This window comes from Centruroides vittatus, unplaced genomic scaffold, assembly GCF_030686945.1.
Source record: "Centruroides vittatus isolate TY-2023 unplaced genomic scaffold, ASM3068694v2 contig_474, whole genome shotgun sequence".
Lineage (NCBI taxonomy): Eukaryota > Metazoa > Arthropoda > Arachnida > Scorpiones > Buthidae > Centruroides > Centruroides vittatus.
The window spans coordinates 698,540-770,628 of NW_027122266.1; the positions used below are offsets into that span (position 1 = coordinate 698,540).

Consider the following 72,089-nt stretch of genomic DNA (forward strand, 5'->3'; position numbering starts at 1 on the left):
AAATGCATTTATCTAACAATTCTATTCTATTTTATTTAAAAAGAACAATAAAATAACCCAAGTCTTTATTCAAATCTGTGATGCATAATATTTAAATTTATATTAGCTATAAAGATTCAAGAGAAATGACAAAGTTCTAACGTCTTAAAAAGAGAGATTTTCATTTATAGAATTTGAATTTCAAAAGTATTAAAGGTGAGAAGAAATTTAACGAGAGTTTCTGTTAGAATTGAGTCATTGTTCACAATTACATCTTTAAATGGTTAAATAAAATCAATGTGATGAATGGTAACGTTAAGAAAATTGGAAGTTTGAATGAAATATAAAAGATTTAATATAGAAATTTAAATCAGAAATTAAGTTTATAATATTTTTAAATTATTTAAACTTGAATCCGAACAAAGAAAAGGGATGAAATAATAAAAATGTGAGGATTTAAAATTTTAAAAAGAGCAATTTTCCGTTAGAAAATGACTCGAGAATGCTAATTTTGTAATAAATTTGCATCGTATTCTATGAGAAATAATTATTACGTCTCATAGAATACAATGTACTGTACATAAAACTTTAAAATTAATCCAATTTTTACTTTTATAATTTCAGGCAATTTTCATTGGAATAAATAAAGAAAATTTTGTATTTTTCTATGACATTATAATTACAAAACAATAGAAATTAATTAAGAGTAATAGCAAAATATTGCCATAATATGTCTAATTAATATTAAAAATTTCTTTATCTAGAACTATTTCTTCGTATACAGTTTAAATTGTATTAATTTTAATTTATTAACAGAAATTCGTAAAATAAATCTATACAATTATTACATATGTATGCGCATTAGCTCTATTTACATTTCTAAATATAATTATAATGACCTTGATTTAAAATCATTTTGGAAACAATAGATGAAATATTAAAAAATTTTCTCGTAGATGAAGTTCAGATTTAAATTTTGCTTTAAAAGAATTTAAAGACTTATATATATATATATTTAAACAGTTAGTAACAAACCGTATTACAACCACAAAATACTAAAAAATCCAAAGAAAATCCGGCAAAGAAGAACGAGTACTAAATCTTGTAAAACGAGGATTTTTGTAAGAGTATCACGAAAGATCAAAATCGAGTATTAACGTTAAAGTTTTTTTTATTTTTCCCTTTTTCTTTGAAAACCACAATTAAAAACGAACCGAGGAAGCCGCGGAGAATTAACAAAACATAAAGAAAGATAAACAACAAAACTCCCATAAAAAAGCTTGGTGATTGCCATAAAAAAAACGGTACGCTTACAAAATTAATCGCAGTTTAAATTGCTCTTCTCGACACGAGATCGTCTCCGCTAACGCAAAAACCTTAATTGCCATTTGCAAAACTTCACCGTTTTGCATCTAAAAGTTGCAAAAGTGTTCCTTTTAAACCCCATTCCAATTTGTCAACACGACCAACAACTGCAAAAAGAAGCGAGTGAGGGAGTGAAGAGGAAAAACAGGCAAGAAGAAGAAGGAAAAAAAAAATGCCAAATATTATATGCATGTCTCGATGTTAATAGTTCTCCTTGGCAAACTCTACAGGGAATTGAGAGATAGACGAAGCTGTCGTATAATCTGCTTAACCCGAGAGTAGCTGAGACATCTAATAGCCTGCCAACCACCTACCAATCACAGTCCATTATTTATTTTACTACCCATGTTCAGGGCGCATGCGTAGTGAGAGAAAGAGCGCCGTCGCTTCTCCGACTGTTACACGCAGTTTAGCCTCCGATGTAAAGCCGTCGTAAGTAACAGACGGCATTTTTATAAGCCGTATTCAAATTCCGTATCATGCATCAAGATAATTGTTACACGCAGATCTATCCTCTTCCTTCGGTAGCTATCAGGACGTGGCATCCTCATGTATATGGAAAGCCTCCCAAACAACCCACTTCTCACTTTATCGTAGACATTTTAGGACTTCGTAGTGATTCTCCTCCTCTTTCTCCCGTCACTTCTGTATACAGAGATGCGTTGTGTGCGTCCGAAGTGGAATCAATTACCGCAGACCAACCGTTGAACTTGTGCACGGAACATCGACGTACGGTTTCACCAGCTTCGTCCTCCCAACACTCCGGTTATTCTGTCGTCGTTGGGGAAGGTTCACCCAGTTCGGTTTCTGTTACGTCACCACCTCGATCCGAAATGTCACCCGAGTTGTCGAGTTCGAGAACTTCGCCCGTTCGTGATATAAACACTAAGGATACTTGTAAGAAAGACTTTTCCAGAAATGAGGATGTTACGAATAAAGGTGAGTAATTCGATATTAGTACCTCGTGTCATTCATTTTTCGCCCATAAAACTCCTATTAGCATGTCGATACGAGGCCCTTCTTCCTCGTTTTATTTACTTAATTACGTCTTTGATATTTCGGATCCAATGAAAAGATTTTCTTAAAATCGTATATATAAAAAAGCTTCTTTTAAAACTAATCTGTACATATTTTAAGACGTCGTTTTGTTCAGGGTTGTTATCTGTTCGTGAGAGCTTTAAAACATAGCTTTATGCCATAAAATGAACTATAAATGGCTTTATGTAGAGGTCGGTGTTAGATCGTGATTAAAGATCTGGTAATCGTTCGAAAGATCTCATACATAGTTAATACGCTACTAAATAACCGCAAGATCGTGTAAAAGATCTCAATTAATAAATTTAATAAATTTTTTAAACTTTAAATATTATATAATTTTTTTTTTTTTAGAAAAACAAAGAAACTTAACTCTACGTAAATTATGCCTACAGGTCAATAATAACCCGGATAAATCCTCTTAAATAGTATAGTACAAATTAAAGCGAACGATAAATGTGAAATCATTTCGTTGCTTAATAAAAATAGTATTTCTAAATCCATCTCCATGCCTATAGGCACTGCCTATTATGTTTGGCAACAACTTTTACTTTTCTCAGCTGCTTGACTTTCTACCTTTATTTAAATCGGCAGCTGTTCGTAGATAAGAGGCTTTTATATGAATATATAAGTTACAGATTTTAAATGTTATAAATAACAGATTGTCGGGATAATAAACGATGAGAATTTTCTAACCCGGAAACTTTTCATCAGTTTTAAAAATACCTGATTACATATTGTGGATTTTTCAGAAAATTACAAATTCCACCCCCTTTAAGAGATGCTGATGATTTTAATACTAAAGCTAAATAAAAGGAGTTAAAGTCCGAGAAATTTTTAATTTAATCGTTATAAAAATCATTTAAAATTATTATATAAATAATTATAATAAATTTTATAAATTTAGTATGAGATCTCGTCTTTAAAAATAGCCATTTTATGTTATTTTTTAATTGTAAATTTTCTCTAGATTTATGAATAATCGATGCCTAATTGTAGAAATTTTAATTTTTTTATCGCTCATTTTACGTATAAATTTATAAACATTTTAAAATATTAATGTTTCGGTTATAAAAGTTTAGAAGTTAACAATTGCAACTTTTAAGCAAATTAGATAATTCGAAAGCAAATTCGAACTTTTAAATTTTATAGAAATTCGGTTTTTCTGTTTGAAAAATCAAAATTTTCACTGCCTAAACAGTATGTGGTTTGGATATTTGACCACTGAGGCCTAGCAAGTGTTGCACTTAGACCCCCCATCGGTCGATAAGCCTTTCAGAGGGAAATCTCCGTAGTTAGGCATTTGGACAACATTAAGTCATCTGTAAATAAAGTCATAAAAATTTATCAGTTATAAATAATATTTTACCTATCTCTAAAATAGTCGAAAGTTATCTTTCTTAGAAGGTGAACGACCCAACAGGCATAATAAACACAGAGCCTGTAGGCTAAGTAATATAAATGCCTAATTGAAAGAATAGTATTAATAAACTATAGAAGATCGATTCAATATTTAATACCTTCGAACTGAATCATTTAATGATCTGATATAGGATTATAAAGAGAAGATCGATCCAGATTAGATTCAATCAGAAAATTAAAGACGTGTAACAAAATGAATTTTAAAATAAATTCGCGTTCAAATCAATAAGAAAAGTTTAAATTATAAAATAAATTATTTAAAAAATTGATACATTTTAAAACATTTAAGACCATAATCAATTTTTCCCCCTTTCTATTGACTTAAAATTCAGGAAATAAAAACTGATTTGTTTCATTGAATCTTACAGAAATTAATTTTAAGAAATGAAAAATAAATGTCCAATTTGTTGTAGACTATTTTAATGGACATTAAAATATTATTTTTTCTTATTTATTTAATGAGGAATTTTTAAAATTTAAAGCTAATTCATCCCAAAGAAAACACTCGATTAACTAACATAAATATATAAAGCTTTGAATTAATTAATTAAAAAATATAAATAAATAAAATTTTAAAGGCTTGTTTTAATGTTAAAAAAAACTAAAAATAAAATATTTTTATATTTAAAAAAATAATTTTTTTGCATAATTAAATTTAATAGAATTAAGCAATATAAAACCCATAAATAAAATAAATGACAACTATAAAATTCGAGTTTATTTCTGTTAGAAAAAAGTCATTTTTATTGAGGAATTCGCGTTAAAGTAGAATTCATTGTATAATAACTTACTTAGCTTAATAAATCAAAGAGAAAGAGACTTAGTAGATCATTGAAGACAAAGTGGGACAATCGGCGTATTCAAAATAAAGTCTATCAGTATGTCTCCTATAATCTTACCGAAACACATTCTACAAGTTACCGCCTACATCAGAAAACAGAAGAAGGGAAGACATTTCTTCTCTCTTATCTCCCTCTTGCTGTTGTTGTCATTATAGTCTGACACTGATTGAAGACATTGTACCAATCACTTTTCGCTATTCACAGCACGAAAGCAAAAATATTTTTTCTTTATCGCTCTTCGCATACACAGTACATTGTCATCATATTATAGAGGTTATACGGCATAAATATTATATAAATAGGGAAAGGGAGTTTACTATTACACATCTTTCTTCTCCTTTTCATATAACATCTTTCTCTTTCTCACAATAAATTCAATATATTTTATATGTAAATTTTCAAATTTGCAAAAATTATAGTTTACGTTTATATGTTATTTATTTATTTTTTATTAAATTTTACGATCTTTTTCATTAATTATTTAATAAATATAGACGGAGGATAGGCTAGTCGCATCTCTGTTTGCATGTCTTTCAATTAAATACAAAAACTTATAGATTATATATTGTAAAGTTTCCTTTATATATTGTTTATTTTTATTAGAAGTTATATATGTATAGTTTTAGAAAATATAAAGTATAGGAAGTTGCAAAACAGATTATAAAGCTGTTCATTTTGTTGTTTTTTCTTCTTCCCCCGACGAAAATGTAGTAATACATAAATCAGAAGATAGACAGGAAAGGAGAGATGGATAAATATTTAATTTATTTACACTTATAAGAATTTGTATATAAAGCATCTAAACATGTTTTTAGTGATGTCGTTATTTTTATTTTCCAAAAAAATATAAAAAAATATAACGTGAAAAGTTGCGAATGTGAAAGTAGATAGATGCTTTTCTAGAATCTTACGGATGTTCTTAAATATTTTAATAGGTCTATTATATACAACTTTTTTTTTACCTTTTAAAAATCTATAACATTATAAAACTTTACTACTATTTGAAATTTAAATATTTAAAACTTTCACAAATATATATATTCTATATATTTAAATTTATACTCAAAATTTATATCTGTTAATAGGTTAATTTATATATAGGTTTATATATAAATTAACCTATAAAGTATATATAATTTAATACATTAATATAATAATTATTCACTTAAAATAGCGGAATAATTTAAATTTTATTTTATGATTTAATTATTATTTAATCGTTTAAAATTTATAATATTTTATTTAAGGAAAATCGTTAAGCGTTCCAATAAATTGAAAAATTTGTATATAATTTTCTATTAAAGTATTTACTGTATTTTTTTTTTTAACGAATAATATTTAATAAGAAATAAAATTTTATTTTATTTTTTATTTAAGATACTAAGTCAATTATTTCAGTTGTTTAAATTGATGTATCCTGTTTAATCGATTATTTATCAGTAGAAATCTATTAAATTTAATAATAATAATAATATTGTATTTAGTTTTATATTTATATTAATTAGTTTCAATTAATATTAATATTATTTAAATAACAGAAATTCCAATAAACTAGACGAGATTTTGAACAGAAAATTCAATTCAAATATCATTTGTTAAGGAGCAGAAATAAAAAAATAAAAAAAATGTCTATATTTTGATTTATTTAAGATATAAAGATTTATTACATACTTTGAAAGATATTAACTTAATAATCTAAGCTGTTACTAATCGATTTATCCCTATTTAATCGATTATTTATCGATGCAAATCTAGTTAAACTATTAAGTAGTATCGCTTTGCTGTCATCCTTGGCTCATTTCCAAATGATTTACATATAGCATGCAAAATGAGAAGAAGAAAAAGGAGAAGAAGAATAAAAAATAAAAACTAAAATAAAATAAAATAAAAAAATAATTCACCCGATTTAAAAGCACAACTATCGCTGAATAGATCTATCAATGTATTCTCTATGTCGGAATTGACAGTTAACAAGATAATTTAAATATATTTTTAAAAGGATAAACAATATTTTTGAATATGTTTAAAGTAATTGGATATTTCTTCAGCCAATTCAGATTTTATTTTCGTAAAAGTTAGAAAATTTTAATTATAATTAATCAATAAAAATCGCTTAATAAGTAATTAAAACTTGACATAGTTTTATCGCTAATATATTTACTATCTTATCGCTTTCCACCCCTCCTCCTTTAGTGATCGGGAAAAATATAATTTAAAAGGCAATTATCTTAAGATGATTTTTTTAAGTTGTAGACGAGATGATGATTTACTTAATTTGATCTTTAAATAAATAATTTAGTCTAAATTACGATTACAGACTAAATAAGTTCTCGAGAGTACAACCCGATAAGAAGTACAATTTAATTATTTATTAAAACACATTTTATATTTAACCACCTAATCTAAAAACAAATAGAGGGAGTAGAATAAAGAATATTTATTAACTTCATTTAAAAAAAGAATACGATAAAGCTCTAAGAAGAAAGATTGTGGTTTGAAAATTATTTCCTAATTGCTCTTAAGTAGAGATTTCCATTAAAAAAAAGAAAGAAAAAGGAAAAAAAAAAAAAACCTTTACTGCCCTGCAGATGGTTGTGATAACGTCTGGTAGCAGCTTTTTTCTTTCTTTTTTTTTAATTTCTCTTCTGTCAGCCTAAGTGGCTAGGATAATTGATAATTTAATCAAAGGTTCACAGGAGAAGAAGTTCAGAAAAAATGGCAAGATAGTGTTAGACTAATGATTACTAATTACAATTACCTGAAACACTGACCTGAGTAATTGGCGCTTTAATTTATTCTGCTTATTCACCGGAAATTTGGTTTAAAAAATATTTTAAAAAATGTATTCATAAAAATACATATTCGGTTGAACAGTTTGAATAATTTACGCTTTCTATTGTTTCTTCAATAAAGATGTTTATACTTAAAGAGTTTCTAAGTGTTCAATATAAAAGATTCGCACTTAACATATTTATTTGGTGTTTTCGCTTTCATAAATTGGTTTTATATACTTGTTCATGATATTAAATACAATATTTATATTTTATTTAATTAATTTTAACAAAATATTAGCCTATATAATTTGGTGGTTATTTTGAAGCGACATTTAAATTCAGTTTAATAGTGAATGCGTATAAGTGACGTACTACTAAAGAAAAATACATAGTAAACTGTTTTATGTAATCTTAAACCAACTAATGGATCATTTGAAAAAATAATAGCAAATATATTCTAGAAGATAATAAATAACGTTACATTTTAACTCGGTTAATTGATGTTAACTTCATATTTAAATTTATTGATTTCGCAAGAGATACAAAATTCTAATTTTTTTCCTTTTTATTGAATAACCCCGAAGGAATAAATTGATTCGATTAAGGTCATTTCAATTAACCCACGATTATTTAAATATTTTATTCATAAAACATAAAATTTTATTCGATTCTCCAAAAGAATTAATTAGAATTATGAAAATGAAAATTAAAATTCGGAATGTTTTAGTTCATTTATATTAGAGAATCGCAACGCGACTACAATGACCTTCTATAAATATATAAACGTTAAGTTCAACCGGATTAGCCTAGCAGAAAAGCACGAACACCAACTTAGTGTTCAACACGTGTAAAGCCATTCCATTAACACGACCCAAAAACGAACAGTTGATTTAGTTGACCTAAATTTTCACGATGGCAATTGGCGAGGAACATTCAGTTAATGTCAATGCTTCAACGTAACAACTATCGAGCTCCGGATCATTAGACCTTCTATTCCCAACCAGTCCTTAATTACCTCGTGAGTCTGCTATATCCCTTCTATATCATCACATCGGAGCTTAACGTCGGATCATTACTCCAATCTATTTTGATTTATCTTACATCTCTACCTAACTCTAACTCGCATTTTAATATTGTACCGAAGCTTATTGAGTGTGTTGTTTACTCTTTAATAACGTTAAAGAATATGAAAGATGCTAGATGATGATAGGAGTAAATCCACGATGATTAGTTCTATTGTTGTTATAGTTAATAGAGCCATATTACCACATTAACAATAGAAGAGATTATAAAATTGATTCCATTGCATATTCGGGAAGAAGAATTTATTAAATAAATGGTTTTACGATTTAATAATCTATCGAAATTTAATTATCTACTTGAGCAGCCATTTTAAAATGTAAACACCATTAAAGAGTATTCTTTAAAAGTTATTTAAAGAATCTTTCAAGTATTTAGTGAGATTCTTACAACTCCATTCATCATTTTAAAGAATCCTAATTGTTTAACATTTTTAGAATAGATTTCATTCATTATAAGATAAGAATGTTCTTAGATTTAAATTATTTTTCGTATTTAGCAATTAAATTTTTAGAATAATTTCATAATGAAAATTTTAATATTTTCTGTTTTTAAAAAGTAATATTTTTATACAAGATTTTAATAAATATAAATACATCGATTTGTTATGTAAAGGGATTAAAAACTTTTTCTTTTAAAGTAAAAAGCTATAAACATTTTATAATTAAAAGTACGAAGTTTTAAATTACATTTTGTTTCTTTCTTTTGCCTTCATATAAACGATTAGGATGAGTATTAATGTTATCCTACAGTTAGTAAATTGCCTGGAAAAACTTTTCAAGTTAAGAACTCATTTTAAGATCTTTCTTTAAAGCTTGTTCTATTTAATCTTTCCTCAATAGAATTGTTGATTGTGTAAACGTAACAAGATATTTACAGCGTAAAAATGAAGCTGATGCAAGTTACGAAGAACTCCATGACGCAATCCGTATTTAAGGGGCCCATTTTACCCATCTCTACCATTTCCTCTTTAATCAGTACACTCTTTTCTAGTGGATGAAGTGAGTCTAAGCCCTCTATCCTACACCCTCTATCCCTGATAAAGAACAAAATTGGCGATTTAAACTATTTATTAATTACTGTAGAAATTTCGCATAGGATTTAGTGCATTCCACTCGAACATCAAGATGATAAATTGCTACAGGGTATCCCTTGATACCTACCATAGTAACCCTCAAAGCAATTTAACTTTTAATTAAATATAATTATGTTAATCAATAAAATCAAAGTTACAATTGTCAAGTGACGATTCTATATTATTAACTGCACTTTGCATTCCTTTTAACTTAAATGAAACACTTGTTTCAGTGTTATCATTATTATTAAGGGATATTATTTTCACTTTGACTTTTATTCTTTTTGCTAAATGTAATTTTAAACTAATAGATTTACTTAATAATCTTTGTAGAGAAACGTGCATGATATCTAGGAGTTGTAATTACTAATGGTGGAAGGGGAAAACAATGAACCTGTTTTAAATCATAGGAATCATTAACAACTATCCTACATTCCTCTATGGAAAAAATGATCCAAATTTTGATCTAAAATGTCTATATACAAATTTTTATGCAAGTAATATGTAAAAGAAAACGATAACGACGTAAAGAAACGAGTCACTACTTCTTTAATAGCATTTTTCGGAGGATAATGGAAGACAAAAGAATGCGGTTAGGAATTTTCTTCTGGAATGAAATTAAGAGCTTTCTTCAGATAAAAACAATCACGTGACAATTTACCATTCTAGAATAGAGTCCGTTAAACAAAATTCTGGCAATTTCTTTATCATAAGAAAAGAAGAAGAAAAAACTAAGTTTCATAAAGTAGAAGTAGAGTTATAAACACTCAGATTTTGCCTTAAACACTTTAAGAATTAGATTATCTAAAATAATTAGCTTTCGGGACCATCTACAGCATGTACTTAGGTGATATTTAATTACTTTTTAGCTTATCTAAAAATTACAAGAAGGAGCATTCTGTCATTTATTTATTTTTCAAGCTAAATAAGTATTTAGAGTTTAATTAGATTTTCTGTCATGAGATCATTTGATATCGTAGTTACTTTTATTTACCGGTTGTCAGGCGATAGCTTTCGTGATGCATATGACTTTTTTTTATGTATATAATTGAAGCAACGATAATGATTTACGCAAGTGTTTTGAATATCCTAGTTAATGATAAAATAACTGATTTTTTAAAAAGTTTTTCGTTATGAGATTGACATTTCTTCAATAAGATTAGTCAGAATTGATAAACTAGGCTTCCTGCTAAATAGCCTAAATGGCATTCGGCTATTTAACTGGATATGGGAATAGTTTCTTTTAACTGTTCTCATGGAACAACTACTGTATGCTGTTCTAATGCTTATTTATAGAAGTGTTAAACAGCCACTCAAATACTATCAGTGAGAGGTCAACATTACGCATTTTAGATGCTTAATGGGACGATTGTTAGGACCGTGTGACTTTGAAAAAAAAATTGCATTTTCTTAATTTCTCTTTCAGATTGCATTTAAAGCATTTATTTAAATATGAAATCCAGTTTAAAATACTGTAATGTCAATAAGTTGACGTATATAATTGGGTAATTTTTTATAAGCGATGACAATGCTGTGTTATTTTTTTTGCTCTCAAACAAATGATCAAAGGTCAGGTGATTATGTTTTCGAAGTTTAGATTTATCACGTGATATCGTCCACTTCTGAAAAATGACAGTCATGTGATTGTTTTTTACGCTCAGTCGAACCGATAACGATCAACAATTATTTTATTAATGAGCAATCAGGTAATTATTTTTGAATGGGCTGAGAATGGACGTGTAACCAATAGGCTACTTGCCTGATAAATTCACGATAATTTTTACGAGTTAATCTTTGGTAAAATGATGTGATTTCCTTATTTGTTCCGAAAACGCCTTAAAAATGATAGGAGGATAATTTTAACGATAAGATCGTAACGCGTTATACTCGAATACATTTATTTAAAAAAAAGAAAAGTTTATAGGATAGGCCTAATAAGAACTAATTACAGATCGCTTAACATAGAGAAAATTTGATTTAAAGTCTGGGATAACAGATGCAATAGCGATAAGAAGTAATATCTGTTTAGCGGCCTTATCTGAGGATGTTCCATTTATCCTGTTCCACGATGCCTATCGCATTTCCTAGCGTCTTAAAAGAAGTGGTAATGACTTCATTCGTAAGGTTACGCTTTTATCACAACAACGTGCTTAATTGCTTCCGGTCTCCGTTCACATCCCTTGGAGCGAACAAGTTTCTAAACCATCTTAACCTTGTTTCTAGAGGTAGAACATATTAGCCGTGTGAAATAATTACATTTTCGTTATGATTAACAGAGCTTATCTATTAATCTAAACTTTGATGAATGCAAATTACACATTCAAGAGTCTATTTTCGCTTTGAATATTCTTTATTTTCATTCATATGTAATAACAACTAGAAAACCTTTCATGTAAGTCTTATAATCATGTTTTAGTTTCTATTATAAAATCCTATATCAAAGAGCACGTTGCTGTACAGTACGTTATCAGAATTGCGTTGTAACTTTTCACTTGTTTGTTAGGCCAGTTATAAGAAACCTGTTATTAACCTGTTACAAGAACATGTACAGTACAGTATGCATCAACACGATTTTCTTCAAATTTATTAAATCTCTAGGTCATTTTTAAAAAGTTTTAAGTAGCAATTATATTATTTCAGTAGCAAATGATTTGAATGCGCTCGAAAATTTCTTCAAATTCGTATAACTAGTTTCAATGCACAGAGAGGTCCGCAGTAAAGATTAAATTGCTATCTTATTCAAATATTTAAATACTCGATTATATTTTTTATCGTGTTTCCGCATTGTTCTAAGCTTAGTCTACGTATATTTGCAAATATACTTGGGACATACAAAAAAAGAACAAAACACGATTAAACTGACTTTTGGCTTTCCTTCAGTTGAAAGTGTTGAAACAAAATACGTTACATTGATTATTCAGAAATTTATTAGAAAAAAAAGGAAACCATTATCAATACAGCAAAGAAACTTAAGTCTTTTATACGGCTGTACATAGTAATTGCATAATTAAACATTTTGGCACACTAGCGTAATCTCAAAATAACATAAATAATTAAAATAGTAGCCATTTTGTTTAAGTTGAGGCATACGAAGATAAAATTCTATAGAATATTATAACTTTATTAAGTAATTATATCTTCTATTAAGCCTATTACTCAAAGAAGGAATAAAGATTCTACTTTCAATAGATAGAACGATTAAATTCAAACATGAAAGTAGCGATTACGTAAGGAAAAAAGCAGCAATTATTTCTTCCCTTTAAGCGATTAATCTAGTCCTACTCCTATAATTAAAGACACGTGGATAGTTATAAATATATTCAAATTTATTTAATTTTATTCTGACGAAATATGAACGATGCTCGTTTTTTTCTTCTACGAACTGTAATTAAATACCACAGATTTTATATTATTGGTTAACTTGTTAATCTGTAAACTGGAATAACATTCAGTTTAGACCATTATATAACTCATTAATTAATAAGTATTATAATTAGCAATAGAATTGCAGATAAGCATTTTATTGTAGACCATTATTAACACAGATAATAAACTAGATAGCGCCAAGTATATAGGCTTTACCTCATTATCCCGTCAAATACGCTAACCTCTTGTAGTAAAACGACAAGTTATTGTAAACATTAAACAAATGAAATTTTTTGTTTATCCGTGTTTACATTACCCTTGTGTAAATTCAAAGTTAGCCAATTAATAGCTTCGTTTTCTCACGCTGAGTTTTTTCAAGTTAAGTATTCTTCGAGTGATAATTTTATTTCACCGATTTATATACAGTATATAAGAGTAGCCGAAAAGTCAGCTCACTACTGTAAAGTCTGCTTCTTTTTGTAGTATTGTCTTCTTCTCTACATTATTCTGCCTTATTAATGCTATATTACGTACAAAAATTGTTCAAACGGGTATCTTTCGTGTTCATACATCAATTAAAACGCTTTAACAAACCCAGTATATGGTTTATATACACAAATATCAAGCCGGGACTTAGCCTTGTCGTATCTCTAAACTATAATATATAACAGGTCCTTCCCCTTTACCAAATAATGACACAGAAATACGAGGGCCTAAGCTACAGACTCATAACGTGAGGCCCTAACCTGCAGCATGTGTGAATCTGAGTTTGACAAGTATACCTGAAACATACAAAAAATGGTTAACCGACTTTACGAACTCTAACTGCTTATAAAATATAATTTGTGATCGTCTAGATAACAATTTCCAGTTAAAAATAACCTCATTATAATCTTTAAAATAAACAAGAAGACATGTCTAAAATTTTCTTGTTATAGCAAAAATTAAGGAGAAATTTATCTGATATAAATAGAGTGTTTTTTTTTTCTTGTAATATCATCCTTAGAATGTTCTTAAAACATAAATTATTCTTTATTCCGCTAAGTCATTACCAATTTGTTTTTGCACCACACGTTATTATAGTGCTTATTTATAAAAAAAAAAAGATAGAAAAACATTTAAAGAAACAATTTAGATTTTTATCTCCTTCTCAAGTAATTTAGATCAATTGTGATCAAGCGCATGATCCATCTTTTATGTCATGGGTCATTAGGTAGGTCATTAAAACCTTGTACAGGCAAAGCTTTAATGACCTTACAAGTCAATCAGACTGGGGGCTTATTCTAGAATAGGTTGGATGATAATTCATTTACTACATTATCCTGTAATTCATATAGCAGGATAGGCTTGTTTGCATTATCTGTATTTTATCAATTTCTTCTTAATTTATAGGATAATGTCCCATTTTAGCAGTTTATTATCCTTCTAGGTAAATTTATTTAGGACGGAAGGAGCTTCTTACTTAAGGTAATTTGTTTAGGAAAATAACACAGGCTTGTAAGATAATATTTTTCCTCCTAATTTCAGTTTCAGTAGGATAACGGGTTATTTCAAGTGGTTTATTGTAATAGGTATTATTTCCTAAATCTTTATATAGGGTAAATAATAATTAAATATATAACTCGCATATTGTACGATCGTGATTTCCTCTTAGAACAATGGATAGAATATTAAATAACGTTAAAATGTTAAGTACAAACATCTTACTTTCTAATAGACCCTAAGAGAGGTATTTTTACAAGCATTCCTCTTTAAGATTTATTATAAAAATAATTACACTAATTCATTTTGAATGAAAGATAAACTTATCAAATGTTTTTAGATATGTATCAGACAGTGCTGAAACCGTTTGTCTAATAAAAAAAAGCAATAAAATTCATATAAAATTTAATCTAATTATAGAAATTCTTACGAATTAATTAAAAATTATATCGCAATTTGATCAAATAGAGAAAAGACATTATCATAACAAAACTAAGGATAATGACCTATGTAATTCACACCAGAAATTTATCTCGTGAAGATAAATCAGATAAGATAACAGGGTAATTCATCTGACAACAACACAATGTTATTTAAAGAGGTAAAACTTTTTAAATTAAACAAAATATTTTTATCTTCATACCCCACAAACTCCCCCTCTGAAGTCATTTAGAGCAACGGAAAAGAAGAAGAAGAAAAGAAGAAAGGAAAAAAAAAAAGCATTCATAGAAGTAATTTCACACACACAAATACACATACACAGTGGGAGAAAATGATAGCTTTACAAAGCTTCAGATCCCGTCTACAACGATTTAGCAGTTTCGATATACTGTATATATCATATATATATATATATATATTAAAAAAGAGCTAAAGGGGAATCTGATATTGCTTCAGGCACTTCGAGTTCAGATAAAGAATATGTGTGTAAAAGCATTTCTATCTCAAAAAGTAAATTTTATCCTTCTTTTATATTTCAATCATTCGCCTTTTATATGTGAGAATAAAATAAATTTGATTAATCCTGATATAAATGTTTGTGGTTACTTGTTTACGCATTTAATGAGGTTAATCCTTTACAAACGCGATTATCATCTTAATATTTGCATTTAACTTATATACATATATAAATAAATAAATATATATAAAAGCTTTTAAAATAGACTAATTATTATTGTTGTTTTTTTAAGAATGAGAAACCTTTAATTATGAAAAATTATATATGAACTATTGCTTGTTCTATAACATTTATACCGTGCTTACGGTGGAATAATTTCTGATATTTTATAATTAATATAAGAGAAAAAGTTGGAAAATTTTATATAGCCTATAGGCAAAAGCTGTGTAAATTACACACATATATTTTATTCTATACGGCTTAGAGATCCGAGCTGATTGTTACTAAATACTTGTGCCCGAACGTATAGCTAATTAAGAGTAGAGTCCAAAGTATCGGTTGGGCAGAGCATTAAGCAAATCCAGTCACGTGATTTGGCCTGCAGTATTTGTCTTGTCAAAGACACGATAGCTGCATCTGAACCGTCAGAAACCCCCAAAGGCCAGATGTTGTCAATCCCTGTTGCCGAGAGGGCTGGTATTTCTCTAGCCGTCTGACACCCCGTCATCGGACCGCCATTGACTCAGACTGAGTTCCGCTGTTTGGGTCCTGTGACTCACACACCAATATGAGGGATCGTGTTATACCAGCTGGAATCGATGAGCTCGTCCTGTCACGTGACTAGGATCGTAAAATATATGGAACGTTAGATCTTAATCAATAATGCTTGTTAGTCAGTGTTAATAGTCGGTGTTATCAGTGTTCATCAGATTTCTCAGTACCAAGCTACAGTTTTCTCTTCTTTAATCAAATACAAACGAAATTAATCTAAAATATAATTAAAATAAATGAATAAATAAATATATATATATACTTTTTTAATTCTGAAGCTATAAATATTGCTTGGAAAGAGGGAAGTTAATTCTTTATACAGTTCCGTTTTGATTTGAATTTATTCGATAAACTTAACATTATCACTCTTGTTTGTCAGAAAATTTCGATTTTTATTGGATAAATCTATCGTGTGAATTAATTATCGGGAAATTTTCCTTTTTCTCTTTAAAAAGAGATAAGGAAAATCCTTTCAATCTAGAATTCCACTTTAATTTTTGTATTGTTTTCTCTCTTAAAATACAGTTACAAAATCATTATTTGTGCTTTTTTTTAGCGGAAAAGTAGTATAAAATTTATTATAAAAGATTTAATTAATACATTATGAACAATTTTTTAAAAATAACTGCATAAACTCCATTCTTTGCAAGCTATATAAAAAGATTATCCCTACTATAGGGGAAATAATTCACAGTTGATAGATCAGTAATTTTCCTCTTCATCTGGAAAAATATCCTCTAATTATCAAAAATTACGAAATTTCAACATATTTAACGAAATTCTCTTACAGAAAATTCCTTTAATGACAGAAAAAAGTTAAGTAATTAGCATTTTATATGCCATTACTACGATTGGTCAATTAAGGATGAGGCCGTGTTACTTCAAACATTAGTTTGTATTGGCTAAGGTTATAAATGACGTCATATTCAATTTAATGACATCATATTTGGTTAGACGAAATTGTTTGATGTCAAAACGATAAACATCGTTCTTTAACTGCAAGCCCGTTCCTAATTACTTGTCATGTGACAGTAGGGGAGGAAAAATGGAGCATGCGTGTATGGGTTGTAAGGTTACGTTTTGTGAAGACCAATCGATAATGCAAATTTGGAGAGCAGTTAAGGATAGTCTTATGAGGATAGAGTTGGCAGACAATGACCGAACAATTGAAAATAGTTTAGAAGGGATGTAATCATAAGCGCTATTTTACAAAAATTCAATCTCTTCTTCTCCACTTCAAAAACTTACTTAACCTTAACTTATAAAATGATAAATTTCGCCTATAAAAATTCGAAAAAATAAAAATAAAAAAGAAATTTAAATTCTTTTTATAATTGAATTTTATTTTAAATAATTGCGAGGGAGAAGTATCTTCTTACTTAAATAATAATCACTATTTCATTTTCTGTATGTTGTAACGTCGAAGAGACTTTGTTCTGGGTGGAGATTCAGGAAATGAATGCATCTGTTTAACACGAATGTCCTTATTGTAAGAATAATTTCTTCTAAACTTCTATTAATTCTTATATTTTCTATTTAGTTGATATATTTATTAATTATTTTTTTAGTTAGTTATCGAATTTAAAAGCTCAAAATTCAAGACTTTTAGTATGTTTTTAACAATGGAAACGATAAGTTCTATCTAATTATAAATAATTTGAAAATGATAACATCTTCAGTTAATTATCAAGTTATAATTTATAATTTTTTTAAAATGAAAATTCGCTTTAAAATTCGATAAGAATCAAAACATTTAAGCATTTAATGCGATGCTAAAAAATCACCGATTTCGACTAAACTTTAAAGAAAATAAACCAAGTTTCTTATAAATAATAATTAAATTTAAATAGTAATTATAAATTAATATTTTAATATAAATTTTTAAGTCATTAAATATGTATCCAGAAAAATGCATAAATTTATATCTCATAAAATATTTGTTAGAATATAGAGCATATTTACAGCGATATTAAATACAGTCCTACAAATCTTTAGTAAATTTATTTATATTAATAAAGGCATTTATCATGTTTTAATCCTGAAATTCTTGTTAACTGAATGACTGTCAAACTAAAAGAATCTGGACAGACTGTAGAATCAGGGTAATTTCAGATGTGGAGAGTTCTTCTTCCCCAAAGCCTGTCACATTGCTGATAATTACGCGGTGTGTTTTCTATCAACTGCACCACCTGCTTTAACAGTCCATCCCTAGGGGCACTTCTCACACCTCTCGCTTCTTTAGGAAAAAAAAATATATTATATATAATAAATATTTTTCATAACTTCTACAATTCAATACTTAAACACTAAACTAAATTAATTTAATATAAATTTTTGTTTTAAATATATTAATTTACTGCATAATTTAATTAAAGTGTGCCAATTTAACAGATATATATGCACTCACAAAGGCTTGCAAAATTATGATTTTGGCCTATTTAATTAAGTGTATATAAATATTAAATTAATTTTATATTAATTTTCATGGAATTAAGACAATATTTTATAAGAAAAAATAAGAAATAAATCATCTTTAAAAGAAAATCTTAATTGATTTTTTTATTGTAATTCGTGGCATAATATGCTAAAATTATGCATTTGACACGTTAAATCAAGTGTTATATAAATTAATTTTAAAGGAATTTAAACAATTTATGGGGGAAAATAGAAAATAAATGATTTTTTTAAAGAAATTTTTATTAATTAATTTGATTTAAAGTTTTATTGTAATTTATTGTTTTAATTATAGTATCAAAAGGAACAACTTTTTACTTTCGGAATTGTCTTGAATAAATAAATAAATAAAATTCAATTTATTAAAATTGTATAATTATTAATTAAAGTTTAATAATTTATTAAATTTGTTTAAATAAAGCATTAAAAATTTTTATTTAAAAAAAAATTGAAAAATTGTTTCAAAAACCTAATTTTAATTGAAAATAAAATTAATATACTCGTACAATGTTATTTTTAGAAAATTATTATTACTATTATTTAATTAATAAATTAATAAAAATATGTTAAAAACATTTAAAATATTTTAATTTTTACATTTTTTATTGTTATATCTATATATTATTATAATAAAGAATTTTATTTTTAAGAATATTACTAAGATATTATATCTTAAGGAATTTTAATGTTGGAATAAAACAATTAGCACTTTTATTTAAATATATTTAATACGATTTAAAAACTTTAATGAATTATTTAATTAGTATCAAATTTTATTTTATATTATTATTTTTTAATAGAAAGTTTTTAAAATATTTCTTTGAAATTTACGTATTCATGTCTTATAACTTAAAATACATAGGCCTATATATTAAATTTATATTATTCTTTAAATTATAGAATAAAATAAAGTTTAAATTTATAAATTAAAATAATTTAATATATTATATATTATGAGAAATAAAGACAATTTAAATGTAATTTAATTGGCCTTTAAATTACAAAAAAACATTTTATTTTGTAGGCTGAAGAACAAAAAACTTAAATGTAAACTAATTAAATTTTAAAAAAATCTTTCCATATAAATTACTTTTATTAACTAGACACTTATTATTATTATTGAGCCTAATAAATGCATTCATGAATGTAGAAAATGATATAAAATAAGTGAGAAATTTAAATATTATATAATTATAATTATGTATATTTAAATAAATTTTAATTAGATATTTTCGTATAATTTAATCATTTTTTTTAAAATCAATAAACATATTTCCTTCGATATCATTATAAACATTAACTAAGCGGTTAATATTTATAACGATATAGTTTAAAGGTATAATAGTTAAAATAAATATAGATTAAAATAATTTATTAAACAATAATAACGTAATAATGTATCTAAAACAAAGTATAATTAACAAAATTTTCGTTAAGTGCAGATTAAAGAATGAATCCCGACTATAAGGCGCATCCCACGTTTTTGAGTCTAAGTTTATATTTTATTAAATTTGTAAAAGGAAATTAAGCCGTTATTTGGCTTTTTATAAAACTTCTCTCAATCTACGAATTGTTTAGAAATCGTTATTAATCAAGGGCTACATTTGAACCAGAAACAATCTGTATTAAGATCAAGGGCTGTATAATGAAGGGCTATATTTGAACCATGAACAATCCCGAGTCGAGCCGTTCATGAATAAATTGCATTTGATATACTATTTTATTTAGATACTTAGGTTCACGATTTGGCCCGTGAATAAACTTAATTTTGTTCCAACTCACTACTTATATTTTAAAATGCCAGACATGACTCGCATTAAATATTTTCACTGTCTAATGAATACTACATCAAATTAAATATATATATTTAATGTTATCGCCGTTCAGAAAGAATATTTAGCTTAAATATATTCAAAATTTAATGTGATTTAACTATTATATACATATTTTTTCGTTTAAAAGAAATTTTATATATAATAAAGAGAGACGATGCTATCAACATATTATTTTTTTAATATTTAGTCCTATTCGGAATTAAAGGAATTAACTTTCGCTTGTATATAATATAGCTTTTTACTCATATAATTTATTATGTATATAATTACATAGGCTATAATGTATGTTTGTATTCAAATACATGCAGATTACTTTAAATATAAGATGCATCCCCCTTCTAAAAGGGGGATTTCTCAGGAGGATGGCATATTAGATAATAATTAGAAGTAAATATAATTTAAAATACTTTATTAAAGAGTAAAAACGTTAATATAAAGTATAATTAACAAAAAATATAAAATGTTCTTTAAGTGCAGGCTAGAGTGACGAAGAACTCCAATTAGATACAAGGAGGTCCAAAGTTAGATAACTGTGTTTTGTGCTTTCACATGAATATGAATAGTAAACAGAGTTCAGAACAATATATTTCTCTATTATAAAATTAGTGGAAATATGATTAAAAATATGATTAAATATCTAAATATTCGAATAAGAAAACAGTTAATTACCTTTTTGGCCAATTTGTATATATTTTTATTAGCAGAATTTCATATAAAATTTTGTTTTATTACTTCATATATTTATAATTATTTATTAATTAGCTAATTTGATATATATTTCTAATCTTATATTAAAATAGCAATAAATATAATTTCTAACAATTGGATAACGCGTATTATTTTACATTATAAAATATAATTTTACAGTTTAAAAACAGATATTCAATTGTTTAAAATAATTTTCCGCGTGTTTAACTTTTAAACAATTAGGAAATTATTCATCGTAGGCCTATAATTTAAATTTTCTTTCTAAACAATAAAGCGTAATTCATCAACGATGCATCGTTATTAGTTAATACTTTTTTAAAAATATAAATTACAAAATACTTTCAGAATTATTTTCGAATATTTGAATTTTAATGCATTTCAAAAACATGCTTTTACAGACTTCCTTGTTAATAGTCATAATTTAGAAAAGACTTCTCAGAAGGACCATCTGGTAAGATTCGCAACAGAAGACTATTCTGTACGTAATTCGAAACCGTCTATACGCTGTACATCCATCATACAAATGATTAACATACTTTTAAACTGAATATACCATAAATCAGCATTTTAAAAAAATGAAAGGAATAATAGCCTTTTAAGGTCTTTGTCATCATTATTCAGTAAAATAATTAATTAGCAATCAATCTCATCGCTTTAGATTAAAATCTGTTCTTCTCTTAACATCTTTCTTTTGTCTTTACACGAATATGCTTAAAAATACAATTACAACATGTAAATTATGAGTTGAACTTGGCATTATTTAAGTTAATTGTCCCGTAAGTGCCTTTATTATTAATTTCTCTGATTTTAAGTGTAAGGTGATATATACACTTTCATAAATTGTTCTTTTTACTGTTGATTAATTATTAAATACTAACATTATCTTTCATTCTTTACTAATAATTAATTATTTAATTAATTTTAATTTCATTATAAAGATGATAAACAAGTTTATTCGGTTCCATTTTCTGTCATGATTCAGATGTATGCATTTATTTATAATGTTTAAAACTCATTTAAGAGGCCTAAAATGATCTAGTATGCCCTCTATTTGATTAAAAAAAATCTTTATATATATGTATAATCCTTAATACTTAATTAAAATTATGTGATTAAGTTCAATCATTAAGGATTTTCTATTTAATAGAGTCTAAAGAAGGATATTAGACCCTTTTAGGCCTCTTAAATTTTGATTTTCCACCTCCGTTTTCATACTTAAAATATTCAAGATGTTAAAAATAGAATTACCTAAATATCATGTAAAGAGGCTTCATTTGCATTCATAAATCTTAATCAAGATTCCACCATTTTATGAATGGAAACCTCACTCCATCAACTATTAGGGGGAGAAAGAGAGAGAAGCAAATGACTTTGCACCCTATTTATTATCATTTTAGATAGTATGGGGTACTGTAGGGTATAAAATTTTCCATAAATGCAGAACTTATGAAGGGATATAAAGTGGTTCCTCATCAACCTTTTGAGATTATAAGCGGAATTTTCAATTTGCTAGTTTAACTTACACATTTATTAAAAATAATCCTACTTTTCTTTTTATTTGTTCAGAAAATTGCTTTTTAAAGTTTTTTTAAATATGAAACCAGTAGCTTACCAAAATATTGAAAAGTATTTTTCTCTGGTAAACACAATGATTAATTCAGTATTTTCCTTTATATTCTCCTCTACATTTTCTATACTTTTTCTCTTATTGTTTTCTGTCCACAGGAGATAATATAGAGTAAAATATAAAGTAATCTATATAGAAGGAAAGAGAATGTCGGAGAATGTATAAAAATTGGAAAAAAGAGAATATTTTTCCTTTGAAATTTATGAAAAATAAGAATAAAAATTTTGTAATACTTTATAAAAGAATTTATTTAAAATTGCCTTATTATTTAATAGGTAGTACGAAAAACAATACTGGAAAACATGCGAAACGAAAAAAAGATAAAGTACCAGAAGAGATAATACAATCCAATGAAAACAGCAATTCTGGTTGCGAACAAGGAAATGATAAAATTAAGAAGAAGAAGGCAAGAACGACATTTACCGGGCGCCAAATATTCGAACTGGAGAAACAATTCGAAGTTAAAAAGTATTTATCTTCGAGTGAAAGGGCAGATATGGCCAAATTATTAAATGTAACAGAAACTCAGGTAAGTATAGAAAATATAGTTTCATCTAAATCTGTTTGAGTTTCAGATAAGTTTTACCCAATTTAACTTGTTTCATCTATTACGCTTTAGAAGAAATTTCATTGTCGATTTTCTACGAATCAAATTCAAAGGATAAAAATCTTACAGAGATGAAATTGTCTATAAAGGCAATAGCAAAGAGGGGGAACAAACCAATTGTTTGGTGTGTTACAAAAACTTTTATTGATTGATACATAGATTTATTGATAGAATAACTCTAAATCACTCGAAAGTTTTTTTTTTTTTTAACTTTTAAAGGCCAAAAACAAAATTTTGAGTAGTTTCTGCTTTATTAGACGACATTTAAGGTTGTTAATTGTAAATTTATGAATGAATTTACAAAGTTTTAAGAAAAAGGTTCTAAAAAATCTTTTACTGCTAACAAAACTTTCATTATTTCTTTAAAATAATGTTTATATTTTAATACTGTTTGCCTAGTTTATTTTAAGTAATTATAAAAGCAATACAATTTTTATATATAGTTCAATTTATTACACGAATTAAGTTATCGTTTTAAATTAGAAAAAACTACATTTTTAAAAATTTGTTCCCGGAATTATGAATATTTCTTTAACAATTAAAAATATGCCTTCGTTTGTGTTAAAATATCGCAATTGCTAAATTGTTTACTTTTAAATTTAAACGCAAATATGAAATAAAAGACAAAATATAAAAATAATAATAAAAATAAAACCTATTTTTTATTTAATTTATTTCATTGAAAATTAAGTATAAAAGAAATCAACGTTGTCTTTAACACAAAGATGGCTGCCAGAGATGTCTTTACAGATTTCATTCCCGCATACGATTAATTCCATTAAAATATCCAAAATTAATCGCTCCGCGATGCGTATACCTCAAACAACTTCCACCATCACAACAGAGTAAGCAAAGCAATATTACTCCTCTAATTACACGTCCTGGTAATAGAACCATTCTTAAGCCAGTGACTGTGCACTGATCCTTTATTCGTGTTCAGATCGGACACTAATCACGTCCAATATCCACCCCGACAAATCGATTTGTAGGTCATAATTAAAGGCATTCTCGTTTCTCTTCCTCCCCTTCTCCATTTCGGTACAGTCTTCAATGAAAAAGTTTTTTTTCCTCCCTTCTTCCACTGGAATAGAAACGATGAGTCACGGCAACCCAACAGAAATGATTTAACGATTATCTTTTTACCAGATCATTTATTTAATTCCTACTTAGATTATTTCTTTCTTTTATTGGGATTTATTTTTGCTATAAAAAAATATATAAAAAATTCCTGACACGTATTTTATAAAAATCAATTCTTATAAAACGATACAAGAATAATTTATTTTTACTTACAGTCGCTTAAATATCGCATTATTTATATTATTATTATTATTATTATACATTAAACATCAATAATTTTTGTAAATAAGGTTAATATAGTTTAAATTTATAATTATAATACTATATTTTAGGTGAAAATAAATTTTAAAATGAATTTTTCAATGTTAAACTCTATTTTTCTTAATCAAAATGTGCTTAAATTTATGCTTAGATTTGCTTTCCTCATTCAAAAATTTGCTTTTATTATTTAAAATTTACTTAAATATAATTTTAGTAAATTAAATTTAATAATACTGTTTTACTTTAATATTTACCCTTCAAACGACTAGAAAATTTGATGTTTACAAATAAGTGAACATTTAGAATTAGAGAATTTTTAAATGAATCATCGCAATGGCCAAAAGAAATTTAATGCCTCTGTCTATTTGCTGCAGCAATCCTTTCTCTTTTATAAATCCCAATTAAGGCAATTTTTCTTCTTCCCTCATCAAAGGGAGCGGCTCGATCATACAACTTATAGTCCTCAGGGAAGGAGGATTTACATACAGGGGAAACCTGCTGACGTAATCTGGGATAGAAGGTTACAAAGGGGATTAATTCATGCATCTTTAATATCAAGCCCTGAAGGTTTGAGAGTGAATAAAGGCAGAACAGTGAATGGGTAAAGTTTCTGGCATTCAACTAAGCGCAGTTGGTATGTAATAAATTGATCAAAAAATTGGTTCGATAAATACTTATGAAGATTATTTTTATAGCATTTATGTTCATTTACACTTTCGTTTGTACTGTACATCTCCCTTATCGTCCAGGTTATCTAATTTGTTGTATAATTTCCTCTTTAGTGAGCTTCACTTCTATTTTGCATTTAATTGATTTTTCTTTTACTGATAAGAAACTCTTTCTTTTGCCAGAAATATGACTATTTTTATTTAAAAGATAATTTCTATTTGATATTCTAAACATTTCCTAACACACTGTTAAGCAGTAAATCACTATTGTTACACAAAATGTTACAGCCTCTACGAGGAAATATATACTACGGGATAGTCCAAAAGCAGTTAACCTTTGTAAATATTTAGAAACACGTTAATTTAAATATATTACTGTTTCTTAATAAATAGTTTTTCTAATTTTTGCGTATTTTTATCACATTTCTGCCAATTTTATAAATAAAACACATTATTTGAAACTCAGTTTATCATTTATATTCACAAGCGTACAGGATCTGGAAACACACGAAAGAAAATATAGTTAATTGAATAGTTAATATAGTTAATTGACCCATGGCCGAACAGAATACAATGAGCTGACCTTTGATCTACTCAGATAACAAAAACCTACTATTTGGGCCATCTGTGTATTTTATAATACTTTCTTCTTTATTGCATGATATATAATTTTAATGCTGTATCGTTATTACAGTATATTCCATTTACATACACCATTTACTCATTAAATGCGCACGTTTTAAACGAAAGGTTAAGCGACACTCTGCATAAAAAAAAAAGTATTTTGAAAGAATTAGGCCTACGAATATAAAAATTAGAATAAAACAAAATGTAATAATGCAAAATAATCGATGTATACAATACGTGGAAGCAAAATGGTATATGAAAGTCACAAAATTATAATTAAAATTAATTGGGTTGCACGCGGACTGTTATAGATCTAAATATCGTGAAAACTCTATTGATGGAAACAATAACGTGACTCCTGTTTGTGAAAAGTTTGTAAACAAATAACGTTTGACAAGATCAATATAAATTTTCTTTAGATGATATCTCTCCAAATTCTGTGAATTCTCTTTATTGCTTTACAATATATTACACGTAGTTTTGTTTGCTAGTTTAACACATATTTATGACAAAATAAAGATTTAGACCTAAAATATAGTAAAAACTCACCGATAACACCGCATGAAACTTAAATTTAAACCTTTAGACGTTTTAATTTCGAAAATGTTGTTTGTTTCGCAGTTTGTTTATATATATATATATATATATATATATATATATATAATAATAATTATTATTATTATTAATTTTTTAGAGTGGGTGATCTTGAATTATTGATATTCTTATACAATATATGATATTCAAATTCATAGAGATAAGTTAAAAAATTTAATTTTCTAAGAATTTTATATAAAGAAGGCAAATTTAAAATAGACGACGTAAATCGTATTTTATTGTGTATAGGCTAAATGTACTGTACAATAATTTCTTTAAATGGTACAGTACAATAAACTGAATTAATTCAATGATAATTTTTAGATTGAATGTCGTAGGTGTTTGTATGAGAAATGTCATTTTAGATTATATAAAAGAGGATATTTTGATGTCTAAGTCGTAAGAATAGCATTAAAGGATTTCTTTGTATATAGATAAGTACTATATACAGTGAGCTTTCAAAGAACTGAGCTAAATCATTCGCTATATCAAGAATTCGCTACATACATAAAGAATACCAGTCTAACAGAATTGTTCACTATATCGAGTCTACTATAATTATAAAAATATGCATTTATTTAGATAAAGATGTTAAAAATGTAGGCATAGAAATAAGTAAATTTTAGGGACGGTCAGATGGGTCATATTCCTCCTTAACCAAAAATTAAGAAGTAGGTTAATTAAATATAATAACGTGTATGAAAATATGTTTTATTTTTCGTCGTATTGTTGTAATGGGGGCATTGGAAATACCCAATACAGCGATACCCTGTTACAACGACACCTCGATACGCTACTTCATAGAATTTGTGGAATTAACTACGATGCGATTTATTTCTTACAATTATCCAAAATTTCTAATGGGACTGCATAAATTTTGGACTAAATTTTCTTTTGGAATCATTCAAATTGTTTTTAAAAATATTGAAATGGTAATATTCTGTACCAAGTCTTTACCTCTATACCATAAACTATATGCTTAAACCTAATTAATAATCGTAATAAACTCGATTTTATTTGAGAATTTAAATATTTAGTCAAATTAAATAGAAATCCGAAAAGAAAATACTAAAACGCCACAAAAATCCAATAGCTAGCAAAACATAAAAGATAACGATCCTTCAAACTATTATGGCTTATGTAATGGATATTACATTGGCCTTCATATTCAGAGAAACGTAATTGGATTGCATATGGATTGTTATAGGTCTATATGAGTCCAATTTCGTGAAAACTCTTTAGGAGCAAACAATAAAGTGGCTCGTGTTTGTGAAAAAGTTTGTAAACAAATAATGCATGATAGGATCAATATAAATTTTCTTCAGGTAATAGATTTCTTTCTAAATTTCTTGGATATCATTTATTGTCTTAAAATATAAGAATACTTCTGATAAAAGTATTCTACACTTTTTGCGATTAAACAAAAATTTAGATTTAAAAAAAATATATTTATATTTTTCTCAAAAAAATATGGCTACTGTTCACTTCTTCAATTGAAACCATTAAAACTTACGTATATATATTATCAAACTTCGTTATAGCGCTTTTTAAATGGTAAATAGAGAAAATTTTACGATTTGTATATTTATAAATATACGATTTTGAATTGCAAACGACATTTTTATCACCAAATTACTCCACTTTTACAACGCTCAAACAGAATTTTGTATGTAAATCTCATCACTATATTATCATCACTATAGTATATATATATATCACACTCTATTTAGTACAGTATTAGAGGCAAACAAATGGTGCACTAAATGGAAGTCTGAATATTTTGTAAATGATTGACTATATCCAGAGTAGGATTTTTCACATTAACTAAACAAACTTCAGCTTAGGCCATGTGCAAATCTACAACTTAAGGCTTCGCGCTTTTAATTAATTAATTTTTTTTTTATTAGAAAAAAGGCCTCTTATACGTTATAGTTTAGAGACCTTAACAAGTCTGAATTAGGCCTTGATGTTAAATGTTATTTAATATATATATATATTACTTTATATAGGCCTATTCTTAGCTTCTTAATTATCAAGTTTCTTGAATAAGTTGACAATTAAGAAGCTCAAAAAATTGAAAACATATTCTTAAATTCAGCAAGCTCTCAATTTAATGGACTAATTGGGGGAAGAGGCGTTCGCTGTTGCTAAAAGTCTATTAAATCGAATGTATTTTAAAAACATACATTAATAACGAACATATAGTGTACGGGATGTATGAAAATGTTATAATAATATACATTGAGTAATTTATACTCATTAAATTCATTGACCCTTTAGCATACCCTATCACATAAAAACAAATTTCTGTTTCCTTTAGGACAGAAATTTTTTCTCCGTTAAATAGGAGAGCGTTAAATCGAGGGCCTAATGTAATTTAATTAGGCGCGCAGAAGAATAAGATGCTGTGACAAATGCTAATTAACTTATAATCGATATATAAGAATGTATTTAATGAGATTACATTTAAATCTCTACATATTTAAAGATTTTATAAAATACATTCTTCAGTTTTTTTACCTAGAGACGTAGTAAGATTTTTTTTTATTTATGTTACTTATAAATGTGTCATATACATTCACTTTCACTTTTATATGATTCTAATGTGCAGTTTTGAACTGCAAATTTAGGAGTAAGCATCATATGAGAATAAATTCAGTGTATTCACTTCAATTTCCTGACTGAATGAAATTTGATTTAACTCTATATTATAATGTGTTATAACTTTGTGCTTTTAGTCCTTGTATTTCATTTTTACAGCAAATAGGGAATTCCTCGAGAGAATAATTCAATTTTATGTTTCGTTTTTAGTTATTCATATGCCAAATACTTAATTTTAAATTACACTTGACTTTATAGAAGATTTTTTTTATATTAGAGGTAAAAATTATATTTTGGTTTTGTCAACGAATTTATTTTTTTAATTTCAGACACTTTCTTGCCGTAATAATGTCGATAACGGCAAGAAAAATAACTATTTATTAAATTTTATTCATTTTATAGTACAGTAATTAATAAAATAACTAAAATTTTTAAAATTTTCCTGAATATACAGCAAAAAAAAAAAAAAAAAAATATATATATATATATATAGGCCTATATATTTAAGATGTAAATTCTTCTGTTAACTTTAATTAAAATATTATAAGGTTTAGACAAACTGTTTGTCTGTCCACTCTTCTAGGCCTATTCTTAAACAGATCTAGAAAAAATATTGACTTAATTAGACAGGCAGACAGATAAACAGCTTAAATGTCGCATTAAGAACAGGTCTACAAAAATTAGTCTATATTTAATAATGCTGTCTGAGAATTCTGTTGAACTTTATTTTAGTTCTAAAATACTCGAAAAATTAAATAAAATAGAATTTATCAACTGTCCAAAAGCAGATTATCGTTCAGAACTCACAGAGAGTATATAATTTATTATAAAACAGCAACGCCCAAGTTAATTTGCTGCTACCAACTGCACTCCGCCCAAATTGTCATCTTCGATTATGCCCTTATTAAATCTGAAAATATCCTTATTAAATTTGAAATTATAATCTATCCCTTACACGTGATCAAAAATTAGATAGGTTAAAGGGTCGAGCCAAACAGTATACCCGCATGTCAATGTCACATAAAGCCTACTGCATGCTAGAGTTCAAGTTCTGAGTCACATGTATTTAAATTGGAATAATTTGATTTTAATTCGTATTTTAAAGAAATAGTCTTTATTTTTTTTTAAATATAATTTTGTTGTGAAGAATGTTTTTTATGGTTTAATTTAATAATTAGTTTTCAATTAGCTTTTGTCATAATTCAGATTTGCTAGGACTCTTCTCTACAGCAAGTAGGATCCTTCCCCTCTCCCAATATTAATATATAATATATTATTATTATTATTTTGAGGATAAAGAGAGTATGACCAGTAAACAAGCAACAATCGAGGCCTCACATTAATTTAAGAGGGCTTTTTTTAATGTGTTGCTTATTTACTTGATGTATAAATTCGAGCCTGGTTGTAATTATAGCAGAATAAAACTATTTTTAAAGTATAAAAGAAACCCAATTTTTTCATTTTTACTTTTAAAAATTGATCTATATTCTTGTAATTCTTAAAATATAAATTCAAGTAGTTTTAAAGTTATGGATATTATTATACTTGATTTGAACTAGATAAAAATATGAAAATAGAGCAATTCTCTCTATCTTTCTTCATGTTTCTTTCAGTTCTATATATTAAATTTTCTACTCAAAAAACATTTTACAATCACAAAATTAATAAGTTCAATTTGATTCCGATATCCAGTTTTTATATCATAAAATTTTTATTTATTAAAAAGCCATTTCTCAAATCAGATGATTCACCGCAGTTATTCAAGAATGCATAAAATTTTATTTACTTATAAAAGAATATTCTCTAAATATAAATTTCATCGCACTTCAAATATGCAGAAAATTCTTGCTTTAGGTTTTAAATTCAAATATTTTTAAATATCATAAAATATATATTCATTATTCAAAGTTTACGACTATTTAATAGTAGGTTATATATATATTAAATGCTTTAATAAAATATATAATGTTAAAACAGTGGAAATTATTATTTAAATTGAAATAAATCTGTTGTAATTTGACTATATTAGGCAATTAAATATTTAACGAAGGTTTCTTTTCTACCAAACAGGTAAAAATTTGGTTTCAGAATAGGCGTACAAAATGGAAAAAACAGGATATTGTAACAGGTACAGATTCCAGCGAACATAAACCCCCAACTCCGAATAACATTAAAGGTAAAAGTGCCAAAACCAAGCCGGTCCCGATCAGTACATCGTCGTCGTCTGCAGTTGACAAGAATCCCCCTCAAGATATAAAAGTCAATGTTGCGACTATCCGAACAACAGATGCAACAGACGTTATGGTTGACAAGGATATTTCAAGGATAGAATCTAATAAAGTTGAAGACTGTGCATCTTATAAAATTAGGACACAATCACCGACTAGTCCAAGTGTCGAACAAGCCAATGAAGTTTCCAATGAATTTTTAAAACTATCCGAAAAATATCCGAACGACAAAGAAGCGATTGTACATACACAAACACCGAACGTAGATACAGAAGTACACTGACACAAATTAAGATGTAAATCAGCTATATATATATATACATACATTTATATATATAAATATATATATATATATATATGCGGATTCATACGTAGGTTAACGTATGAATTACCTTTAAAAAATACACGTGTGGATCATTTTCGATCAATGTTATCCACCACATCGACCAAGTTTGTTCTTTTTGGTGTTTCCATGGTTGTATTATATGAATAGTGCAAATATCTTTATAACAATATGAGGTTGAGTGCCTCTTATAATTATAAAACTGTGTCCGATAAAACATTAAAAGCAGCCTTCATATGTGTGAGTTATGTGTTGTCTACTAAAGAAATATGGCCAAGGTAGTGCGATTATAATCTCATTCACATGAGAATAAAGAATTTAATTTGTCAATATAAGTCTCGATTCTTTTTTGATATGTGACAATAAATTTATTTTCAATATTTTCGTTATATTTTGAAATTTTAATTTCAATTAAATCAAGTTTCAATATCTTCTTTGTAGATTTTAAACGAAATAATATTAATATAAATATATAATAAAAAATAAAAAAATTATAACCAATTATTTTATATTAATACAAAATAATTAAAGCTTAAATCTTTAATAATTCAGGAATATAATTAAAAATAAATTCTTTACAATGACATTTTTAAATTAATAAAAAATATTCTAAGTTTGTGAAATTTACTATAAAAAAATAGTAATAATTATATAAAAATTTGGAAAAATAATGCTAATTTTTAATTAAAATAGTATATGTATTTATAAATTAAAATTATTTTGTCCCACTTTACAACATAACAACAACTTTGTCAATTGGAATTTTGAATAAAATGTAAACCTAAACAACAGTAAAAACTTTACAACTTGTACAGAAAAAAAAATAATAAATTGGTTTCGTCATTTTAACTAAGCATTTGGTAAACTTCATAAACCACAAGTTTACATTTTTTGACGAAATAGTTCTTTAATGACGACATACATCAATTCACAACAGCACTTTTCTTGCACTCTACTGTTAGAATCCTGAATTTTTATCTTCTCTGTACTTCTATACTTAGATTTTTCTAGAACTACCATGGAAATCATATAAAATAATAAAAAAATTTAATTTGTATTCATACAGTTTACTAAATCTTAGAAGTAAACAGACATCTAATACATCTATTTAAATGTTGATACACTTATCGAATCAATGTCCAATACCGTAAGATTAAAAATAAATAATTATTGTTAGGAGAGAACACAAAAATTATAATTTTGACAAACTAATTAATTTTTTCTCGGGTGTTTTTCTTTTACAATTGAAGAAAAAAAAGAAAAAAAGAGGGGGGAGAAAAAAGAAAAGATGCATCATTACTGTCAAATAAGTAGAAACAATTAGTAACTTCTGCAGTCTACTAGTCGAGACAAGTAGAGTATCACGTTCAATTGTGGCTTCAGCTAGAGACATGTCTCCGCCTTTTCCCTGTATTCCTAGCTTGGTTCTGAACGGAATGGAAGAGTTGAGGCAATAGCATTACTCTGCTAACCATCCCAGTTATTGGTCTAATTTCAGTCTACCACTCCTCTAGGGCAACTTAACTAGAGTCATTTCGTTGTTGTTTAGGTCAGTAGTAGTTGTTACAAACAGCTTTTCACTCCAAACACCGCAATTTTCCACTCTGCAATGAAATTAGCCTACATTTCTAGGAAACAAATGCGCAAAGTTACAGCAAAATATTTTTAAGTTAACTAGATGGAGGTTATTAACTCTAATTATAGCAGTCAAAGAATTAGGTTTAGGTAAAATTATGTTTTTATTTTTATAGGAAAGTTATATATAAAATGTATTAAACAATTAAAAGAAATTATTATTTTTATTAAAAAAATACAGGCGCAATAAAAATTATAAACTACAATCTTAACTCATAGATTTTTCTAATACATTTTAAAGATATTAATAGTTCAATAATTAAAGTTTAAAGACAAAATTTGTATAATTTTCATTAGAATTGTTAAAATATCTTCTGTAAAGAGAATCCCCAATAGTCAAGGATTCACATTACACAAAGGCAAGGATAATTTCCTAAAGTGTAACAGTCTATAGAGATGCGGCATGATTTAAAACAGATGAATTATATCCGTTATAATTACAATTAACGATTTTCAAAATCAGTAAAAGGGTGTTTAATACTAAAAAAAAAAAAAAAAAAAATAGTTTAAACTATTAAACAACTAATTTTGCATAAATTAAGATAAAAATTTATTAGTAATTTCAGTAAAAATATTAAACTTAAATGGGTTCTGTGAAGCAGAGAAGTCGTTAATGTATCAGAGATAGGCTAATGTTCTTGTGAACTCATCATCATAATAAACTTAAAAAAATATATTTATATTGCTTATCATCATAAAAGCGATTTTCTTGAATTTCAGCTAATTTATATTTTTTAAAATCAACACACACACACACATATATATATATATATATATATATATATATAATTAACATAGAACCAAATTTTTTATTACCAATACTGATATAATTATAGGTATTACGTGGTACTTTTAGTGCCCTATGTGCCCATGGTTAATGATATGGTGTGTATCACGTGATAAAAGTCATTAACATAGTAGAACTAGGTCGTAAATGGTGTTCTGTCTGAAGTGAGTAAACTGTGAGTTGCAATCATCATTCATTGGTAGACGACATGCTACAGCTGCCCCCTGTTGACATCGAGCCGAACTATGGGTGTGTCTGACAGATTGTTGATGGGTTCGAGTTCCACACGCCGATAATAGAAGAGTCTGACTCGCTCTATTTACTAATCAATGGAACTTAATGTAAGCGTATCTTAATGTGTGTGGTTACTATTACATCAACAAAGAAATAAATATAGCAGGATTTTACTTCCTAACATAATAGAGGAAGTAGCTTTCTGACTTGTTTTTCGATAGAGAAACAAAGATTTTTCTTTGTAAACACTCAATAAATTCATTTGAATAATAATTTAATATTTTTATCATTAAAAAAAAAACATTCCTAGAATTAATATTAAAAAAAAATTAAATAATTTCAGCTTTATCAATGACAAGTGAAACTAACAAGTTGGCCTAAATTATATAATCTTACACTTAAGCTTCTTATATTAGTAATTTAAAACTCTTTTAATTAATAAATTGGTAAAATTAATAATTTGTCTAATTCTAGAAGCGAATAACTGATAATTATGACGTCAATACTTGTAATAATTACATGAAGATCATTTAATTTTTGAAAATCGAAATGAAGTGCAGGGTTCTCTGTCATACAAGCCAAACTGTTTTGCTTCACCAACTAATGTTACAGTCAATAGTGGTGTTTACTTCAAGTTACCAATCGATGGGTTCGTGATCCCACGTTCAGATAATGTGGTTGTAAGTGGATAATTACGTGGAAGATCATCAGTCTACTCACAGCATTAGCAGACATGGATTGCGTGAGACATTGTTGAAAGATACTCTTATGTGAAAAAAAAGAAAAAAAAACAATGAAATTAATACATAATATTATTATCTATAGCATAACACAAGGCTTAATTTGTGATTGAAGACTTAAATAAATTATTCATCTACAAAACTATTTATAAATTGTCATGGTTTGAAGATTTTCATTTTGTACTTAACAGATTCTTTTCTAAATTGGGATTCGTACAGAAAAAAACCAGACTATTATTGTACCTTTTTGACAAATATACGATGTCGACTTTTGTGGGTTCCCTCAGAAAGGCCTCTCTAATCATTTTTAAATAGGCCTCTTCTCATTAGAATTTCAAAGTTTTCATAGAAATTATTATTTATTAATGTTAATTTCAAAGTTTTCATAGAAATTATTTATTTATTAAATGTTAATTAATGAGAAATTTATGATATTAATTAATTACTTCACCCATAAATTTGTATGTTTTTTCAATAGATTTTTTAAAAATCATTAAATATTTATTAACCTTAAAATGTATCTTATTTATTAAGATAATTATTAAATGATTTTTAACGTTATAAATATTATAACTGAATTTTTAAAATTGCAAATAAAATTATCCAACACTTTTATATATATATTTAAATTATACAATTCATTTTCAAAAATAATTTTCCGACATTTTAATTTAGTAATTGCAACAACTTAATTCACGTTTCATTTATTTCTAAACAGCATTCTTCAGTTTGTCTGTTCGTTTATCGATACAATTTCCAACATTTTTAATACATTGATTTACCCATTAAACATTTATTACAATAAAAAACGTATATTTAAATTAAATTTTTAAATATTTTAAACGAAATTATCCAGTATTTTTTTTTTGTACAGTTTTTATCAATTTAACTTATTATTTCAATATTTAATAACTGGAGAAACTTAAATCTTTTTTCGTTTATTTTTAAACAGTATTGTCTGTCTGTTTGTTGATACAATTTCCAACATCCGTTATTTTTCAAAAAAAATATTTTCTCTTATATCCAACAGTTACAAAAATTTACAATATAAAAAAAAAGGAGGATATTTATCGTCCCACTTTTTGTCGAGGTTTTGTACTTACAACGGATTGCTTTTGAAATTAATAGTATTTTATCTTAATTTATTGCTCTACTTTAGGACTTCATACTGATTTTTTTATTTTTCCTTTCCAACTTATTTAATCATTATGACTTCCCTACGGACCAATTCCGAGAAGGACAATAAAAAAGCAGTTATACTTATTAAAAAGCAATTTATTTTGTGATATTTCTTTTCTCTTTAATTTAATGATGTTACTATGGAAACACCACATTTAATTTTTTTTCTCTCTCCATTTTTTTTTCTTTTTTACGTTGCTTCTCCGATCTTATCAACACCAGGCTTAATAGCTTATGAGAACGTGTTAATGGATAATTTAACGAGCCTTTAATTTTTATTTATTAAGGTAATAATTAAGAAATTGATATAGTAAAAAAAACTATTAAAGGTTCAGAGATTACATTATTTTAGTTCTTATTTATTAAATTCGTTAATTAATCTGAATTAAAAAATAGTAATAAAAAAACTTATAATTTTTTAATTAAATATTTTAAAAATTTTATAATTAATTTTTATAAATAATTGCTATTTAATTTCTATTTTTTTTTTCCTTTTTTAATTGGAAGAAGTTTATTGCGTGTAAACATATTTTTTTGTTTATTTAATTTTATTAAATTGTTTTATAAGTTATAAATATAATTTTTCGTGTAAAAAAATTAAATTTTAAAGTCTTTTATTTATGTAAAAAGTTGGTATTTAAAATAAAAAAGAATGGAGAAAAAGAAAAAAAATAAAAGTAGGATAAATAGGTCTACTTACAAAAAATTCTTTCGTATGAAATAGTAACAGAAAGATATTCTGTAATGGTTGAAGAGATAGATAAAGAGATTGAAAGAGTACGTTGTAAACCAGAGGAATAAACAGAGTAGGAAATATATTGAGAGTAAATCTCATAGAAGCAGAAGAATAACATGAGATAGACATACATTTACTTTAGCAATACATTAATAATAATTCAATTATTCATAAATTTTATATAGTTTTAATGTAACTTTGTTCAGTTTGATAAAGGGTTTGAAGCCCAAATATATTAAATATAGGAATAAAATTAAAAATTTTCCTATATTTGGTTCTTTAAAATGGATGTTTCTTTTTAAAGTCAGCAATTGGGAGTTTTTACTTAATGCATATAAATAATTTTAAAGAGAATTTATAAAAAAAATAATATAAAATAATTATTAAATAATATAGTCTACAATGTAAACTCTACATTTTGTTTTTAAAGTGAGATATTTAATATAATTAATTGTAAGAAGAAAAAATTGACCATTTATCCCAAATTTGAAAAGAATAACGTTAAAGAGAACGAGGTTAGTCAAATCGATGAGAGACCCTCTTTCTTTCTCTCTTCCTCCATATTTTTACCCCCATTTGTGTCAGTAGTAATTACTGCATCAGCCCTTGAGAATGGAACCCTTATTGCCTTACAAACCCATGTTGTTTTCAAGAAACCAATTTTTCTGCTATACTTTACACATAATTATTTTGAATAGTTATTTAAAAGGTTCATTGAAATTGCGCATATTCTTGCATATCTAAATATTTAATTAAATTTGAATTAATAATTTTTAATTTAATTATTTAAAAATTTAAATTTTAATATATTGTTTAATATATAAATTTTGTTTTAAAATTAGAGGAGAAAAAATTAAAAAGAAAGAAAGAAAAGTTATATTAGATTTAAATTGAGTTAACATAAGTCAAAATGCAAATTCAATTTATTGAAAACTAAAAATTCTTCGTGACAAATTTAAGAACAATTGTAAAATACTAAAGTATTATATAGGCTATTATTATTTAATAATATACACAGTTATGTGTTATATATTATAATACATTACATTATTATAACTATAAAAATTCAATATAAATATAATATATTATATATTAAAGACAAAAATAAATTATACATAAATAATTTATTTATGACTTTTAGTTGTACACTGGAGAGGCGAGGATTGACTAAATCTGTATTTGTTACTTTACATAAAGTATATATGTAGTTAGATAAATAAGAATGATGTTTTTATATGAAGTTCAAGGAAGTTAGAAGCCACCTCAAAATAAGAACCATTAAACATTATCTTTATATCACTAAAAAATTTAATTCAGCATGAATCAAACTTCACATAATTTGTAATAGTGTTACTAACAAATTTAAGAATAAATCTAAAATATTAAAGCATAAAACATTGTATTCACAACAACAAAAACCTATTCAGCAGGAATCAAATTTCACATAGTTTGGTCTTCAAAATAATTTTTAACATCCACATAAGCGTGAAATGATTTTCTTGGTTTATCTATGGGTATACCTTATAGAAGACAACATTCCAAAAAAGGAAAAAACTCAGAAAATAACACCTTATTTTACATTCTTTAAAAAAAGAAATGGGGGAGAAGTCATTCTTAGTTCTTTTCCACGCCTTCTCATAAAAAAATTTATATGTTTTGAAGTCTTTCTGCTAGTTTTTATGTTTTTTCTTGAATTTATAATTTATAAATTTCACATGTGATAAACCGAACGCGAATGAAATTAAACATATTGCGCGAACAATATTTCTAGGGTATAGTTTATGAGTTTAATTTATAAACAAAATAATAATGAATATGTATATCATTTTTTTAAAAAATTAAAAACGTAATCAATTAAACTTTCTACTTTTAAAAATTAAAGTTAATAAAAAATTTCACGAAATATCAAAAATGTTGCGTATTTCATACCAAATAGAAATTCAAGGCATGTTATTTTTTGACCGGTTTCCATCTTGTGTCAAAAACCATTAAGTTAACCAACGAAGCCGAAATAATGGGTGTGACACTTTAATAAGTATAGGAGTTGGGAGGGTTCTAAAAAATCCCCGAAACGAAATTCAACCTACTGATATGATAGAAGATTGACGGTTCTTCCACGTAAAAATCACGTTTAAGTCAAAGGTCAACAGTAATGTCGATTAGAAATGTAACACGGAGGAAGATGTTGATTAGACACAAAACTACGAGCAGGTGCGTTCCTTCGTTTCTACACATTTTTATATCGTTTTATTTCGATCATAATTATATTAATTATAATTTAATATATAAATAATTTATTCAAATTTATTTTGAAATCATTTTTTATAAATTGTAATTATATACTTATTTCTATAATTTTTTAATATTAATTTTTACATTAAAAATGTGTAAAGTACTACATATTACAAGATGTATTAAATTTAAAAATAATTCTTATTGTGTATTCTTGTATGCATTCAGATAAAACTGTATTTAGTTTCTTATATAAAGAATATAAGATAATAAAAATATAAGAATGTGGTTCAGAATATATAGAGTTTACAGTTCAAGAAGGAATTAGACTATACAGATTACATATAGGACTATAACATAAATTGGAATAAAATTCAATTCAATTTTATTTTAAATACACATAGCTTATCTGGATTTACAGCCATATATAAATCTTTAAAATAATTTTATTAATTTTATCCTATCAATTTTTGTTTATTATAAAAAGGAAACGTTATATAATATGTTTAAAAATATATTTTTTAATAATTTTTAAGAATATATTTTAATGATTATTTACATAAGTTACATACGTTTCTTTATTAAAAAATTTAAATTAATATGCTATAGGTCTACATTCATTTATTTTCAAAAAATATATATTTTTTCTTAATCTATATTTTATTAATAATTATTTATTTTTAATAAACATATTAATAACTATTAGTCATTTTTATTAAGATTATAATGTTTTTTGATGTCTATATTTATTTTAAAACTATAAATAGTTTATATTTATTTATTTTAGTCTCAACTGAATAAAATAAATTGAATAATTGAACTTTTTAGAAGTTGTATATTGTTTAAATTTATTATTCTAAACAATATGTAATATATTGGTAAAATAAAGTTAATTAAAATATAATTTTTAAGAATAAATTAAGTTTTTTAAAAAATATATTTTTTAAATTATTGATATTTACTACACAAAATACTATTGTTACTATACATAGAAATATAGTTATTTGCTTTATATTTAAAATCATTGTAAAGCTTTATTTTTGATATGTAGATTTTAAGTAAATTAAATAATTGTCATTTTAAATATTATTAAAACTTTAATGAAAGAAATATTAAAAAATTCAATAAATTTTATGTTAATGTTAAGCTTTATTTTCTGATATAAAATAATATAACCTTTTAAAAATTATACTATTTAAAATTTATAATAATAAAAATATTAATATTATATTAATAGATATTTTATTTTTTAATAAATTATGGATTTATTTTATATTATATTATTTTCATTATAATAGTTAAATATAAATTCATCAATGAAATTTATTTATATATTAGAAATTAATTTAAAATTTATTGTAAAAGAATAAAATTACATAAATGAATTGAAATGTAAGTTATATAATTTTCAAGAAAGCAATTCAAATTCAAATGATAAATTTAATATTGAAAGCTTTCTTAGATCAATAAGTAATAATTATGGATTCAGAATGTAATAATAATTTTATTTTCTAATTTCATACAGATTTAACATAAAAATATCAGTAGAGAATGATTATATGTAAGCGAAGATTGTGTATAATCAAATCTTGAGATGACTTTATATCCTGAAATTTCACATAAAAAACTTTTGTAATTTATTATATGATACAATGATAGTTCTTTGTAATGTATAAAAATTTGCTTGTATTTAACAACTGTTAAATAGAATATAATTTGTATGTATATGTGTGATTTAAATTTAAAAGACAAAATAATTAACTAACGAATATTTCATAAAGTTAAAACGGTATAAAACGGAATGCCGTTTTTGACAGGTTTTATTGTACGAAAGGGAAAATTTTGACCTCGGTTCCTGCCAAAAGTTCTCTTTCTAACAAGTTTCTGTTTCGTAAAAAGTTGTTTTTATTTATGTTGAAAAGGAGAAAAGTTATAAAAAAAACGTTACAATTCATATTTAGAACTGCTTTCTCTGCAATGTGAGTATTATATGTTTCAAAGACATATTGAAAACACCGAAACGTCTCTTTACGGACGAAAAAATATGCGTAAAAACCGTAATATCTTTGTAATGTGTTTTAATTATAATTTAGAATCTAGCTACTGTTACTCCAAAAAATTCATAGCTCATTCAATTCCTTAACTTATATTATGTTATGCAATTAATATCTAAAAAGACTTTCGTTTCCGTATTAGACAGGTTTCCGGCTAATATCTTAAGTGGTTAGGTTATACTGTATTATTCATATAATGTTTAGTGTACTGCACTCTTGTATTCTATTGTAAGCTCTCCTTCTTTAATTTATAAAAGAATAATACTTAATCCATTATTAAATCGTTTAACATTTTTATAAATAGTTTTTTACGATAATCTCTAAAATAATATAATAACTTTCACTGAAGTTAAGATTTCTTTTTGATAAAATAACTTGCCCTAAGTTAAATTTTATCGTCGATATAAACAGAGGTAACAATCATTTTCAACATTTTCTGTAGGCTTATGTATCTCCTTACATTACTAAATTTAATATAAATATAATATATTTAAGCATTTTTTATTTATTATTATAACAAAAATAAGTTTTTTGACAGAAATTTATGCAAAGAACAAAGTTGAAATAACTAAAGTGTCAAACATGTCTCGGGATATCTTCACAGATTTTGATAGCTTTCTTTATATTAAAAATGAAAAATTATATTCATTTGTAGTTTATTGTACCAAATTTATATAAAATAAGACTCATTTAATGATATAATATTGAGAGTAACAATTATATAAAGAACAAATTTAATAAAAATAATAGACTTTTTGCTAATATTAAATCAAAACGGGAGCAAACTGATATTGAACAATATTGTAAGATAGGCTTATCATTTAAGACTTTCTTACAATATTATTTTAAATTTTTAGCCATTTTCTATATAAATAACAAGCTAATTTCGTAATAGCCTATTTAATTGTTTGACTTCATACAAAATCATTGTCACTTTACCTATGTAAATAAATGATAAAAGTATAGTACTTTCTTATTATTGTCGCTACAAAATAATAATATATTATTTTGTTTAAAAAATGTAATTTTAATTGTAATAATATATTTTAAAGCTTTTTTTCTATCATTTAAATCAGTAATAAAAGTTATTTTTTTAAGTTGGAAATGTTATTTTGCAGATCAGATTTTATACAGAATTTTAAAAAAATGTAATAATTTAATAAACTAATTATTTTGTTATTTTATAATCAAATCAAACAAACAAATTTTATGCAGATATTTCCATAATAAATTTTAATTTTATGTTTTTACACTGTTCGGTGGATTTATTACTTAAAACAGTAGTAAATATTGCAAAATGCTTTGATATGATAGATTTTATGACTGTAGTTGATTATCCTTTAAACTAGTAAAGGATAAGATAATAAAATAGAATAGTTTTAAAATTAAAGCTACGAATCTTCATAGAATAAATAAATATAGACAATTATAGTTATTATTAAATTATTCTAAAATATATAAACTTAAAATTTACTAATTGTAATACAGATCACACACAATAATCTGATTAATATAATTATCGCATTCAAACGTATGTATAGAATAATAAGATGCAAATTGCTCAAGTTATAACAGTATCGATGAATTTCTCTTTGACTTTGAATTCCTTTAAATATATTATAAAATTTTTTGAAACAATAGGAAATTAGAATTTCTTTCAAAAATATATTTATTATCTTTTATAGATTCAAGATAAAACAATAAACTTTGTCATGCTTTTCAATTCGTTGGGCTGCAATTTGAAAAAACTGTAGACCTATAAATTCCCACTGTCGTCCGTCTGTTTGCCTGTCTGTCTGTCTTTCCTTAATATCAAGAATGGGGTATGAAATCAGATATGGAAACTTTTGGGAATGGAAGTCCCGATTAATAATATATGAACTTTCGATACAATTGAAAATCACGTTGTTTCAATTAAAAATTTTCCTTTCAAAGATGTCAGATAGTTAACCGGCACGACTCTATTGCTAACGGAAAAGTATGATGTACAGGGGCAAGACACTACTAATTTGAGGTGGAAAGCATATACTTTAAATTAACTAATTAAATTGTTTTCAAAATGATATAAACATTCGGAAATAATAAAAATATAACATATTCTGTGAAGTCTTTATTAATAAATACAAATTAATTATATTATATAGGGCCTATATATTTTAGTAGATAAAATTCTTATTACTTAATATTTATCATTAAATATTTTATTATATTAATCCTTGGTCACAATTGGCTTCTTAATAGTATAAAAAACTTATCCTTAATTGTTTTCTATATTAATGCATCAAAATATATTAATAATTTGTTTATTTACATACGCCTAAATATTTTTATTTTAAATAAATTTAAAATAAAAATATAGGCTTAGTTTTAAATATAGAAGTATTTAAAACGAAAATAAATTTTGATGTACATTAATTTAAAATTTAATTATGATATTATATTTATTTTCAATTTTCTTAAATTATATGTATTTGAATAATATCATATATATTAAGTAGTTAAGGTATCCGACTTCGCCCGGGAAAAGAATCTAGGCTATACTATTCCGAATATATATACAAATTTTCATAGAAATCGGTTCAGCCGTTCTCATATGATACCAGAGCAGACATACATGAATTCAATTTTATATAGAAAAAGTGGCCCAAATCGCATTTTATATAGAAGTTCGTATAAAATTCTTAGATGGCGCAACAATGTCAATTCAATTATTCCATCATTTAGATATATATTTGTTCTACCATATATAACTTATATATTTTTCAGATTTTTCACTTCACACAAGATTTTTATTGATGTTTATCCTATAAAAAGTTTTGTAAACGGTACCATTTGGACGCTAGTCTCTTAAATCGCACTAGAACTTTCCAAAATCGCAGTCTTATTTAATGCACATAGGAAATAATAGTAATTAATTTGTACTATCCACTAACACTTATGTTTATTTAATGTTCTGAGCAATAAAAACTAGAAAACAATAAAAATTGAATCGCATATGCCAATTCTCATTTATTTATAATCGTTAGACCGATACATATTTTTAAAACCTCCATTTTCATACTTTTATTTATCCACCATTAAAAAAATCAACGCAAAATAATAAAAATAATCTATATTACCAATCAAACATCTCCGATGGTACTGGTCTGATTTGAGCAACCAATTACAAGTGGAATTTCAAATAGGACGCCATTTTGTGAAGTAAGCATCATCATAAGTTTTAGAAGTGTCTAATAATCAATGTTGTATTGTGAATGTGTTTCTTATAAATATATCTAACTATACAACACCAGGATTAAAAGATTTTTAGCTTACCATTACCCCAAAATATTACAAAAACAACGAAAATATTAAATCAAAAACCCGAATTTCCTTTCAACAAGCACACTACAGACAAAAAGTGGACGATTGTAACGTTATCAACGGCCATTGTATTTCAAACTGACCCAAAAGAGGAAAAAAGTAATAATTAAAATATTTTAAAATATAAGTGGTGGATTTCGGCTACTTTCCCCTATATAAATTAATGTGTTATTATTATTATTATTAAGCTTTGTTGAATCTATTTTGGGAGAAAATTATTTATCAATAAAAATAGCGGAAGAAGTAGAAAGAGAAAGATGTGGCTTGATGATCTGAAAGAAAACAAATTATGAAACTCTGAAGAAGCAAAATGGTAAATATACGCTATAGAAAACAAGAAGTATTGCACGGAAAAATTTCCTATAACACGAATTTGACTATGTTACAGTGTCTTTTTATCAGTAATTCTTTTCACCTTGCATTAGAGGGCCTTTTATGTAAGCCCCATCAGGGATCGGCTAGGTCCAGAATGGGGCGACCGAGTAACGAGGGTCGAAGTCTGTTGTATCCTGGCTAAACCGCTTAAAATTTTTTTGAAAATTTAATCTGAGTTCAAACTCGGATCCTGTAGAACAACAGGTTAATACCATTTGTCTACTTGCTGTAATATAAAATTATAGCACAAACCTATAAAATTTAGCAATAATGCATTTTATATGTTATTACCGAGATAAATTTAAGTTTATTTGCATTGTAAAGACTATAAGTATAATCATTTCAAAAATTTATGTAAATTATGTTCTTATGACTTTATATAAAATTTTAAATTGTGATTTTGATGATGTTTTTATGTATTTTTTAAAAGTTGTTATAAAAATAATAAGTTAAAAATTAAATAAAAATAATTAGGTTTTTAAATTAAGAGAAACTTTTCATTGAACAGAAAATTGCAGTTTTCTTGCTTCTAACATTAATTTTTTTCTGAAGAAAATAGAGGAAATAAGAAATTATTTTTTCAAGTTAACAAATAATACTTTCAACTGAATGAAATTTTTATTTCTTTTTTAGAAATTCCAGATAAGGCTGTATGTTGAAAACTTACATCACAACTTGAACCTATGTCGCAACTTAAGCTTGTGATATAGGTTCATAGATTTATCTATATCATGTTATACATATATCACCGGTTAAACCTGTGGTAAAGATTTAATTCGTTACAGTCTTCGAGAATTTTACTGTGTATAGTATAAATAATATATTATGTAAATAAATGCGGAAATCGTTGGGAAGATATAAGATTTTTCTCAAATAATTTCCGCATTTATGTTTATTTAATTTCAATTCTTTCTTAGTCAATTAATTTGTTAATTTATGAGTTCGTACGTTAAAATTTTATAATTACTTCCTCATCTTTGCAATAACCAAGTAAACTATGGGTACTGAACAGTTTAAAATATTGATTCTAATTATTTAAGATTGCGTTTGCGTACGTAAATATACTTATTTTTAATAATTGTTTTAAGAGATTATCTAAACTCAATTCTTTTAAAGTTTAAATATTCTAAGAACATTATGATACGATTCTTTTTGGAATTTTCGACAAGATAATCTATAAATTAAAAGATCAAAATGTTAATCTTATAAAATATAAGCGATTCTGTATCTGTACAAATACAGCTTATTAATATTCATACTGCATTTTATGTAAGTCATTTATAACATAAAATATATCTTAAACAATACATACACAATTATAAAAATCTTTATTAAATTATGTAAAATATAAACTATATTATTTTTGATCAGAAATAATATTTATATAGGTCTATATAATGATTATTATTTATTTAATTTTAGTTTTATTTTTGGTTATACTGCAAAATAATGCTATTATATAGATTTTTTTAAAAGTAAATTCGTTCGAAATTCCTTAAAAATGTTTTTTCCTGAGTTGCTTACTTGAAAAGTAATTAATTACTGTTATAATAGGTCTATCGGAGCTGTAAATTAGGCAGAATACATCTAGGCATATATAATACGAAAAAATGTTATCATCAATGATAATTCTCGTTAGAAAATCGCTAAAATTTTGTATACAGAAATATAATATAATGTAAACTACGTAAAGAATTATGGAGATAAAACTAATTTTCTTTGTTAAACTATCAATAATTCATAAATAAATAATATATATAATAAAAATATAACATTAAAGATAAGAATGCAACCCAATTCCGAAAAAAAATTATAAATTTAACTCAAGAATAAAATTCTTAAAAATTTGAATTAAAATTTTCAAAAATTTTAAATTCTTGTAAACCTGATACAGAAGTTTAAAAAAAAAATAAAAAATTTTAATGCTTATAAACATATTATATTAAAGTATTAAAGTAAGTATGGATTAAACGTGTATTAGAAGGAAGGGTGGGATTTAGAAATATTCTATTTGTTGTTATACTAAAAATCTTTAAAAAACGTTTTAAAATGATTTTTTTCCTTTAAAATATTAAATACTTAAAAAAATGTGATTATTCATTATATAACTACATATATAGTCTAATGATAATTATATGTAGTTTGATATATATTAGGGAATACTGTATTTTTCCGGGATAATTATTAAATACAGCGAATTAATTTTAAACATATAAAAAAATTAACTAATTTGTACACAACGAAAGCTTAATATAACCACATAAAATTGGAAATTGCTCAACAACTAAAGTCACACTCGATAGAGAAAAAGCCCGTAATCATTCACACTGGAATAAAAGCGCAATCAAAAATTCTCCTCAATTCAACTGCAAACGTTGGCAGAATTTAAAGGTGCAGGCATTTATTTACTGGTAGAAGAGAGTAAGAAATCCCTTCACTAATCCTGCCAAAGTGGATCCATGCTTGTTTCAGACGTGGACGTCTGGGGACTGTGGCCATCCTAGTCTCCAAACAGTCGGTCGCTACACTGAATCGTGCTCAGCATATCTGCCGTTTGCTGACCGCTAAAGCAATAATATCGTCGATCGTACCTGTTTAGGGCACGCAAAGTTAACGGTACCAAATTGTGATCATAAACATCCTCCAATGATACGACTGTTTAGCGCACTTTTATGAGATATGGAATCGTTTATCGAGTGTTTTATGATAACAGATCTTAAAGAGATAATACATTTTTATTAAATCCTTTGCTGCTTTTAAGAAAATAAATATAAATAATATAATTTACATTAAATTTTTTACGCACTTATAATGTTTTAAAATAAAAGAGATTTAAAGAAGTCGTCATATATAAATACCTCGTATTAGAAGCTATATTATTTTAATATAATAAATGAATAGTTGATCTGATAATAGACGAATCACATTCAAAGTATAAATCTTTAATGTATAAACCATATGCCACCATAGAAAAAATCAAGATCTAGACAGGAAAACATATATTTTATATAGCAGGATCCGTACTTACATCCGAATTCCAATCCGAAGCCATATATATTTTTCTCTCTAGATCTTGATTATTTCTTCAGTAAACATGTTACTTATTCAATAGTACAATATATTTTGAATGTTATTTATTTATTATTATTAAAAGAATAATTCTATTCAGGTTTTTATAGTATCTACTCAGTGTCGATTTTACATGTTTACGGGCCCTAAGCAAACTGGTGAATTATGGCTTTTCTTTGAAGTCTTTAATTGATTAAAAAATAATGGATTCTTTAGCAAATTTTGGGACTTCTTACACTACGGATCTCAGACAAGTGTTTCGTTTGATTAGGCTAGACTTGAAAAAGGTAGGCTACTGTATACAGTTTTATATGAAATAGTTATTTTAAAAATTTCTATAGCTTATATTTTTTAAATTGGAAATATTTTATGAAATCTAATTTAGTTCTTTATTTACATAGTTAAAATATACATATATACATTAATGAAAATTATATATAATTTTAAATTATGTAAACTAATCACATATTAATATCGTTATCTAAATCAAGATTATATTAGGCCTTTCTATTTTAACAAATTTATGCATAAGTAGTAACGATATGAGGATATAATTACATAAAAATTTAGAAATATTTTCCTCTTTCTTATCTTTTTAAGAAGGAAGCTTCTTCTTCTCATCGACTTCTTCCCTTATTCAAAAGTTATTTTAGTTATTTGTAGAAAAAAAAAACCTGTTTTGATATTTGTACTTTGAGTGAGATTGTTATGAGGTCAGCATTTACAATAAATTATAAATAAAAGATTGTAGAATGGAGTATATTGAAGAGGACTTTCAATACAAAGAAGAAAAAGAAGAAAAAAAACACGGAATCAAGTTAGAAGTTGTCAAACAGGTCACAGATCCAGTTCAATGTTGGATACTTTGGTGTTTTTAGCTACTTCTTTTCAGAAATCTGTGTTTCCATTTACGGTTTCTCACCAAAGGCGATTAGGAGACATTCACCTGAAACTGGCAACATACTCGTCGTTGTCATGGTAACTCACTTGTTGTTCTTTTACCAACTGTTGATTCTCTCTTATTCTCATCCTGGAATTTTAAACAATTTAAAAACCATTTGAAGATATCTTAATGAGAAAATAACAGATAACAACTTTCTAATTAGGATTCTTAAACAAAAGAAAGCTTCAAACAAATTGAAAATTATCGAAGAGCCATGTTTTGATTCGGATTATGACAGCGATAACGCTAGCTACTTATTACTTTAAGCAGCAATTCACTTTTTTACACTCAATAATAACGTATTAATCTCTACAAGAAGCTAAGTTATACATAACTTTCAAATAAAATATGAAAATGAAGATAAGACAAATAATAATTTTTATTTTAAAAATTTAACCATAAAGTTATTAAATCCATAAAATAATTATAACAAGATCAACTGAAAAATTTAAAAATAAAATATTTTTATTAAGTCATCTCTTGGTATGAGTTTATGAGAGTCATAAGAATGAGTAGAATTAAGACTGCAGAATTATAACTTGATTCTTAATATTTATGGTTCTATAACCCAGGTGCAAAGGTCACATAGACAATGCGACCTGGGGAATCATGACAAGATATAACAACTATAAACGATGGTATTTCTGCAAGATTATTTTTAAGGAAGTAAAGAATTCAGGGGTTAATGATTTACACGAATCACGAAAAGTTTAACTCCCGTTAAAACTTGATTAGTTTATTTTTATTTAAGAATATACTATATCTATATGACGCGCGGAATGTCAATATGTTAATATAAAATTAAAATATACTAAAATAGAATTCAAATAAATCAATCTGTTTAAAGGTTCACTAGTTTAGAATCGCTAATAATAACAACTAAAATAAACAAAGTCGCAAGACGAAAAAAAAGGAAAAAAAAAGTTTAACTAACAGATGTAAAGCGAGGTTAGAATCATTTAAGTTGAGGAAAAATTTTTGAAATAAATAAAGTTAGAAAAATAAAATATTCGCTCTTAAGAACAATCACAGCAAATAATAACGATAAACTAATTACATATTAAACGAAACTATGCTGAAGCCATTAATATCTCTTTAAGGGAGAGAAAGTAATAAATTACACTTGCTGCTTAATAGGTTGCTGGGCTATAAACTAAATCGAAATTGTTAAGGATAAACTACATCAATAAATCCCTAATGACTCATACTGATGAAGACTCATCAACCCACTTGTCTACATTAGGAACAATGCTATCCTAACCGAATCTCTTTCTTTGATAAATTAATTTGTAGAAAATTATACCTTTTAATACCTCACGAATTTAACTTACCGAGTCAGTCTTGAATCTAGTTAGTATAAATTTATTTTCTTAAAGAGTTGTACCTGTTTTGTTACCTGTCTCGACTCTAGTTATGATTAAAACTACTCCGCCCGATTCTATTATGTTGCTAGATTATTATTTTTCTAATCTACTGAACGTAGTCGGGTGTAGATGTTAATTGAATGTGTTTTTAACTTTTTGTCCCTTTGAAAATAGCTTAAATTCGTACATAGAATCTATTTTGGCAAGGTTTTCCTATGACTTTGTGTAAACGATAACCGAATATCTTATAAATTATTCATTAAAACGTATAATTATTTGCTAATACATAATTGTATTTAAATAAGTGACTAGTAGTATACTTTGTTTTATTTTTATTTATTTATTTTTTATTTTGTTCCAAGGCGTGATTTTTCTGTTCAAAAAGCGTCGTGTGGGTACCACCCACGAAGTTCCGATTTAATATATATATATATATATATATATATATTTGTTTGTTTTTTAAATAATAAGAATAGAAAGGATAAACACGGTCGAGGCATCCATTTTAACTGATGAGTATTTTAAGACAATTGTAACATTCATCTGTTTCTCTACGCGAGGAACAGATGTGAATGTACAAAATCAAAATGGGTTAGAACCACAATCAATGACCTCTAAAACACTTCATCCTCATGAAATTTTAAGAAGAAATATTTCATAAATATTTAATTATTTTAATTTCGTACTCGAATATACATTTTTATAATTAATTTAATGATTTTTAACTCAAATCCATAGAGAAATTCATAATTTCTGCACCAGTTTGTACTGTACGTCTATACGATAATCTATAATTAAAAATTGACCACAAATTATTATTAAAAATACAATGATTTAAATATATTTTTAAATATTTAAATGTTTAAAATTTATACTTTTAACCAATAAAATGTTAACTAGCAAAATTATTTAATAGAGTGACATCTAGTGTAGAAATTTAAAATTAAAAGAGAAAAATATCTTTTAAATGGAGTCAAAAGAATGTGAATAAATTCTTAAATTTAAATACAGTTTACATAATATTTTTACAATTTAAACAATAAAAAAAATTAGCAAAGATAAATAAATTAGATATTTAATAATCAGAAAGAAATCAGAATAAAAATAAAATAATTTCGTTTCCCGGCACGAATTTTTGACATTTGAACATAGCTATAACAAAGAATAGTTTGGCCTTTAACACTTTATGTGCCATCAATATTAATAAGGAGATATCACAAGTATTTGACCATAAGCTTATTACGTGACAGGATTACAAATTAAATCCAAAATAATTTCATATTGATTTTAATTTGGAAATTGTTCGAGTGGTTAACAATTCGTTATATTAAACATAATTAAAACGGTAGGAAAGTAAATTTAATGGTTTCTTCTACGAAATAATATAAACTAGGCTAAAATGGAGTATGTTATTAAGGAAATATAAACAAGTTAAGTAAAGATATTAAAATGCCAAACAGGAAAACCAATAGCAGGTTATGTTAGATCGGGATACTTACGAAAATATATTACGTGAGTCATTCTTTCGAAAGAGGACATAGGCTAATTAGAATATCATTTTTATCGTATATGTTACTTAGAAAAAAAATTATACGTGCGAAATGTTTTAAAAAGTTTTTAATCCATTCATTTTGCTATTTAATTTTTACGTTATTTTTTTTTGAATCAAAAAGAAGAGAATCTTGCTGCTAATTTACATAATGAATGGATAATAGCGTCTTCGGTGATCGGCTGATTAGACACAGACACAGTAAAAGCTATGTTAAATCAATTATTTATGAATCTCCAAAGGAAACTTAGGAAGAAGTAAATGTGTATGTTATAACGAATTTCACGAAAATCTATTTAAGTTTTAAATTCTTTTCGCCCTACGAGCTCTAAAAGGATGTTTTTTCGTGTTCATGTCAATCATAGGTTCGGCTACTTTGACTCATGATTGACGTGAAAATTTCTCTAATGGGGATGTCATCTCTCTCCCTCCTCTTTCACTCTAATGGGGTGGTTAGGTGGTGAAGGAGGGAGTCCTATATGCCCACGTCAAACCATTTGTGAAAATTTCTTAGAACCCGACTCGAATCCGGATTTCCCAGATCTACATTCTGACCCCTTTTATCATTCAGAAATGTTAAAATCATCAAATTGCTTATCATTATTTAAAAACTCTATTTACATATAACTTTACAAAATTATAATTTAATAGGATTCTATTTAAGTTATTCAATTAAAAAGATTAAAATTTGACTCATATTTAAGGTTATTTAACAAAAAAAAAATTAATATTTATTTCATATTTTGGTTTATTTGTTTGATTCTTATTTTGAGTTATTTAACAGGTAGCGCATAATTTTTCCCAAGTAAATTAGATTGTTTTAAATCGTTAAAAGTACAACTAAATCAGTGTTTGTTTCCATTGTTTGCTGATTTATTTTACTTATCTTAGACTGCTAATAGTTGCTAGTAAAAAGTTACAACAATATTAGCTTGTCACAAATCCAAACCAGCTCGTCCTTGTGTCAACGAATAGCAATATTTACAATTGTCGTTCTTTGCCAAAAATTGTCGTTGTGTCATCTGTCGATGACATCTTTTAACCGACAACACCTGGTTGACAATGGTGCCAATTCTTTATTTTACTCTTACAAACAAGACTTTTTTGTCACTCAAGTTAAACACACATGGTATGTTCATAGTCAAGTTATTTGTAAATTTTTTTTCCATCTTCTCTTCTTTATTTTTCAGTAATAGTGAAAGTATTTGTCTGTTCAACTTCTTGAAATTAAATTGTAAGATTGTTTACTGTTGACGATTCTAATAAATAATTCTAAACGATTCATTCTTAAATGTGAGAAAAACATTTTTAGGTTTATTTAACTTTATTTTATTCTCGAATTTAAGTTTATTTTCTGTTAAGATACCTAAATAATTAATTTAATAAATTAAAGTGTATAATACTTTTTAATTGCATATCGAGAACCATGAGTTTTGCGTAAATCTGTTTTCATTCATATAAATCAATCATAAGAAAAGAATAAAAAGATCTTTTGAATAAACCTTTCAAATTATTTTATTCTCGAATCTAAGCACATTTTATTGCTTTATTTTATCTTCTCTTAAATAATTACACATTTAATCTAATAAATTGAAATGTATAGTATTTTAATTAAAAATTCATTCAATTTTTCTAAATTACACAACCAAAAAAAAAACAAAGTTAAAAAATATTTTAATTTGTAACTTCGCATAACATTGTTCCATTTATACAAATCCAATACAACTGACGTGACTTAAAAAATTATTTTCCTGCGTGACTCCATTTGTTTTTTAATCATTAATTAAATTCTTTATATATTTCTTACACTTTTAAGAAGTATTTTACGATAAAATTTATTCAAATTTACAGAAAAATAAATGTAAATAAGGAAAAAAATGTAAGCATCCAATAATCTTAATACAAAAATACTTAATTAAATAATGTGTAACATCTGCATTCGCATTACTTTCACGCAGGTGCAAACCTGATATATATATATGTATACATGCTTATACAATACGTTAAATATGGTATATTGACATCGTTTCTTAGACGTAATTCAAATAAGTTCTTATGTCAACTTACGACCGAAATGAAATTCCATTCTTTTCCGCATACGAAAAATATAGAAAGGAATCAAATCAAATATTTAAATCTTACTAATGTTATAACATTATAATCAACCATAAAATTAAATCGGATCGAATAACACACACGATCGAAAAATTTTATATATATTTCTATATATAGATTTTTAACATCAGTTTCTTAGTATTGAGATAAAGTTTGTTTTAATCCTGCATTTTCCCTTAACCACCTGGTCTTAATTAATGTCTCATGCTGCGAAACCGATTTAGTTTCGACCTATGAGGTCATCAATAACTGTCTTCTTTTAAATCCCCTGGACTAAGTTGATCCGTCAGAGCGTACGCCCTTTTTAAAAGGTGTTTATAACTAAAGTGAATCTATTGTTACTCTTTCTTTTTTTTTTAAATACTATACTGTATAATTAATATTTACTTTACGAATAAACTTTGATATGATAATTCAAATATTTTTCAATAAAAAATAAGGCTTAATGGAGTTAAATCAATCTTCTTTAATGTAGAAATAATTCACTGATTCGTATTATTTGTAAGTATAAAGGCCTTAATAATAATTAAAATTAATGGTAATTAAAATTGAATATAAACTATTTAAGGCTTTACATATATTTTCATTAAGAAAAGGGAAATTAACAGCAATAAATTTAGGAAAATTAATTATAGAAACACATTGAAAAAGTCTTTAAATCGAATAGTTCATTATTAAGGATATAAGGTTAAAGATGTAGTTATTAAGAATATGATAATTCGAGTATTTCTGAATAAAAAATGTAAAAAAAGTACAACTCAAATTAATTTAACTTTTGAGTTAAATTAACCTTTATTGTAAAAAATAATTCATTCATTAGTGTTATTTATAAACATAAAAGCCTTAATAATGATTAAAATTAAATATAAATTTGTACAGATTTTCTTTTTTTTTTTTAAAAAAAAAGAGGAAATTAACAGAAATAAATTCAGACAGATTAATTATAGAAACACATTCAAAAAGTCTTTAAACCGAATAGTTCATTTATTATTAAGGATATATAATCTAAAAATGCAGACAGACGAAGCGATCTCATAAACGTTTTTTTTTTTTTTTGGTCTTGTGTGTGTGTGTGTGTGTGTGTAAAATAAATTCGTTGAATAATAAATTCGGGTAAGTTACAAGAGAAAACATTATTTTGGGCAGAAAACATTTCACACAGCCGCATATTTCACACGAAGCTATTACTGTCTAAACTTAATAAAAAAAAAGGTGGGGATTTTTTTAATGTAGTCTTTTTAGTGAAGTTAAATTGGTGAGATTTAAGTGCCCGAAGCCCATCACTTCGCAGCAGATGTCGGTGTTCGCATTAACATTCCAATAAAAAAGACCATCGCATATAGTTTAATTTACGATGTGGTAAACCAGTAAATTACACTTTCTGAGTTGTTAAAGGCTGATAAATATTCTGTGGGATTTTAAGTATTGCTTAAACGCTTTCGATCTGAATGTAGTTAGTAATAGAAACTCTTCGTTTTTTTTCTTTTTTTTAAACATAAATTATTCAAATTTGTTTAAAATCTAACTTATAAATAATGCAATTTTAAGTTGTTTTCAAAGTAATTTTGATTATTTACAGTCTGATTATAATAATGAAATTGGCAACTACAATACCCAATTTATAATATATTTATTGTAAGATTAAATAAGTTTAACTTGTTTTTAAAAATATATTATTTTTCTCCTGATTTATAATAATAAAATCAAGGTAATAAATGTAAAAATTTGCATATACTTTTTTAACTTTTTAAAATTAATAGAAATAACATTTTTAGTAAGATAAAAAAAATAAGAAAATTGAGATAATATTTAAAATTAATTTTAAGAGATGGTTATTTTTTAATTTGAATTAAATGAATCGTAAAATTCTATTAAAATAATTAGAGAAGATTTGATTTAATTGGTTGATATTATACATTTCCCCCTTTTTTCATTGTAACTTAATGTTTTAATTTAAATATAATTTAATATTATTCTGTTTTTTATAATTTTTTTACTAATTTACAAACATTAAACATATCAAATTTTAATGTTCTTTTATAATTAATCTTGAAAAAAAAATATTTTTAATATAATTTTTATTTTATCTTTATATAAATAACCTTATTTATAATCAACAAAATTTCTAATTATTATACTTATATATAACCAAAATTTAATTGAAGCCGATTCAAATGTATTGATATTAGCTACTTTATTTAATAAAATATGTTTATTTAATTAACATTTTTATATTTTAATGTATATAATTTGCGCCTGATTTAATAAGCTATAACTCAAGGCCTCACGCCATGAGAATACAACTTAGGCCCTCACGCTTTCAAAATTTGTTATTTGTTGTGGGAGAAAGAGCCTCTTATATGTTAGAATCACAAAAAATTTAAGCCTCATATATTAAATTTAGGGCCATGTATATAATAATTAGATTTATTTATTAACAAAATAAATATAGATTTAATTCAATAATAAATAAAATTTAAAATGTATAAAAATAATAACAATTCTGTCGACAGTTTTAATTAAAAATTTTTTAAAAAATCTATAAAAAAAGCACAATAAGTAAGGTTTTACAAGACAATACATTTAGAGAGTGCTGCTCTGTTTCAATCGATTAAGCCATCTCCGTTTCGATCCTTAGATTATGTTTCATGAATTAAAAAAGAAGTCTCAATTTAGAAAAGATTTAACAGAAAAATCCTAATCTACTTTATAAACTAATCTTATAAACAATTTCTCTTACATTTTAAAAGAGGGGGGAAAAATCATAAATATGTTTTTCTCTCTCCGTTTTCCGAGTGTTTAAAATTTTATACTTAAACTTGTACATTTATTAAGGCTTATATTTATTTAGGATAAAATCTGTGAATAATCTGGATTCCATCAAGATGATGCTCATATCAGTCACAAATTTAAGGCCTCATTCTATTCGGAAAACTGTAAAAATATATGATAAAAGTCAATAAAACAAAACAGATTTTTCTCTACTTATATAGAAAAATCCTTAAGGGTGATACGAGGCTTAGATTAGTCACAAACATGGGGTCTACTTCACTCCCAAAGCCATAAAAATATATGAATGAAGTCAATAAAAACAGATTTGTTTACCACTTAATTTATATATCGCTTTATTTATAAAGCAAACCTAAATTTTGGGGCTTCTTTTTGTTGTGGATCAAATTTAAACATTTAAAACAAAAGAAAAAAAAATCTTTGTCATAATTTTTTCAATTATATTAACATAAAATTGAATAAAAATATAAATTTAACTTTCTGAAACAAAAATAGTAAATTGAAAAATAAGGAAATGTGTTGTTTCTATTTTCTTTAAAGTAAATAGTTGGAGGAAACGTGGGATGGAATTCTCAGAAAACAGAAGAATTACCGAAATAGCAATGGCTTCAACCATTAAATAACATTGTCACAATCTAGCAACTTAATAGATTCTTCGAAAGAAAAATACGATTCTGTTATTTTTTTTTTAAATAAAATTAATCAAGGTTTAAAGATTTAATTGATTAAGGAACCACTAAAATATTTAATTTATTTAAATTTATAATAAAAGAAATTATTAAAAAAATTTTCAAGTAAGATTAAATTACTTTGAATATTCGATAAGAAATTTTAATCACGTTTTATCTTACCAAAATTAAAATTAAAAAAAACATTATTTATTAAGTTCTATTAAATCATAATTTTCTTTACTTTTTATGATGTAAATATAATAATTATTACAGATAGGAACGGAATTAAATCTGTTATAGTCTTAAGGTAATATATAGCCTATAAGAGGCTTTATAACTAAATAAAAATAAACTGTATCCTCGTAGAATGAGGCCCTTATAAATAAATCCAATCCTGATTACAGAATATAATTAAATTAAGAAAAAAGTTTATACTAAATTGTAACTTAATAAATTTAAACTTTCGTAAGAGAAAATTGGAATAAAATTAAAAAAATAGCAGCGAATAAAAATTAGATTCTTTCAGAAATATCTCAAATGTTGTAAATGTTTTCATTTGAAAATGCTTTCCAAATAATTATGAAAAATTTAAACGCTCGTTGATAAAAATAAAAGTGATAGGTTGCTATAGTAACAATTACTATGGTGGCTGTAACTACGGTAATCGATTCCTTTCACTTTCGTTATTGTTATTCACGTGCTTCTAAACGAAACTGATAGGTTACCATAGTAACGCTTAATAGCGACTTTGATGACACTTTTGTTCATCGCAGCTTTTTGATTTTTAAATATATATAACTGAATTCATTAATAATGTCTTTTAAAGGAGGGGCGGGGGGAAAAATTGAATAAAAATACAAAAATAATTTGAATTTTTTTTTTAAATTTTAAATTGCATTTTTTTTTCTTTATTTAAAAATTTTAAAATATATATAAAATAGCTTTAAATTAACTTAATTTTTGCAATCATAAATCAGTTAAATGATAATAGGTTGTCTGAAATAAACGTTGGAATAATTTCCACTAATGACTATTATTTACGAATTTTTCAAGGAAGGAAAAAATTTAGAAATTGTATACTTTAGTTAAAAACATAAATTATAATTTAAATTATCGTATACGGTATTTTGTTTACCAGAGAATAATTTTGTAAATGTCAAATGATATATTTAACGTAATAAAAAATGATTTTATATTTTAAAAGTTATTTTTATGACTTAAAATTTTAAAAGTTGCTTTAAAAAATAAAAAAATAATAATTAAAAAAATTAAACATAAAATAAACATATTTTAACATATACGATTGTGCTACCATCTGCCGGAAAAATTATACGTTAATTTCAATCGTCTTAAATTAAATGAAAATAAATTCTGAATCAATAAAATTAATAAAAGTACATATTATTATATGAATTAAATAAATTTATCGACTTGCTTTTTTAGAAAATTGTTATATAATGTTTTAAATTAAAGATACTAATTAATAGAATTTTTCATGTATTTATTTTAATATATATTATATATAAGAGATAGATAGGAGATAGAGTATTTAAAAATTAAATAATAATGAAATATTACTTAATATTTCATTATTATTCATACTTAATTATTAGAAAAGAGAAAAGGATAGAGAATATTGCACATGTCTATGTCCTTAATGGACTTATTAACCTGTGATAATGATGCTGATCATTCATACATTTTACCAAAATAAGATATCAGGATAAATAGCAATGTAGCTAATTATTATAGTCTATTCTAAAACATATACAATATTAAATAATTGTTATAATTTATTTATATTTTCAGTTTATTTTTAGATACTTGTAAATGTAATCGCCATTTTATTTGTATAAAAATAAGAAAAATTACAAATTTTAAAAAACACAAGAAAACCCAAAATTCAAATCAAATCAAGAGATATTTATTTCAATTATTTTAACAAATTGATTATTATAATTCAAAATTTTTCAAAATTCTAAATCAGTTTTCAATATTGCTTTCATAATATCCCAGATAATCGCAACAAGCTTCTAGAGTGTTGCAAGATACTGTGATACCTAATAATTTATTTAAAGTTGTAAATAAATTATTAAGTGTATCGGGTGTCGTACTGTTAGAGTGTCAGCTTCAAAATAAAAAAAAAAGCTTGAAAACCACTGCTGTAAATCTTTAATCATATGAGAATTCCTGAATTATATGAAGTATTCGATATCAATTTGAAGTACTACTATGCCAGGATTTATATACTGTATATAAATCCTGGCATAATAGTACTTCATAATATATATATATATATATATATATATATATATATTTATATAAATAATGTTTTAGTACAATAGAATTTAAAAACGTTCTTTCTTCTAGATAAATATGGCATTTTCAACGCCTTTTTAGTTTTACTTTGCCTTTTATATGCTCTTAAACGGTTTCAACAAAATTGTAAACAACACCATTACTTCGCGAAGAAAAATACAAGAACGGTCTATAAAAATATGAAAAATAAATTAATAAGCTATCGACCAGTTGCAAAATGCTTCTACTGTAAAGAAAATATTCACTTCGATTATGAAGAGGTGAATAATAATAATCTCTGTAGAACATATCATCTATCTATCTCAAGATGGTTTCCACAGAGGAAATAAATCACTAAAGAGCTATTTTTATTTCGAATTCTTAAAGACGACTATAAGTTTTTATAAAAACAAACATAATCGCATGATTTCTGCACTTATTAATCTTTTCAAAGAATTCTATTCAATCTCTTTAGGTCTTCTTTATCATAAAATGAATAGGTAGAAAAGCTAAAATAATCCAACTGATTTTTTTCCCCTCTCTTTTTCACAACGTTTAAATTTAAATTCTACAAAATAGCTGTTACTTATCTTCAGCTATTACACCTTAAGGAATTCTTTAAGGAGAATTTATAATTCCAACTCTTTTTTAACTGGTTAAGAGACTTTTGAATCACTCTATGTATAAAAGCATTTACAGTAAGCAGTGATTTACCATGTCTTATTTTTACAGAGAGAATTAATGGAATTATAACTCAATAATATACGGTATAGGCCTATATATTTCTATTTCTTTCCTGTGAAACTAATAAGGTCAATTTTTTTATACTCATCGTGGTTCGGACGAGCCCACAATAGGGACCGAGTTTTGAGGAAAGCCCCCCCCACATATTCGGTGGAGACCTTCCACGAACAATTTCTAGGGAGTTTACTCGTCCGGAGATCCCCAGAGCAATAGGCTGATTCCGGTAACAGCCTCAGCTACCTGGCCTTCGACGTTGAAGAATGATTCAAAAAAATCAAATATTAGGGATATAAATAAATTATTTCCTAGCCTTCCTGTAATAGCGTATTATGCTTTTCATAATAAATTATAGAAAGTCCTACAATGTATTACGAGAGGTTTTATTTTACATTTCTTATCTATTCTTAATAATGTGTTTCTCTTAAGTGAAAAACATGAAGACTTATAAGAAGAATATAACAGAAGAATTCGTAGTAGCCTATAAAATATATTGTATTTTGAAACCTTATACCATAATTTTGACATTTAAGGCGTTTGAAAACACTTGAAAGAAATTTAACATTTGTAGATATTGTATTATAATAATTTTTAATAGAATCGTCAATTTAATTCAAATAAATTTATAAAAAGAGTCTACTTATCTAATCTTGTATCATTTAAATATACTTTGCTTTTCCCGACAAAAATTTTACATATGAAATACTGTAACAATTACAAAATATCTGCATAATATATAAAAATAATAACGATACTTTAACCAATAAATTTAGATTGATTTATTATTCAAGCTTATATCTTAGGAATAAATTATTTTGAATTAAACATAAAAAATAATAAGGATATATGTTAACATTAAATAAGCTTTAAAGTATTTTTATTTCGGAAAGAATAAGAAATCATTTTTTTTTCAAGTATCTCAAGTATTATTTTCAAGGAAGATAACATTGTTTTTATAGTAATAAGTAATAACCGGACATTCCCTTCGTAAATTTAAATATTCTTTCTAAGATTTAGTATAAGCCTATATAAAATTTAGATTGTAAATTCTATGCCTAGTCAAATAAAATTATTTCCGAAGTAATAAAGCAATGTAATATCACCGAATAATGATAATGTATTGGAATAAAAACTGCCTATTAATAATATCTGATATCTACACAATTTTTAAATCTGAATTATAAAGAATTATTATATAATGATCTCACAAATTCATATTTTCGGAAGTGACAATATAGGCTAATGTAATCGGTATAGGTTATGGCAATTACATTCAGGGCCTAGGAAGTACGAAAAGCACGAGTCATTCACAAAGTATATTGGACATCACATGGAGCAATAAGTTCCAGCAAGTACGATGTTTATTTTTTTGAGTCTTTCGATGTCCCTGTAGGGCTGGGTCATCGGGGTCATTTACCCATCCCCATTAATTGCCAGATCTAGCGGCTAGCAATTTCATTTTGCGGATCTAATTGAAGAGTCAAGTATTCAGTCACTCAGTCCCACGAGAATTTTAAATGTAGTAAAGGGTTGTCTATTTGATATTTTAAAGTATAGTAAGAAATTTTAATTTTAATATTAATTATTTTTATATAATTAATAAATAAAAAAATTATTATTATGTTGGGTTTAGTGGGTTATACTCGGTTGACACCGGTGGCTGTGTACTATGCCAGACCAGAGTCAAGGCATAGCAACCAAAACAAAACTAAAATTAAATAAGTGTATCAGTGTCTGTGTCTGTATTCAGGAATTTCCTAATACTTAATTATACTTTATTTTTTTCATAAATGTTATGAATACTACATTAAAAAAACTAAAATATGTTACGTTATGGATTTTAGAAAATTTAAAATCTTAAAAACTATTTTAATAAGCTATGGTGTAATGCAAATTTAATATAATAGTTCTAATATGACATAAATTTTTTTAAAAATTAATAATTTTATTTTAAAAATATAGATTAAATTTAGAAAAATAGTTTATTTTACAAAATTTTATGATAGGTGCTGCCATCTGTTAGAATATATATATAGAACAATTGCGTGTAAATTCATTTTATATCTTATCAGTAATTATGGTATTCAAGAGAATTTTGATTATAATTTACATTTGAAATGCGTTATTAATATTTTCGTTTTAAATATCTATAAAATATAAACATTTTAATTTTATTTTAGTGTAATGAAGTGTTGAATAACATATTAAAATGGAAATCTTTTACTGTTTACAAGTTATTTTATTCTATTTTCATGTCGAATTTAATACATTTAACTCTCTTAAAAGAATACTTACAATGATAAACTTTCTTATCTTACAAAAGTCCTTCATCTTTATTATCAATATAACTTTACTCTTATATTAAAGTAGTCCTAAAATGTTCATTTTTCCATTTTATGTAACATATAAAAACATATTAAATATTATTCGATTAATAACGATAAAAGAACGCCACAATGTAATGAGATAAGTTAAGCAATAGATGAAATACTTTTCAATGTAACAATTGAAAATGGTAAAATTATATTGCAAGAATTTTACAGTTATAAAGTTAGAAATTATTTTAAATAAGAGGAAAGTTGTGTTACATTGAATGAAGTTTTATTGGAAAAGCTAAAGAAATTGTTTGTTAAAGCCACCAATTTATCAGAAAGAAAAAGTGTAAAAAAATAGTTTTATGGTTGAAAAAATAATGGTAAATCTTGTGAATTTTTATGTGAAATTACATGCCATTTTGAAAATTAATATATAATATTGTAAATCAATAATAAACTTATATATATATACGAAATCAATTGAGGATAATTGAGAAATTTTTCTATCATTTAGGAAAATAGAACAATCTACCCTCTAGCGATTACTTTGGCTTAGTTTGGCAACGATCATTCAATAAATTCTATTGGAAGTTGAATTCTTTGTTCGTTTTCTTTCACTTCAAATTTCCTTTTTTTCGTCTAAGTTGTCACATTGTTTATTTTAAAACAAGATTTTTTTCTTTCTTTTCGCCAGTTTATCTAATTCAAACTTTTCAAGATTTAAAATAAGCTCGTTTTCTGTTTAAAAAGTGTTAAAAACAATCGTTAAAATTTTAAATTAAATTTATAAAACTAAAATCTTAATTATATAGGCAATATTTATAGATTTTGAAAATTTAACAATAGCAATTCTAATGACGTTAAATTACAATAGATGGCAGCACTATAATGTAAAATATTAAGGTGTGTTTCAAATTTATACGGACACGAAAAAATTAAAGTGAAACACAAATTTGCTGCATTAAGTGACAAATGTTTTATTAAAAATAATATGGATTTACATGTTTCTACACTGCAAAAGAAGAATTTTAATCAAACATTAACATTTTGTCACTGAAAATAATGTTTATGAAACTCTTATACAAAAAAACTGTTACATATTTATCCGGACAGGCACTCATTTTATGACTTAAACAGAATATTGTTTAGTTTCAAGCACTGAAATATGCAAATTAGCTTACATATCTAATTGTAATACAAATTCTTTATGTTGCTCAACGTTCTAAAATGGGTAGAACAAAGAATTTATCTGATTATGAAAAAGGGAAGATTGATGCCTATAAATCACAAAGCAAGTCAATAAGAGAAATTGCAGCATATATAAATCGTCCAAAATCAACTGTTGGTGATTATTTATCAAAACGACGTGGCAAGGATGTACCAAAATTCAAGACAGGTCCAAAACCCAAGCTTACTCCTCGAGATTGTAGACAAATCATCAAGGTTTGCTCCACAAAACAAACATCAGTAAGAAAAATAAAAAAAGAATTAGACTTGCCTTGTAGCAGCACAACAGTGTGGAGAGTTTTAAATACATCTCCAATGTTAAAATTCAGAAAAAAAGCCGTAATGCCACCACTTTCATTAAAGCACAAAAGTGACAGACTTGATTGGGCACAAAAACACATGACATGGTCCGAAGAATGGATTGAAGTTTTGTTCAGTGATGAAAAAAAATTCAACTTAGATGGTCCAGACGGTTGGAAGTATTATTGGCACGATTTAAGAACCGAAAAACAAATTTTTTCAAAACGCCAAATGGGTGGGGGATCAATAATGGTGTGGGGTGCGTTTGGATTCAACGGAACCACAGATTTAGCATTTATAACTCAAAGAATGAATTCAAAGAAGTATCAAGGCATGCTTGAAGATCATTTATTGGAAGCTGGACCAAATATTTGTGGACCAAATTGGATCTTTCAACAAGACAATGCCCCTGTGCATGCCTCTAAATCAACAAAAATGTGGTTTAAACGTAAAAATATTAATCTGATGACATGGCCTGCTAGAAGCCCTGACCTGAATCCGATGGAAAATCTTTGGGGGATGATGGTTCGTACAGTTTATGCCAATGGAAAGCAGTTTTCCACAATTCATGATTTGAAGGCAGCAATTTCAGATGCTTGGGATAAACTTAAGATTGAATTCCTTCAGAATCTAATTGAAACAATGCCTAATCGAGTATTTAATGTAATTAAGTTAAATGGTGGTTACATTGGCCATTAAATTGTAAGAAAACTTTGCAATTTGAAACCTGTCCGGATAAATATGTAACAGTTTTTTTGTATAAGAGTTTCATAAACATTATTTTCAGTGACAAAATGTTAATGTTTGATTAAAATTCTTCTTTTGCAGTGTAGAAACATGTAAATCCATATTATTTTTAATAAAACATTTGTCACTTAATGCAGCAAATTTGTGTTTCACTTTAATTTTTTCGTGTCCGTATAAATTTGAAACACACCTTAGGGCCTTAATTTAATCCCTAACAATTTAATTCTAAAGCAAGGGGCTAAATTATTCATAGAAAATTTTATTTCTCATTGCTAAAATATTCAAAATTTGTTAAGTCTTTTCGATCTTCTAATTGGTTTATTCTTCCCTTAGTTATAGTATTGTAACAGAATGCTTATTTTTATTTCGAAAGATAAAATAAATTTAATATTATTTACACAGAAAATTAAGATACACAACAATTGATGTAGTTAGTACTACATTGTTTAAGAAAATTATATTTTTAACTATTAGTAAAATTCATTAATTACAATCTCAAATTTGTTATTGTACAACCAATTTTATAAAATTAACATTAGATAATGGTATTACTATTAATCAAAAGCTAGAAAACTTTTCAACTTAATGAAATTTTATGTTCGTTTAGTTGGGATAATGCACATTTTTTACGTCAATCTGACGTCATTCCTTCAGTTTTATAATAGGAAATTCTAAAAAATGACGTCATATCGACGTAAAAAGTGTGCTCTCTCTCAACCAATCAAACGCGCCTTTACAAAACTGTTTTAAAACGTACAAGGGTAGGCTGAAAAGTAATGATCACATGCTTTGTAGAACACGAACAAAAACAACTAGCAAGGTCGGGCAAAAAGTACATTAAAGTACAGTTCTTAAGCTTCAAAATCATATACTTATTTTTCAACATAGTCACCGTTAAGGCTAACACATTTCTCCCAACGTGTCTGAAAAAATTCTTCCGACTTTTCTCGAATCCAGGACTTGACAGCTGCCTTCACCTCATCGTCCGAGGTGTAATGATTACTCTTTGAGGTCGCTCTTGAGTAGAGGAAAAAATAAAAATCGCAAGGCGGAAGATCTGGGAATAAGGAGGACGTGGAATCGGTTCAAACTTCAGGTTTCGCAGAGCCTCTCCAGTTGCGTGCGAGGTGTGTGGACGAGCGTTGTCATGTTGCAAGATTATTGGTGCCAGGTGATAACTTGTTGTGTTAGAGGCAGCCTGGCGCCAATAACCTTGCAACATGACAACGCTCGTCCACACACCTCGCACGCAACTGGAGAGGCTCTGCGAAACCTGAAGTTTGAACCGATTCCACGTCCTCCTTATTCCCAGATCTTCCGCCTTGCGATTTTTATTTTTTCCTCTACTCAAGAGCGACCTCAAAGAGTAATCATTACACCTCGGACGATGAGGTGAAGGCAGCTGTCAAGTCCTGGATTCGAGAAAAGTCGGAAGAATTTTTTCAGACACGTTGGGAGAAATGTGTTAGCCTTAACGGTGACTCTGTTGCAAAATAAATATATGATTTTGAAGCTTAACAATTGTATTTTAATGTACTTTTGCCCGATCTTGCTATTTGTTTTTGTTCGTACTCTACAAGCATGTGTGCATTACTTTTCAGTCTACCCTCGTATATAAGTTACACACTATTGGTTGAGAGAGCACCTATTCTTACGTCGATTTGACATCATTTTTTAGAATTTCTTATTATAAAACTAAAGAAATGACATCAAATTGACGTAACGTATATTTTTAACTTTTAAATCATTTAATTAAGTTGAAAAATTGCATAAAAAACGGATGTAAAATTCATTCGTTTCTACAATAAAATTCAATATTAAAAATGAAATTGCCCGAAAGATTTCCTTTTATTCAATATTAAAATAAAATTGCAGAAAGATTTGATTAATATTTTATTTTGTATTGAAAAAGTTTGAACTTTTTTATATTTTTTTTTATTATAAAATATTAAATCGAATTAATATACGAATTTTAAAGTCTCTAAAGGGATTTTAACGGCTTTACATAACTTCGAATTACGAATCTAAAATTGTTTACAGGCGGAATTTCTAATTAAATTTCGTTATTGTTTTATTTCGACAAAGATTTTATTTTATTTTCCTGTTTTTTTTACATATATTTCTTGTACTAAATATAATAAAAGAAATCATTTATATAAAAAAGGAGTTAATCTTTAGAGAATTACAACTTATTTCAATTCTAATCAACTTTAAATATTAAAAATTTCTCTAGTCGAATTGTAAAGGCTTTATCATAGGTGGGCCTAAAGAGCTGTTTGGTATGGGCATCCTTTGATATGTTATGAGGCCCATACTTGGGGCCAATAACAGGAAGCCAGGATCATTTTGGGACTTCTCTACGATAGAGTAAAAACAAACAAAAGTTTCTGAGGCCCACATTTTTAAGGCCTCAAAAGTACTTCTTACAAATTATTGATTCCAGTATACGTTTGCATATTAAAAAAACTTATCTTTTAAATCAAATTTTATTATTAAAAATATAATACAAGTTTAGCATCAGGGCCTCTCTCGCTCTCTATTATGCTATTAACAATAATGAACCGATGATTTGGTATTAACAAAGAAAGTTTTTTATGTTTATTATCTCAAAATTTATAAATAAGTACAATTACTTTATAAAATTTATCTTTCTTGCCTTTTGCATAGTTTATGTTCTATAGACAATAATATAAAATTAGACAATCTTTCTTGAGTCATAATTTTTATTCATTTTAACTTAGAAAACTATGCTCCTCAGAGTTAGTAGCAATTAAAAGAGTTAATTAAATTCGTAAAACCATAAACAAATTTGGAAACAATCCTCAATTTTACGTATTATAGTTAAATATGGCATTGGTGTTATACATAATGAATTTTCACAGCAAAATTTGCAAACTATTTTACTTTCATTAATAGTAACGGAATTAGAAACAATTGAGAATCAATACGTTTTCATAGGAAGGTTTTAAACTAATAAAAAGTTTCTGAAATAGCCAATTACCAAAATTGTAATAAAAATGGAGCTTGTAATGTAATAAAGCAATAAAGAAAATGAATCAATTTTAAAACTTTGAAAAGACAAATTAACTTTTAAATAAATTTCGACGTATTATCGACTATTGTTAAAAAAAGAAACGAAATATATGAGATAATTATGGAAAATTTTATTATAGCTATCATAATTCATAACTTTTCTCCTCGATTAATATAATTAAATGTATTTGAGAAAGAAATTAAAATTTCAAATTATATTTCTGAATTAAATCTGTAAAAATTATAATTTCTAACAGATTAATTAATTCTATCTAATTAAATTTTATCAAAATTATTAAATATTCTAACAAAAAAAAAAACATTTTTTTAAAATTACTTACAATTTTTATTTTAATAATCTCTTTTTGTTTTATCATCAATAGAAGAAGATGGAAGCTTCTTTGTAAGATTTGGAATAAGACGATGAAGTTACGTTTTCTAAATGGAAAAAACTTCAAAACTGCTGTTCGTTAGACATGGATGAAAGGTTAAGCAGGATTTAGATTTATAGTAGTTAGGAACAGGCAAGATTTGGACTTATTGTGATCTAAGTTGTAAAATATAAGAGGGCTTTCACTTCCACCAAATAAAAGTTAATTAAAAACCACAAAGTTCTAATCTGTATCCTGGCAGTATGAGGCTTGTTTAGCTACGTGTAAATGTGGAACTGACTAGGAAAAATGTGCAGTGATTAAGAAAACAGGGTAAGCATAAAAAGCAACAGAAACAGGCTTTCTTTGTCTTACCAGAACCATACTTAATTGCTTCTGAAGTTCTAAGAAAACTTAAATATAATAAAACACATAGAAATAAGCCTATACATAAAACTACTTCTGATAATCTGTCATTTGTGTGTGTATTATAGTATTATAGAATGAAGATTACAAAGTCTTCATTCAAGAATATACACAAACAAAAATACTGTTTATTTATTTATATCTGTTAATAAAAGTATGGTTATGAAATAATTTTCAATGAAACATAAAGAAAAAAATAATTGACAAGTTAAAACTGAAGAAATTCAATAACGACAGTGAAATGAAATAAAAAATAGAGTTAAAACATTCTTTTTAAAAAATATCTTAGTTTAAAGGTTAAATAAATTTAATTTAAAGATATATTACGCTGATAGAAAATATTTCTTAATTTAAAATGTAATCCGTCCAATTGGGACAAGAAGATAGAAAGAAGACTTACAAAATCCTGATGTTGAAATAGATAAAGGACAAGAATTCCCTTATCAATTTTGCTATAAATCTAACATAAAATCTGCCATGAAAATTAAATAAGCAAAGAATTTTGGGTTTCCATTTTCATCTTTGAGAATCATATTATGAGTTTTTTCTATTAAATTCTAAAATCATTGAATTTTCCTGTTTACTTACTTTAAATTCTTATGAAACTAACTTCCTTTTGTCCTCTTTTCTTTCTTTACTCGTTAAAAAAAGAAAAGAAAAAAAATTGAATTTGAAATCGATCGATATTCACCAAATTAATCTATTCCATTTTTAAATAATATAAATCTTCATTATTTTCTTTTTTTATAATTGAATATCCCAGGGGAAAAAATTGGTTTTTTCGTCAAAATTGAATGTAACTATTTTATTAAAAAAATTTCATTATAACTTTATTGTCTAATCTTTGGTATATATTTGGCCTGAGATGATGAAAAGCAGATATTTGTAAAAAAGAAATAAAAGAGAAATATATATAACTTGTATGAAACTTCAGAAAAATTATCATTTAGTCTAGATATTATATTTTCTTTATTATATCTTATATATTTTATATAATATATTTAATAGTATTGACATTACAAAACTATAAACATGTCAGAAGTAATGAGATATTAACATTGAAAAAAACCCTTAAAACACAATAACACTATATGTAACTATAAAATGACATTAATACATTAAAAAACACATTTTTAATTATTTTATTTACAGAAACTAATATTTTTAAAAGCTCCACTTTCGTGTATTTCCTGCAGCAATACTAAGTCCACGTATAGCATAGATATATTTTTATTTGTAATTATAAGATACTAACAGATGAACCCGGTGTTGCTCTAGCAAAAAATAAGAACAGCAAAGATTAAGATTAGATTATTTCGTACTTCTAACACTCCTATTATATTATATAATTTTAATCTTACAGTATTTGATTTATATTTACAAAGGTTATCTTATGTAAGAGTTTATCACACCGAGTGCCAGCCCGTTGTCCATGTTCTAACCCACAACTAATTACCAGTGTTCGGTGGTTTTATCTACATTTATTTCTAATAAGTGGAGGGCACTTATTAGAATTAAGAATGTACCGTTCAGAAACGAAAAAATCCGAATCGTTAAATGTGGAAAATTAAATACTTACAGACTTTTCACAGGGTAACACTTTCGACTCCTCGCAGTATAATGTATACAAGATTAATTGATTTATAGAAATCCAATCGATATTTTGGGGTAGAATTACGACATTATCTAAGTCAGAAATATGTGAACATAACTGCCAAGTTTCGTAGTAATTGGTCTAACGGCCTAGGAGTATATAGCGAACAAACAAACATTATCATTTATATATATAGATTTAGAGAATAATAGAATATTTATAAATAATATAAAGAAAGTCATAAATGTAATACAAGAAAATAAGAATATTGCATCAAACATTTATATAAATATATTATAATGCTATTTATTCATTGCAAATTTTAATTTGGAGTAACGTTAAATATAGTTTTTAATAAGACACGGCTTCGTGAAAATTGGGTTGGGTGTTTGGTTTAACGCGATAAGGCAATGCAATACCTGGGCAATTTGCCAAGAGGGAGGGCTTTCTATGGGAAACTGCCCCTATTTTGGGGAAACACGTGAAGAAAACACGAAAAAACAACGTGATCAGCCCATAGGTCACGCGGGTTCTATGATCAACTACAAGCGTTCGGTGATTTTAACCACTCGACCACTGATTGATCTGAACAATAACTTTTTAATAGTTTAATATAATCATGAAAGAATTAATTACAAATTACTAGCTAAATAGTACGCTTTATTATATTCTATTATGTTGTAATCAATTCTTAAGTCTGCTAGTACTAAAAAAAAATTCGTAAAACTTCTAAAAATTACAAAGTGAAATTTGAATAGAATAGAATAGAATCGAAATTTTAAAAATTCGCAGTGCATCTACATTGTAATATAATCGAACGGTGAATTTTTTAAACACCTGGATTAAGCTGTTAATTACTAAATGCTATTTATACTTATATTGATTTCTTGAAATTGCTGTAAGAAAAAATTCAGGATTATATGAAGGATTTAAAATTCAAAACCTTATAAAAGAATTACCTGAAAAAGGTTATGAATGTGATATTCACATTAATATGCACTGAAATTTGCTTCATTGCTTTTGATACATATAAAAAAGCCAATATTACCTTTTCTAAGAAAGATTTCATTCAAATGAAACTTTTAATTAACTTTCCTATTAGTCACTCGTGTAACTTAAGACTATTACAAGTTTATCCGCCTTCAGAGAAAATTAAAGTTCATTTGTATTAAAAAATAATTCATTTTATTCTGTTAGTCGAATGATATTAAATAATTTAATAAAAAAGAAGAAATTTTAAGGAAAATATCAAAAATAAACTTATTTAAACTATTTAATATAAATTTAAACAAATTAATGACAGAAAAATGATTTTGTTTGTATTGTATACTACATATAAGAAAAACAATTTATTCTACTTTAATGAAATCTTTTTACAAACTTCCTCAATAGAAGTTGAGGAAAGATAGGAGAGGAAGGATAAAGAGGTGTATATGTCTTGCGCGCTAAATAACAAACAACGCTCCTAGTAGACGATGA

The 72,089-nt window shown here is 25.9% G+C and overlaps 1 protein-coding gene across 1 annotated transcript; it reads left to right on the plus strand.

Annotated features, from left to right (window-relative positions):
* The first annotated feature begins 1,709 nt into the window (after window positions 1-1,709).
* NK7.1 lies at window positions 1,710-32,057 on the plus strand. The gene is made up of 3 exons (XM_067273370.1): window positions 1,710-2,283; window positions 22,989-23,242; window positions 31,222-32,057. The coding sequence occupies exons 1-3, from the start codon at window positions 1,824-1,826 to the stop codon at window positions 31,660-31,662; spliced, it is 1,155 nt and encodes a 384-aa protein (XP_067129471.1). The 5' UTR covers window positions 1,710-1,823; the 3' UTR covers window positions 31,663-32,057.
* Window positions 32,058-72,089: the final 40,032 nt, after the last annotated feature.

Bases quoted from the DNA above. Each gene is read 5' to 3' on its own strand.
- NK7.1 (XM_067273370.1), top strand. From the start codon at position 1,824: ATGCATCAAGATAATTGTTACACGCAGATCTATCCTCTTCCTTCGGTA. The intron at 2,284-22,988 runs GTGAGTAATTCG...ATTATTTAATAG, and splicing joins TGAGGATGTTACGAATAAAG to GTAGTACGAAAAACAATACT. The intron at 23,243-31,221 runs GTAAGTATAGAA...TCTACCAAACAG, and splicing joins TAAATGTAACAGAAACTCAG to GTAAAAATTTGGTTTCAGAA.